Here is a 71097-nt window from a genome sequence, read left to right as displayed (position 1 = left end):
AAACTCGCGGTGGCTCCAAAGGAAGCAAAACTGGGCCAATGCTGAGTGCTTCTGACAATCCCACCTTCAGGTTTTGATATTTTTGTTTTCATGTTGTTTACATGAAATGCTCTTATAATGATCAGTTGCAAATTCCATGTGTGTAGAATGTGTTAATTATGTGCATTTACTATTATTTGTTGTGTGGTAACATAAGTACCAGTCCAGATTGGGGCTCTCAGTATTTCTTCCCATCAGTACACAGGACAGTGAGGCCCCAAAAAGCTTACAATAGTCTTGCCTCCTTTTTTAAAGGACACTTCACCTTACCACATGTTTAAAAACTCACTGAGTGGAGATACAAATATAATAGTATTGACCCTTGTGACTGCTCTAGTAGGGCAAGACCAACTGGAAGACTCAATTTCTTCATCTCTGCTGCTTATTAAGACATTACTTGTCCCATACACTTGACATATCCTGTTATCCTTGAAGGTTTTATTTATTTTCTTTCCTATAGTTTTTTTTTTTTGGTGAGGGGGGTGGGGGTCTTCCTTATGCCACATAGTACTATGTTCATTGGTTTTCTCCTGGAGCCCAATTGTTCTGTGCTTGATTTCATTAAAACTGTGCACTCAGTGTGAACTAAAAATGTTCAATGAGCTCATGAAAAGAAATGCCCATTCTGAATAATGTTGAAAGATATATAACACTTCAGGGACATGGAATCATACACAATGAATTGATAACACAATGTCTAAAAAATATTTAACCACTTCTGCCCTGCTCTGCTAGTACTCTTGCATTACAAATGAGGAAATTTTGGTCAAACAAATCCACCTGAGGTTGCTTAAGGGTCAAGATCCCTGGACTTTGCTCAAACAGTCATTCCCAGGGGTTAGTTCTGGGTACAGGACACAACAGAAAAAGATAGTCAGTCCCAAAGCAAGGTGTGGGTTCACCTTGCCTCATTATAATTTTCATTTAGTGATCTTACCTTTTTTGGCTGGATTAAACAAAGTTTCAGGAAGATTAAAAAACACATTCAGCTAGCTAGCATGAGGGTGTCATTAGGTGCTGTAGAATGTAAGCTTTTCTCCCAGAGTATCCCTAAATGCTTTATAAACTACATCCTGTACGCAAAAGGAGCCCCTTCTGCCACTGGAATGCAGCCATCTCTAGGGTGGAATAAAGCAGCTGTTAGCACAAGTTTAGGACAAGAACTTTATCCACAAGAATATTGTGCCCAATTGTGCTTACCTAAGTTGCCACTACAGATTCAATGTGCCTGCCTCTGGTAAATTGGAAATTGGTCAGAGAAATAAGGCTAGGCACCACAACACTTATGAAAAGTCCAAGACTTGTGTGTATGTTTGTGCTGTGCTTTTTTTTTTTTTTTTTTAAACAAGTAATCAGGACCATGGCTTTTATGTTTCATATGGAATAGGGTAGAACAGTGTCCCAATGCTTAGTTCAGCATTACTTACTGAATCTGACTCTCCTGCCTGTTTTTACTTCTTGAATATCTCCTATCCAGCTGCTGATTAGATCCAGAAAAAGCCCTTCTTATCTTATGAGTTCTTGAAGTTTCTTACAGCTTTGGTGCCATAGATCGATAACTCCATTCCTCAGGCACACTGGAACTGCCCACTGCAAAGGTAAAAGTGTGTAGCAAATTGCTTTAGGAATTAAGTACCACCACAGACTTCATCACTTTTCACGTCTTTGGTTGCCTTGCCTTTGCTAACAAACATACAATATGCTGTATCTATAACTTATTTTTACAAAACCCACTGAAACAATATGCTTCACATGCTATTTTCCCTCTGAAGAGATGTGGAGAGACAGAGAGAAAATGTGACAGATGTTATTCATCTCACATAATGGACTTCTGGAAGGTGTTCAGATGTAGTTGTGATGAGTCGTACAAGAACCTGAATAGAATAGCCCTACTCTAGACCGAATAAAAAATGGTGAATATATGGGGATCACCCTCTGAGATGCAGGTAGTAGATAAATGTTGGAGAGGTTAGTTGTATATTGAAGGACAATGATCTATGTTAAATAACTTTATTTTCAGTATGTCTCCAAGAGCAAGTGGATGACTCAGGAATTGGTGAAAAGATGTAGTGTTTTTCATTTCTAAGTTGCCGGTTAGAGTCTATGAGAAGGGCTGACAGTTGCAGTCTAATGGCTGTTCAGTGGCTTATGTGGAATGAATTTTGTGCCATCTGTTGATGTGGGAAAACCAAAATCCATTGCCACACTTGGCACTATCTGGTAGTCTCAGCAGAGTCCAAGGACTGACTGGGAACACACTGAGCCATGCTCTCATCTGTAGAGATGGTCCATAAGAAAGTGTAGGGAAGTTTGTACTAGGTATTACCACTCTGTATTTATGATAGCGTCTCCAATAGGCTGAGACTTCGTTAACCTTCAAGAAAGGTTAGACTGTGCCTTATGGAGCTCACAGGCTAAGGATGGATGAAGAGGTAGACTGAGGTGGGAAAACAACAAAAGAGGGTTTATTAAACACACGTTAGTTAGATTCACTGTAGGTAGGAACATGGCAAAAGTGAGCCTTTAAGATAAGGGCAGGGACTTTGCAAATGAGCTCAGACCATTCATGGTGGAGTTGTATGGAAGTGGCTGTGAGAAGCTGACAAATGGGCAGGTGAGTTTGGAAGCACTGATAGAGCAGAGAAAGTGGGGAAATGTGGAGCTTAGCGAGCAAGAATAAATAAGGGAGGGGTAGGGTTATATGTGGCTCTGAGGTGGTAACAAGACTAAATATAATGTGACACTGGATGGTGAGCTGCTAGTGTTACATATCTCCACAGAATAGGTGTAGCATTTGTAAGACAACATTTGAATGGTAAGCTCATAACTTATCAAGTAGCATGTCTTGGGGAGTACTGCATTTGTGCATTAATCCCATGCGCTACCACATGATCTTTGCTCTATAGTAGCAATGCTGGTTTATTAAGAATGTAGAGAAAAGTTAAAAAGTTATTAATCTTGTATAGCCCTGCTGCCATTTATCATCCTTTATATGGAATGGTAGCTTGAGGTTTAAGTTCCCTGGGTGTGTGAAAAGCTGAGACTTGTATAACAGCATTGTTTCCTCTCTTTGGAGAATGAAAAATTGGTAGAGCTTTACAATTGATTAAAAAGGGAGAGTTAGACTTTAGCTAATGGTGAGAACACCTATAGACAAGTGTACATAATATGAAAGCATGGACACGTTTCTATATTACAAAGCACTATCCAGAATGGCATTAACTGTTAGCCATCTTGTTGGCAGTTTCAGTAGGCAATGGATTCAATGGGCTGTGGAGGTTGCATTACCCTCTTTCCCCTGGGAGTACCTGCTTCAGTTCAACACTGAAATAAATTGCCAAGGCATAAGGGAGACACAAAATAGGCAGCAGCAGTGCATCCATTTGGGTAAACAGAATATTATGTCTTCAGGACTGTCACAACAGTGAGCCATTACTCCCACAAATATTTCCATGGAGCCAGTGAGCCTAATCACATGAGTAAATACTCCCTGCTGTGAGTATGGGCTCCACATCTGGCCTTTAAAAAGGGAGGATTTTTAAAACTAAACAATCTACTGTTAAGCAGAAGCATCACTTGCGTAGAAGGCAGAAATCAGCTATTAGCATCTAGTTAAAGACACATGCCAAACTTACAAAACACTTGTGTTCTGTATTTAAAAGATTTTGAAAAAAGAATATAATTCCACCCCAATCGTAGCTGATTCAGCCATGTGAAATATGTAAAACTGTAGAAAGTTTATTGGTGAGAGTGCCATTATCAGTTTTATTAAAGATGACCTGAAAGGAAAAACAATAGGCTCTGTGCCCTGTTTTGCCTCTTAAAGTTTAACTTTTCTTCCAACATTATTATGCTGGTATTTTAAATTATTGTACAGAGGGGAGTAGGGAGGAGAGGGGATTACATAAAAAATTCAGATCTTATCATTGCTGAAAGCCTTGATAGACAACTGGGGAACTAGTGGATGTAATGAGGCAGAAAACTCAACAATTGGGAAAGGGTTAGTAAGACTGACTAAAACTTTCTGGTGCTTGGTGCTAACATCTATTTAACTCTACACCATATAAACAGTTGGAAGGAAGAGTTAAGCCCTAGATTCTGAGATTCCCTCAAAAAAGGGAATAAAAGGCTTAACATCTCTGATATTTGAGGTTAAACAAAAAGAACCCACTCTTTTTTGTGGAAACCTGCAATTCTCTTTCATAGTCAAAAGCAGCAAAAAGGGCAGAAATCTCTCCCCTCCCTTCCCTAGTCTTCACAGCACATGAGAGGCAAAAAGCAATATCTAGCTGATAAACAGCATCAACACTCCAAAAAGCAACATTTAGCTCAGTGGTTCTAAAACTTTTGTATTGGCAACCCCTTTCACACAGCAAACCTATGAGTGCGAACCCCCCCCCATATAAATTAAAAACACTTTTCAAATATTTAATACTATTATAAATGCTGGAGGCGAAGCAGGGGTTGGGGCTAGAGGCTGACAGCTCATGACCCCCCTGGGGGGTCATGACCCCAATTTGAGAACCCCTAATCTTGTTGATAAACAGAATCAACACTTCCTGTATTCTGGTCCTATACAGGTTTTTTAAATGGAGCCTGTCAGTATAGTGACTGAATGCCTTCCAGTACTGCACTAAATGGTGTGATATGTTCTCTCTCTCCTGGGTGAGAACTGTGTGTGCAGTGAATTTTCTTTTTTTTTTTTAAATGCGTAGCTATTTGTACATTTAAAAGAGAGAAGGCAAGCAGCTGGACTTTACAGATGGCCTGTTTCCACCCTCCTTTACAAAAGCAAAAAATCCAGCGAGTTCAATAGGCATCTTCCCAAAGTAAGGACTGCAGAATAAGGCTCAGCAGGTAAAATTTGCTGTTGTGCAAAAAGGCCCAGCACTGAGTCTGTGCTTCACTTAAGCCCCTATGTAGCCCTCAAGATAGGACTTACGTTAAGTGGCACTAGCCCTTGTGCTGCTCTGTCAACATAGGGGAATGTCCCAACCTAACACTGAGCCATTCTCAAACTGTAGCCATTGAATTGAACGTAAGCCATTTTCCTTCTCTGTCTCTGCTGGAAAGCTCAGAAGACCTTAACTTTGAGCAGTATCTCCTGCCATAAAATGCTATCAGTGTAACTGAACCTGAAGATATCGCAGACAGGATAAAACCAGTCAGTTTCAAGTACACAGTCAAAAGGTCAAAGAGCTGAAAACCCAATATTGCCAGGATCAACTTAGGTTACAGTACAAGGGAAGGGGAAGAATGATGCAGTAGCTTGGCTCAAAAATAGAAAGTGACTTTGATCCTATTTGGGGAGAAAATATGAAGATACTATATTGGATACATACACCTGCCATTATCACTCTCAAATGCCGAGAGATCAGGTTAGAAACCAACTATCTCAGCTCTTAATTTAAAATCAATTACATTTATTAGTTTAATGAACTGTTGGGCTGGGGCAGAGACATTGGAATTGGCACAAGCACTATAGAAATATTTAGTTATCTGTATGTCTGGTTCTGTAGTGCTCACTCAGGCAAAACTTCCAGGGATTTCAACTGGAGCTTAGTTTAGTATGAACTGTGGAATCAGGTTTTATATCTTTTTTTTGTTCATAGAAGTAAGAGGTCAGAACACCTTCTCTTCTTGATATAATCTGATCCTAGCTCCATTTGAAGTACTCCTTTTGTAAAACTATCACATGCTTCTTTGTACTCAGAATGCCATAAATAACGTCTACCTGAGAGAATCCCCTTCCCCTACATTTTTCTCTTCACACTTTTGAGGCAAGCTCCCAAGGGAACATGTGAAACTTTGAATGAAAAGATTGAGCTAGAAAACCAGCAGCTCTAAATTTGATTCAATTGCAAGGAAATCTAAAACCCAGTATGTGTTCTGTGTCACCGTCCAAACTGTCAGCTGTTAGCATCCAGTGCTTTTCAGGCAGAAGTAGAACAGTCATAGTGCTGTGAATTGCCCTATACTTGAAATTGAAGTGGAGATAATGTAGGGATATGCAGCAGTGAAGTCTCCGAAGTCTCTCTTTACATTTTCCTGGTAGGAAATACCATTCTGTTTGGCAAACCTGTGTGGTATTAAACAAGTAGTCTGATTTATCCATTGCAAACGAGAGTCCCAGTGTACTGCAGCTATGTTTTTTGACTTGCATAACAGAGGAACAGGATTAATCAAGGGATTGAGAGGCTGGAACTCAGCTGTGTTCCAGTCTCCCTCTTTGCACATGTCAACATCATGCTGTCCTGACATTTCTACTGGCTGGGACTCTGGTGCCCAGGGAACCAAGTCTGTGAACAGTGCCAATCATACAAATAAGATTTCCCCACTAAAAAAATCCTCTTTGGATTATGGAGTCCTGCCTATGAAGAGCACCTCAGGGATAAGGCTGTCTCCTTGTCTTCCACATGCAGTCTTCATGTCCTCTGGGGTTGGATATCAGGACAATCTGTCAGCCACGTGGACTTATTTTGCCTCTGGCTGTCTTCTACCCCTGGGCAGATCCAGCATGTTTAGAGCCTCTTAGTGATGCTCTAGCCCTTTAATTCAGCATAAATGGGCCAAAGTAGGGATGTGGGTCTTATCCACAGACTTGCACATTCAGGGCAGGTTTTGCAGCCATTCAGGTGCTTCACAGCTCCCTTTTGCGAGGAAGAAATTTTCCCTCCTCAGCACTTCACCATCTGCTTAGGCCTCCATTGCTATGGAGTCAGTTTCACAGGTCTGGCCAGCCTCCTCTGAACTGCAGAAATGCCTGGACAACAGTTTAGCCAGTGACTTTGGCTCCCTGAGAACTGGTTCATTTGCCACTATGATGATATGCTCCTCCCCACATTGAACTGATTTAAACAAGTTGATTTTGAGGTTAGCTATGAACTTCTGCTCAACTGATAAGTTGTACAAATTCTGAGTGCCCTGAAACAGATTGACTGACGTGCAAGTGACATTGATGTGCTAACACGTACAGTGCTTCTAGTAATGAATTCTGATTATTAGTTCCTTTATTTTTTTTCAATAAGATTTGTTATGATTCTGAATTCTGGATGAAGCAACTCTGTTATTAACGTAATAGAGTCTATGTAATTACCTTTTTTTGACCTTTTGAGCTGAGCCGAATTACAATTTTACCTGTAATGCTTTGGAGTTTGATCATCTCTTCCTAACCCCACTCCAATTTAGTTTGATGCAAGTGCAAACACAATAGATTTTTCGCTTCTGTGCAAGGACAACCCTGCCCCAAACTACTGATTATTCCCAGTAAACTGTGAAAGATTTTACATCATACAGGCCAATAGGAGACTTTAATGATTGACTTCCTATATTTCCATTGTAGTCTCCATCACAAAGGCTATCAGAGTGTTTTACAAGCTTAAACCAATACACAGATTATCTTCCCACTATTTGTATGAAGTAGCACCTAAGAGCCCCAGTCGTGGACCAGGACCCTATCTATCTGGGTACTGTACAAACACAGAACAAAGGTAGTCCCTGCCCCAAAGAGTTTATAGTCTAAGTAATGAAAACAACTGAAGCCACCTAATAAAAACATTATACTGCAAGACCACTATAATCTTCTAATCTGACCTCCTGTACAGCACAGGAGGTAGAATTTCACCCAGTAATTCCTGGATCATGCCAGTAGCTTCTGTTTGATCTAAAATATGTATTTGAGAAAATAAAAGGGGCTTGGTTGGGGGTGCAAGTGGAGAGGTAACAAGGGGCAAAGAGCGGTTGCACTAAATACAGCTTTGGGCTAATAAATGTTTTCAGTGCCATTTGCCAGTGGGGATTGAGTAGGTGGGACAGACATCAAGAGGGAAGTAATTCTATACATCAAGACCCATCACAGCAAAGATAATTTCCTGCGACGGTGATAGGTTCCCTAAAAACAATGTGATATCAGAGGGAAAATCCCCATCATAGGAAGGTGCTAGGAGAAGGTTTTGTATTTAGCCAAGTTTTACCTATTTATGGGCTTTTGAAACCCAAAAGGGCTGGCGTAAAGTTAGTCAGCTACTCTCTAGGCAGTCATTGAAATGAACACAGCCCAGGTGATTATGATAGATTAAAGCAGAGAGCAAACATGCTGTTGCATCTAAGTGGGATGCAGTGGAAAAATACTGCTGGGAGCCCCGGTAGCATGGCATCACAATAATCAGCCTCATAGTCACAATGGCATAGGTTACTTTTGCAAGGCCATCATAAGATCAAAGCACAACCTGTGCAAATGATGGTGATGAGGGGGGAAACACCTTCATTATATGTCCCTTCACGGTTTACTATGGAAAAGGAATGCTCCAAAGTCAAGCCAAGATTAACGTTGTTCACTAGTCTCCTCAGTAAGCAGGGACACAAAACAAGGGTGCGAATGGGGACTTCCAGCTATCATAGCAAGACCTCTGAGGATGCATCTTGGAGGAATCCTTGAATGACCACTACCAACAAGGTAGAGGCTGATCTGACAGGTTCCGCTAGTAAAGAGACAATTATGTAGCCTTAGTCGTCTAGCCTCTGTTTAGAAACATTCTTGCCAAGACAAGGACTCATATACATGAACAGCGCCCCACTTAACTTCTGTCTCCTATATATGACTTGAGCCACTGCAGGGCACCTCCAAAACCATCAGCAACCTCTTACTTGCCAATGCAGAAACCTAAGGTATTTGCATGAAAATCCCACAAGAGGGTCCAGCATGACCATGCTGGAGATCAGCAGGACATCAGTCAAATGTGGTCTCACCTTCAAAAGAAGGTCAGAATCCAGACCAGAACCTATTGCTCTTCAGGTGGAGTATGTAACACCACCAGATCAGATGTCCGGGTTTGGCTTAACTGCAATTTTCTCCCCATGAAGGCACTGTAATCAAGTCACCTCTCAAGCTTCTTTTTGACAAACTAACCAGATTGAATTCAAGTATTTCATTGTAAGGTATTTTCTCCAGCTCTCCTATCGTTTTTGTGACTCCTTTCTGTACCATCTCCAATTTTTCACCATCCTTTTCAAATGACTAAGTTAAATGTCTTACAAATGTCTACTCTATATCTATGCAGTTACCTTTATCAACCACACTTGTTATTGTCTAAAAGAATGAAATTAGATTTGCCAAGATCTATTTTCCATAAAACCATGTTGACTGGACTTAATTATGTTCCTATTCTTTAAATCTTTATCAGTTGAATCCCTTATTAACTATTCAATTATTTTGCCAAGGATTAATGTCAGACTCATCAGTCTATAATTACCTGCTCATTCCACATGCCCTTTGAACGCTGGCACAATATTAGCACTCCTCCAATCTTCTGGAATTTCCTTGGCTTTCATGCGGCACTGCTGTTGGTCCCTATTGTACCCTTCTCCTGCACTCCTAGTGCAATTTGCTCACAGGGGCTCATGTTTCTGTAGCTCTGCTTGTACAGCCTCTTAGCCCCAAAGGCCCAGGTGATCCAATATCTCCTGTCTACTCCAGGCTGGAGCATGTTGCTAGCATGGTCAGCTGGGCAGTTCCACACAGCAATGGAGAACTGCTAGGCATGTTCACCAAGCTGGACAATCAGGAAAAAGCATTTCAAAAATTTGCAAGGCTTTAAAGGGGAGAGGGGCATTATAGGCTCCATGACCCCTGGGCAGTAGAGTTCACAGTTGTGGCCAGAGCAGTCAATGTTGGGCACTCTGGGACAGCTGGCAGACTCTTATGGCCAACATAAACAGTATCTACACCAGGGATTGGCAACCTTTGGCATGTGGCCCATCAGGGAAATACGCTGGTGGGCTGGGATGTTTTGTTTACCTGAACCATCCACAGCTTCGGGTGATAGCAGCTCCCACTGGCCATAGTTTGCCGTTCCAGGCCAATGGGGGCTACGGGAAGTGGTATGGAATGTGCTAGCTGCCGCTTTCCACAGCCCCCATTGGCCTGGAACAGCGAACAGAAGCCAGTGGGAGCTGCAATCTGCTGAACCTATGGACACTACAGGCAAAACCAACCATCCTGACCCACCAGTGGATTTCCCTGATGGGCCAAGTGCCGAAGGTTGCCAATCCTTGGTCTACCCCCACACTGCACTGACCTCAATACATTGACCGTGGCTCAATGCTGCTCAGGGAAGTGGTGTTACTGCATCGCTGTAACAGGGCATTTACATTTGTGGGAGACAAATTTAAGTGGAAACATCTGCACAATGAGATCGACAGAAGCCAGTTTACATCAACTTAACTTTGTAGTATAGACAGGGCCAGCTCCAGGCACTAGCCCAGCAAGCAGGTGCTAGGAGCAGCACGTCTGGCTCTTTGGTGGCAATTCAGTGGTGGGTCCCTCAGTCCATGTCAGAGTGAAGGATCGGCTGCCGAATTGCCACCGAAGAATGAAGTGGCGGCATTAGAGTTCCCGATCGTGATCGCGGCTTTTTTGCTCTTTAGCTTGGGGCGGCAAAAACTATGGAGCCGGCCCTGAGTGTAGACCAAGCCTCAGGTACTGAGAGCTAAGATACCTAGATTCAGAACTATACACCCAAGTGATTTCCAGATGTCCTGAGCATCTACATCTCCCACTGAGGCAAACTCACATGCAGTCAATAGGAGCTGTGGTTGTTCTGCATCTGTGGAAATTGGCTTAGAAGTACCAGTCCTATTGAAAGTCCTTTGAGAGTTGTGCTCTCAAGTTACTTGGGACTGTTTGAAAGCTGAATGGTCACGCTGAGATCAATACAAGCATTGTAGCTGAGAATCACAGTGCTTCAGAAGCATCCTGGCTTCTAGCATTATTCCAGAATAGTCTGGAAATAATAGGAAACTTTGTGGTCTGCTCCTGAAGCTTGCTCATGTCCTCAGGGGATCTCCATTCTGCCTCACATACACACACGTACATACTTGGAAGTGTGCTGCTGCTATGTTAAGAAGCTAAGTCATGCTGTTTGTTTCCCTTGGTTCACTCACTCACTCACACTCATGCCCCTCACCCTTACTATCAGTTATATTCCTTGCATCTAAGGCAGTCTGTTGTGACAATGATAGTGAGACTTCACCCTCTCCTTGCTGCTGAGGTAGGGGATTGGGAAGCAGCAGCAGAAGCAGCTTATAAGTCTCCTGAAGCTAGTCAGATCTAATGTTTCTGGAGAATGTAGAACAGGCTTGTTAGATAGTGGGCTCAGTTGGTGTTGCAGGAATGGTGTCAACAGGGCTTTCTGGGGCCCAGGGCACACCATCATATGGTGCTCTGTGCCTCTATGACCCACTTGGGGTTGTGATGGCAAAAAGCCTTCTCCTTTTTAAACGCAGGTGGCAGGATGGGGGATAGGGGAGCTTCTCCTCACAGGGGAACAGTGGGAGGAGTGCAGCAGGGTCTTTATCACCCTAACTCCACCTCTGCTTCTTCAGGTGAATGTCTAGGTGGGGTGCATGAAGCCCACTTCACTCTTCTGCCACACACAAACCTCTGCAGGGATATTATCAGCAGGGTCTTCCAGAGCAGTGAAGCTTGGACTTATTTGCTCTCTTGCCGTTGGTTCAGGCTCTCTGCAAACTCAACAGATGTCACTGCATTAGTCACCATCATCTTACATTTTCAAGGTTTTCTTCACAAATCTTATTTTATTTTTTAAATGAAAGCTGAGATTGTAACAAATATGACTTCGGGAGTCGGGGGGCCTTACGCAAATGCCTATAGTGCTTATGCTTTAATGTAGCCCTGTTCCTGATTCTTTCTTGGTCCTGGTATAGTAATGTACACCTGTACAGAAGTGAGCGTAGAAAGACTACCACTCTGATCTGGTAGCTGTTTACACCTGTTTGGCCCATTGACTTCAATGGAATTGCTCCTGACTTAGTCTAACATAGGTGAGACCAGAAGCAGGCTGCAGATTGCCAACTGCAGGGATGCAATTCAATATGAATTACTACTGGGGAGAGACAGTCCCTAATTCTTCTAGCAAATTATTTTCCATGTCTCTGCTCCATCCCTCCAAAAAGCTATTCTAGTTTAAAGGAGTTGTATGGAGTTGGGGACAATTTTAGGAGAGAAATAGGCACAAGTGTAACTTTCAGTGGTTGGCAGGTTAAACAACCATAGACTTTAGGACACATAAGGCCATGAGTTCTTATATAAGACTATTACATGAGCATTTTGAACAGTACTAGGAGGCTAGACTACTATGGCAGCAAGACTGCTATGTAAAGTGCCCAGGTCTGCAACTGCTCCTGCAGGGAATTTCCACTGAAACTGACAGGATCTCTGTGACGTTACAGAAACATGGACAATATCAGGAAAGAGCTAACCATGAAAAACAGCCTTACGCTGCCTCTATCAACTTAATTTTACTTCAGTGCAGTGTCAAATCTTTTAAAGTGTAACAGATGAAACAGGAATGGATCTGAGCTGGTCCAGCCTTGTGAATAATTAATACATATTTTGGACCAAATCCTTTTCACATTACTCATGCGTAAGTCTTACTGAAACTATGGGATTTCTCATATAGCTAAGGTGAGCAGTATTTGGTCAGTTATGCCACTTCTTTCTTTTTGGAGGGCTTGCCTTCATCAGACTGAAGTACCTTAAGTTAGTTGGCAATCATTTAACCAAAGATACATAACACATCTGTAAAGGCTAGTCTGGACACTCCTATGCATTTAATCAGGCTACATTAGCCTGATCCCATGGTTAGTGGATAGAACACTGGACTGGGACTCCGATGATATGGGTTATATTACCACCCCGTCCCTGGCCTGCTGGGTGACTCTTAACTCACTCTGTGCCTCAGTTTACCCTTCTGTAACCAGGGCGTGATATTTGCCTCTTTTGTAGAACACTTTGAGATCTACTGATGAAAAGTACTATATAAAAGCTAGGTGTTAGTAGGTTAAAGTCAAAGGTAAAGCTCACATCTCCTTCTTAACTCATATCTCTTTCACCTTAAGCATTTGCTTTATCTTAGAGTAGAAATCAGAAAATTCAAACTTACACAAGTTTTACACTGTGACTGACCACAGTGTGAAATAAGAATCAGGCCTGTCCTGGTTTGTTTTTGTTTTTGTTTTTTTTTTTAATTTACACACACTTAAATTTATTCTATGAAAACCAGTTGTAACATAGGTAGTTCACAGAATGCATCTAAGCTTCTCACTTTATACGTTTGCACTGTGTTCTCTGTATAGAAAGCTAGTGAGTATGAACTTAACGCCTTACTTCACTGTATTTCAAAATGAATCTTGCAGTGACTCAGCAGGGGAAAGGTTTCCTGGACTGGAGCTCTGAGGAAGGTAACAATGTGTTGTCCTATAACACAGCACATGGGATTCAAAGATTAAAAAAGTAATCGAAGAGGTGGACCACTTTTTGCAGCTAGGAATGGAGTGGAGAGCAGTGTGATATTGGAGATGATTCCTTGCTTTTCGTACTTCAGTGTTAGTGACTTGATATACTTAATAGGCTAGAGATATCAGATTCACAGGCTCTTGGCTAAACGTTTGAGGGCTTGATCAAAATGAAACTCCTATTGAAGTACATGGAATTGGGCATCTGCATTTATTTCAGACTGGGATTTTCAAAGCATCTGAAGGGAGTTAGGTGTCCAAATCCCACTGAGCTTCTTATCTCCCAATGAACTTAACTCCCTTGTACCTGGTCTACACAGTTTTTGATCTGATATAACTATTTCACTTTTTTTAAGTGAAAAAAATCATACTGGCACAACCCTAGTGTGGATGCAGTATAAAGGATGCAACTTCTGGGTGTGAACAAGGCCTGAGGCACCTCTTGAAAATCCCAGCCTCAATGTGCAACTCTTCAGATATCTGCAATTGCACCTCAGTGCTTAGAAGGTTGAGCCCAGTGGGCTTGATTTTCAGCATTGCCCTTTGTATGTTTATTTACTTCTGTGCAAAGTGAATGTGCTGTGATAGAAGGCAGTGGACAATCAGGCCTACTATAACACATGCATTGTAGGCTATTGTCAAATCTCTCTGTAACTTAGTTATTCCTAAACAAAATCTGTAGATATTTCAAAGACACTAGTTCTAATAAGGCCTGAGTCAACTCCCATTAGTGTAGTCTTTCCACTGACCTTAATGGGAGTTGGATCAGGCCCATAATGCTCATTCGCTTTCTGGAATTTAGATGAAAAATATAGCTTAAGTGTTAAGTTTTATTAGTTAAAATGAAAAAGTGCTGATCATAACTGATTCATTATTACCTTGTGCTCCCCCCATTTGTTTGTATACACATTGTGTGCTTGTTCTAGGCACCCGCTGTCTTATATTTAGGTTGTAAACCCTTTGGGACAGAGACTGTTTCTTTGTTGCACATTTGTACCATACCTAGCACAATGAAAGGCATTCATTACCTTGCCCTAGGTAACTGAACACAGGTACTCATTCAATTATGGTTTGTATTCATGGCTCCTTACATCAATCCTGAAATAAATGTGAATTTTGTCTGAGTAAGGAATACTGATAAGAGGCCTATAATTATAGCATGTGAGGGCTGTTTATGAATGCAGTGGTGAAGTGTCTCTCGATATCTGATGGTTTAGTTTTACTCAGCTCCTGGAGACAGGTGATTACCAGGGCCGGCGCAACCCATTAGGCGACCTAGGCGGTCGCTTAGGGCACTAACATTTGGGGGGCAGCGACTGCGGCAGCCGGATGTTCAGCAGCATCGGTTGGCGGCGGTATTTCGGGGGCGGGACCTTCCACCACCTCCGTTGGGGGCGCCATTTCGGGGGCGGGACCTTTTGCCACCTAGGATGCCAAAAAGGCTGCCGGCGCTCCTGGTGATTACATGAGAATCTCAGCGCTCTTTATTGCTGACACAGACATGATTGGGCTACATGGCAAAAATTATGTTTTTTCTGGTAAGGGGGGCACTTTAGCTACACTGTATAAATATACTGAGAGGGTATATCCACACCACTTTGTTTGTGCTGATTTAAGCTATTTGGTCTAGGTATATTTAATCCTGCCTCAGTGTGGGAGGATGGCCTAGATGATCCTTTAAGGTCGCTTCCTGCTCTACATTACTGATTCTATAATTGAGATTCTACTTCCCTTGTGTATCACTGCATTCACACAGTTTTTGTTAAATAACTGCGGAGCATTTGGGGCAGATATCCCATGGAGTAATGTTCTGCTGTTAGGCATTCTGGGATTTTTTTCATAGCACATTGTGGGATACCAGCTGGAATTCTGAGACTTGGGGTCCCAGAAACTCCTTTCCTTGTAGCTCATAACAAACTCCTTTTTTTGTATCCATACATCATAGCCAGCCAGCCAGTACCGTTTTCAAACTGCTGTCAGGCAGCACAGTAGAAACACTGCTTAGCGAGGCAGTCCTGAGTCAATAATATGAACAGGGTGCTCCAGATGTATTGGCAGTCACATAGCTGGATGGTTTTGGATGAGGTGGGAGACCAGAATATTACCATGGTGCTGACCATGTGGATATTACTGGAGGAGGATAAAACTGAGCAATTATTTGCATGATTTGCTGGGATGGCTTTGCTTCTGCACAATCATGTGGGTTAGAAAAGCTTGGAAGTGTGACCTGAGTGGACCCCGAAGGCTCAAAAACCGGATGGCAAATAAACACATTTATTATTTTAAAAAACTCATTTTTAACCGAGATCTCAATTTTTGGGCCCCAGCTCTAACTTTGGAGTTGGCAGTACTGTGAAAGAGAAACTACAGCTGGCTTTTTATATATTGGCCATTTAATAGAAACAGTTATAAATAACTGAGGGCTTGTCTTCATATACAGCAGCAGAGCTACACCAGTGCAGCTGCGTTGCTGTAACGCTTTAGTGAAGACGCTCCTCCGCCAATGGGAGAGCTTCTCCTGTCAGCATAGTTAATCCACCTCCCTGCTGCTGATGGGAGAAGTTAAGTAGACATACCCTCAGGAAAGGTAAGACTAACCAATTAATGGGGTGAAGTTAAAAACTCAAATCATTTATTTTATGATTTGAGTTTTTAACTTCACCCCATTAATTGGTTAGTCTTACCTTTCCTGAGGGTATGTCTACTTAACTTCTCCCATCAGCAGCAGGGAGGTGGATTAACTATGCTGACAGGAGAAGCTCTCCCATTGGCGGATGCTGTCCTTCAGAAATATATGCTGAATGAAATGAATGAATGCTGTCCTTCAGAAATATAGAGGCCTGATTTTGATGTAGCTTAACACCCGTCTCAGGGTGAATGAAAGCCACTTTACTTCCGAATGAGAGAATTCATACAGGTGTTTAATGCACTTTAAAAAGATAGGACATTAAAACACATTAGTTATTGCCTTAACTTTTCTGAGTGTCACTGTGTGAACAAGCTCACAGGCCCAGTGCTTAAATCCTATTGAAGTCACTGGTATTTAAGCATATGCTTTAAGTATGTATGTGCTTCTCTGACATGATGCCTCTAGGGGTAAGAGAAAATGTAGGTTTATATAAGGCTTCAGTCAGTAAAGGTTTTCCCTTCCTGGAAAGGGTGAAGCTGGTTTGTAATGTGTGCATACAGGACAGATCTGGTTTTACAATGGAACCTGGGTGTGATTTGTGTTGCTGTGAGTTATATGAAGAGAGAAGCTTCAACGTGGTTATCATAAAATAGCCATGAGCAACACTGGTCATAAGTTAACACAGGCAGGCAGCATTTGCTTCTTTTTTTTTTTTTTTTTAACACTCTGTCAGTGCAGCTAACTGAAGTTGACTGTCAGGTATGAATACTGCTCCCAAACCTCTCGTCCAGGGTTGCAGAGGTGTCCGGATGCAGTGGAGGCAGTCAGACTCTGTTCCATGCGGGAGACAGGAATGGGGAGCACTTGTTCGAGCTTCTAGTATGCCGTTGTGCACAAAGGGGCTTGTGGGGAAGGTCTAACACAGACTAGGGAAGATCTAATGGATCAGCTGCTATGAAGGTCCTTGGGCTATGACCACCAGCAGAGTGGGAGAATAGAAGCAGTGAGTTGGTGTAGCCTCAGAGCTGCAATAGGAACCATAGATCAATTGTAGGGGAAAAGGAATCCTTTTTACCAACGGTGGCCAATAGGTGGACTGTGGGACTAAATCTGGACCGCCAGGTGCTTTTGAATGGACCTCAAAATCTTTTTATTTACTTATTATCAGTGTTGTTTTTTAAACTTTTCTCTGTAGTCTCGACCTTGACCAAGACATCTGGACCTTGACAAAAAACAGACTAGTCCTGCTTTATACCCTACAACACATGCAACTCACCCCTCCCTCTACCATCACAGAACCCAACCCCTTAAACTACATGGAGACTGGAGCTAGGTATGAAGTGGGGCAGAATGTAGCTTGTACACAAGTCCTCCACCCCTCACTGTGTTAACTTGATTCATTTTTGTTTGTACTGGTACCGAGTGATGTACCGACTGGTACCTAGAAGCTCAGCTAGTATAACTTGACATACTTCTACTGAAGTCAATGGAAATATACTGATTTACACCAGCTTGGAACATCTGGCTCATTGTAGCTAGTTTAAGGCCTGTGTGTTTTATTGGATTGGATTTATTATTTCACGTGGAGACCACTGTGAAGCTCAATTGTTTGTTTTGCCTGGGTGGCAGGGGCTTCTCTCTCTGCTAGGTGTTCCAAACTTAAAACCTGTGGGGAAGCAAACATTCCTCAGAATCATTTCAACATAGCTCTATCCCAATGCATGTACGCAAGCACAGTGTCATTGGAAAGAACAGTCAGGGGAGTACTGAATACATGCAATTGCCCTAAAGAAGCACTACCTCCTTTAGTTAAACAGGCTGAATGGTCCCTACCAGACTGTCCCTTCTGCTCAAATCCTCAAAGGCATTTTGGCATCTTACTGTCGTCAATCACGTTTCAAATAACACTAAATTAACTAGAGAATTCTTGCGTGCACCAACAGAGGCCACGTGGGCCAGTTAGTGTGAAACATACTAATCCACGCTATAGGGTTGTGCACTGATGCACCATGTACACAAGCTCTTAGGTAAACCCAGATGAAATCTAAGATTGCAAATCGATTTCCTAGCCTAACGAGCAAGAGATTAGGAATCAAAACCAGGTTGTGCACATAGTAGTGCAGGAAACAATTTCTTAGGCCAGTCAAAGCCATAGGTGGGAAAAATGAATACAGATTGTTTTGATAGGCCTCCCAGAGTCAAGTATTGCACCTGCTCTTTCCTCATATATCAGTTATCACACAGCCTAAACATTTAGAATGACCACCTATGCATGTGACTTTATTCCTTCTTTGAGTTTATGAACTGTCTGGATTTACCACTTTGCTATAGAAGTTTCACAGTTCTGTACTGTCTGGATTTGTAACTAAGGGTGTAAGAAGTTAAGAAAATAAGTCTCTTAACAAGAGATAAAAATTGTAATCTGTTTTGCTAGACTCAGTTCTTCTCTCAAGGAGAGCTATTCTTTAGCTGCCAGCCTCGAGAGCTACTGAATGTGTCTGTCATCTATGTACCGAGTCCCTGCTGGAATTTGTTCCTGAACGATGACCCAGCTGTTGTGTAAGACTACAGGCCTATATTAATGTTATCAACCACTTGACTCAGTTGTTTGTTACACTTTTATAGGCCAGTGCTAATCTGCCCCTTATCCCCGTGGAGCTATTTGTTCAGTGCTGGTTGTGCAAGTTACATCGTTCTTTGCCTTCTGTGGTTCTGAAGATGTGTACATAAAAATAATCAGTTTTCCTGGAATCATTGGCTGCAACATATGTCATGGTATTCAAGGACAGCAATAGAAATTATTTGATGAAAGTGTTCTTCTGCTGAGCTCCCTTGTCTTCTCTGCTGTCTCTCTTTTGTTCTCATTGGAGGTCCTTATTAGAGGAATGCTAAGACTTCTGAAAAGAACAGAAAAGAGAAGGCTGAGTAAGGGAAGGAGAGAACCAAGCAAAGGGGGAGAATAAGACAGTTCAGGCTTTTAAAATTATTTATGTAAGATGCAGGATTAATATGGGAGAACACTGCAAAAATTCAGTGAATAGGACATGCCAATTCACCTTGATGGCTTTCATGTGATTTCATGTAGCCTCCTTTTATGTGATTTCCACAAATATTTCTGTGAACAAATGAAGAAGAGAAAGTGTTGGGAATGTTCTTGAGTACCCTGTGCATTTGCACAAGTATTTGTTGTAACCACTGTGTTGGTGTAACTATCTTGAAAGCTTGTTTTGGATGTGGGAGTTATCAAGTCAGAGAGCAAAAGCAACATCATAGATCTTACAAAACTGAGTACAACTAAGGGGTACTCAGAGCACTAGTTATCCCTGGCCAGCCCATAGGGTGAAAATTAGGGCTGTCAAGCAATTTAAAAAAATGAATTGCGATTAATCACATTGTTAAACAATGATAGAATACCATTTATTTAGATTTTTTTGATGTTTTCTACATTTTCAAATATATTGATTTCAATTACAACACAGACTACAAAGTGTACAGTGATCACTTTATTTTTATTACAAATATTTGCAGTATAACCCCCACAAAGAAATAGTATTTCTCAATTCACCTCATACAAGTACTGCAGTGCAATCTCTTTATCATGAAAGTTGATTTTACAAATGTAGAACTATGTACAAAAAAACCTGCATTAAAAAATAAAATAATGTAAAGTTTTAGAGCCTGCAAGTCCACTCAGTCCTACTTCTTGTTCAGCCAATCTCTTAAACAAACAAGTTTGTTTACATTTGCAGGACATAATGTTGCTCACTTCTTGTTTGCAATGTTGCTTAAACTGCAGCAAGGGAAGTTTAGACTGGACATTGGGAAACTTCCTAACTGTGAGAGTGGTTAAGCACTGGAATAAATTGCCTGGGGATATTGTGGAATCTCCATCACCGGGATTTTTAAGAGCAGGTTAGACAAACACCTGTCAGGAACGGGCGAGATAATACTTAGTCCTGCCACAAGTGCAGGGGACTGGACTAGATGACCTCTTGAGGTCCCTTCAGTTTTATCATTCCATGATTCTAATGTCACCTGAAAGTGAGATCAGGTGTTCTCCTGGCACTGTTGTAGCTGGTGACAAAAAACAACCCCTCTGGTAATGCTCCTAGTGCACGTGCTTACTTCAAGGAGCTAAAACCCTATTTTTGCCTGAGGCCATCACAGAAAATCAGTTAGGCTAACCCAGACAGCAAATGTGAAAAATCAGGACAGGGTGTGTGGGGGAGTAATAAACACCTATACAAGACAAAGCCCCAAATATCAGAACTGTCCCTATAAAATCAGGACATCTGGTCACCCTAATCTCAGTGTATGTTGAATAATTTCATGACAGACCACAATGAGGCAGATGCACCTTCAGAAACCACACAAGGCACCATAGACTCTGACCAGGAGGAAATTCCCTAGACAACTAAGATCTTGGGCTACGTCTACACTACAGGATAAATTCGAATGAGCTTAAACCAATTTTATAAAACAGATATTATAAAGTCGATTGTGCGTGTCCACACTAGGCACATTAATTCGGTGGTGTGCGTCCATGGTCCGAGGCTAGCATCGATTTCTGGAGCGGTGCACTGTGGGTAGCTCCTGTAAAATAATGAGGCCAATAATGTCGATTTCCGTCCACACTAACACTATTCCGATATAGTAATATCGATTTTAGCATTACTCCTCTCGTTTTGTAGGAGTACAGAAATCGATTTAAAGAGCCCTTTAAATCGATATAAAGAGCAGTGTAATGTGGACGGGTCCAGCGTTAAATTGATTTAACGCTGTTAAAATCGGTTTAACAGCATAGTGTAGACCAGGCCTCGCAGCCAGCCAGAGACCTATCTGGAGATGCTGCCAGGTTTCTGCTCGGAGAAACACCTGAATCTGAGCCAGAAAGCCAGTGTGACACAGCTGAAGAGGGGGCTTCATCCAGTAAGTATTATGTGCTATTTTATAATCTCTCATTGGTACTTGTTTAGGAAAACTTGGAAAACTTTCGTCTGAGTGCAATTATCTGGCAGATATTGTTAAGGCAGATGTGTCCATCCCTGTGCATTACCATTACTCCTCTGTTGTTCCATTTTTCTCTAACCTTCCGGGCATGCTCCAAATGGTGCTGAGGACAGAAAATTAAACTGTCAAATGCAACTTTTTCCCCACCAAAAACATAAGCAACCCCATTCCCATTCACCAACACATACCGTCGCACCCTTCTCCCTGAGTTACTTGATGTTCCCTATCCTTCAATTGCCATTCACCACCACCACCAACCAACCAGTACAATGCACGATACGGTGGTCCAGCAGAGAAGGAGAAAAATGTAAAAAGAAAAGGACAACACAAATGAAGCAACTTTATTATAATGAAAGAAAAAGCAATAATATAGCAGTAGCAAAAGCACATGCTATGGTTTTGGAGCTGCTCTGTAACTTATAAGTACTGCACGTTGGCCTGATTATTGGGATGCTTTCTGTGAATATATGGGGTTTTTTCAATGGAGGACTAACTAGAGAAACAGTTAGGAAGGAACAGACTGACTCAAGATAAGCTGCCTCAGAAAACAGTTCAGGAATGTTAAGCAACAATGCCAGGACTATTCCCTTGATTTTTATTGTGTTGTTTCTGGCCAACTTTCAAACCTGGTTTGGAACAGGGCAGGAGAAGGTCTGTGACCATAGAAGAAGAAATGAACCCTGGCAGGAATAAAAGGGACCCTTTCACAAGAGAAGTGAGTAGTAGTTTGGCGGAATCACACAACCCTGGCCACCAGAGATGTCTAAACAAGTTAGGTCTGCCTAGGTTACCATCAGGGGATTATTAGACCTTAGGCAAAAGAGCGTGTAGACTGTTTGCTTGTAAAATTATTTTTCTCTATATGCTCTGTTCCTACTGTTAAAATAAACAATACTTTGGCTTAAGAAGACTGTGGCCACTTTTTACCACTCCAAAGGGAAAAACCAGAGGAGTCCAAACTCAGACTTCTTCGATAAGGCAGGTGGATATGCAATATACTATATCCAGGGCCTGGTCAAGGAGTGGGAGAAGAGTGAAATTCCACCCCAGGTAGGTACTCTCATTCCCATGGCAAGGGACAGTCAGCTCCCACGCCATTCCACCCCTAATACAAAAAAAAATAGCTATGAGCCCACCTATACATATTTGTGACCCTCACCTGCACAAATATGGCGGCAGTTGGAATGGTATATTATCTCATCCACAGCCACTGGTCTTCATGGTTTCCAATATATCTGGATCACAGTTGGAATGAATTACTCCAGAGTGCGATGCCTGCCAGTGTTCCCTCCATGCTGCCTGACAGCACTTTGGGTTTGTTTGGTTTCTTTTTATAAATGGAAGCAGTTTGAAAATGGTGTTCGCTAGCAAAAACACATTATTATAAGATACCATGGTAGGAAGCAAGGGAGGTTTTTTAGCCCAAGTCTCAGAAGTCCAGTAGATTCAAGTAACATACCCCACAATCCACTGCAAAAAACAACCCCTAATTCACAGTCTGGCAGCAGAACTTACTGAGAAAGCTGTGCTGCATGGATCCTATCCTTTGCAAGGGAAGGCACTTCAGCCGCTTTAGACGTGTGGATGCACTTCATCAGTTTAGTGTACTTAGTATAATTATAGCTCTAATCCCCGCATAAACCTTTCCTGTCTTGATAAAACTTTAGACTGAAGGCCATTATTGGCTTCATGGGCCTGATTCACCACTGCCTGTCACTGAGTAGTCATTTACACCTCCACAAAGAGTGCAAAGTGGGCCTAACTTGCCACTATGTACTTTGCACAGCTGTGCAAGGCAATGGAGAAACAGGACCCACATGAACAGTGTGGAGACAGCTTTGCTCCCAAGAACAGCATTATGGAGTATGAAGGAGCATTATATGTACACGCTTCCAGATGAACTCTTCTCCTTCCTCATGCCGTGACTAGAGTGAAGAAGCTGAGTAATCAAGGATAAGCCTTGGCTTTATTTTTGCTAGATGAATGCTCTGTGCCAACTGAAAACATGTTTATAGAACTTTCTGGACAGCCCGCCTTTTGTTCTGTGGGTGTGCTTTATCATTTGTGTCATTTAATACAGTGAGGGACTGACTTTATGCCAAACGAAGTTAGGCTTTATGTCCTAACGCTGATAGCTTTTTCAGCTAGCAAGAGCTCTATGAATAGGTGTGGCATATGATAAACAAAAGCAGGGCAAGTGACTGCATCATTTGCAAATTGAGTAATCAATACTATCTGTACTTTGTTAGGGTGTGACTTATTACCAGGAATAATAATTTACATTTCTAGTTAGTGCTTGTCATCCAATAATTTCAAAGTACTTTACATTCATTAACTGAACCTTCCCTATACCAATCCCACGCAGTGGTTATTACAGCTGTCTTACAGATGGGAAGCTCGGGCACAAAGGCCCAGGTCCACAAAGTTACTTAGGCTCCTAGCTTCTACTGAGCTCAGTGGAAATTAGGACCCTGAATACCTCTCAGGATCTGAGAGCCAAAGACATTAAGTCATTTGGTAAAGGCTGCATAATGAATCAATGGCTAAACTGATCCCAGGAATCCTAACTCCCAGTTCCTTATTCTAACTACAAGACTACACTCCTTGCCTATATCTAATAAGATATTCATAAGCAGGCTCTTACTGACCCATTCTGGAGTCTTTCTCACAATCATCTCCTTCCTTTTTCTCCCTTTACCGCTTCACCCATTTTAAAACTCTTTACCAGGGGGTCAGAATGCTGCTTGCCTCAACTTTGTGTTTCAGGGAACTGAAGTGTGAAACACTGTTTTTGCATACTAGAGATTTGTCCTGAGCCTGTGAAGTGCTGATCCTGCTCCATACTTCTCAAGTGTTTGAATTCAGGATTTTCATTCAGGGTCCTCTCTAGTTCTTAGGCTGTCCATCCTGATAGTCCACTAGGTTCTCATAATGCATCCATGTGGCATCTAATAAATAATCTTGAAATGGAGGTACTGAGAGGTGGAGGCCCAGATCCTCAAAGGTATTTAGGCATCTAACTTCCTGGGGGTGATTTGTTCAAGTACACACTGTGATTTAGTGGTAAAGACAAGAATAGAACCCTGGTCATCTTATTCTCAATTTGATGCCTCTTTTACTGGACCACACTGCCTGGTAAAATCAAGAGCTTCAGCTGGGAGGATAAAACTGGTTACAAGAACTGTAAGAGACAAGGGAGTGCTATTACTAATCTGGCCTTCTCTTCCATTGGTGAGGGAGAGAGGGGAAGCTGAGGGAAGATGTTTGATTTTTAAACCTTGTTAGCTAACACATGATAAACTCCTAGTGTGAACAAAGGACTTGCTAACACATGGAAGATATATCTGCCTTGTCCATCCTAGGAGTTTACCATGTGTTAGCTAACACAGCTCTCAAACGCACCCTTTTTTCCTGCTCTGGACGCATGCAGGGGTAGTGTGAGGCGTGTACACACAGGATCCCTGAATAAGGGGAGTCCTATACATATGGACCAGGCCTCTGAACTACTATTTCTCCCCACCCCAACTTTTAACTCCCAAAGCCATTGAGGCCCCTGAGGTTTGAGTTTCTGCCTGGTGTTCTCACGCTTTTTGCAATGCTAATAATTCAAACCTGGTTTTCTATAATGTTTGCCAACTGGGTGTATTCATACTGCAGCTCTCCAACACCACATTTTACAAGCCATTACCCTCTGATCCCTCTGAGGGTTACCAAAAGAAACTACACCATCTGCTCAAGAAACTTCCTGAAAAAGCACAAGAGCAGATTCGCACAGACATGCCCCTAGAACCCTGAGCAGGAGTATTCTATCTACTACCCAAGATCCATAAACCTGGAAATCCTTGACGCCCCATCATCTCAGGCATTGGCATCCTGACAGCAGGATTGTCTGGCTATGTAGAATCTTTCCTCAGGCCCCATGCTACCAGCACTCCTAGCTATCTTCAAGACCCCACTGACTTCCTGAGGAAACTACAATCCATCGGTGATCTTCCAGAAAACACCATCCTAGCCACTATGGGTGTAGAAGCTCTTTACACTAACATTCTACACAAAGATGGACTAGAAGCCATCAGGAACAGTATCCCTGATAATGTCATGGCAAACCTGGTGGCAAAATTTTGTGACTTTGTCCTCACCCATAACTATTTCACATTTGAGGATAACGTATATCTTCAAATCAGCAGCACTGCTATCGGTACCCACATGGCCCCACAGTATGCCAACATTTTTATGGCTGACTTAGAACAATGCTTCCTCAGCTCTCATCCCCTAATGTGCCTACTCTACTTGTGCTATGTTGATGACATCTTCATCATTTGGACCCATGGAAAAGAAGCCTTTGAGGAATTCCACCATGATTTCAACAATTTCCACCCCACCATCAACCTCAGCCTGGACCAGTCCACACAAGAGAGCCACTCCCTGGACACTACAGTGCTAATAAGCGATGGTCACATAAACACCACCCTATACCGGAAATCTACTGACCGCTATACTTACCTACATGCCTCCAGCTTCCATCCAGGACACACCACATGATCCATTGTCTACAGCCAAGCTCTAAGGTACAACCGTATTTGCTCCAACCCTCAGAACAAGAGACAAACATCTACAAGATCTCTATCAAGCTTTCTTACCTACAAAATCCACCTGCTGAAGTGAAGAACAGATTGACAGAGCCAGAAGAGTACCAGAAGTCACCTACTACAGGACAGACCCAACAAGAAAGTACAGAATGCCACTAGCCGTCACCTTCAGCCCCCAACTAAAACTCTCCAGCCCATCATCAGGATCTACAACCTATCCTGAAGGGTGATCCATCACTCTCGCAGATCTTGGGAGACAGGCCAGTCCTTGCTTTCAGACAGTCCCCAACCCTGAAGCAAATACTCACCGGCAACCACACAAACAAAACACTAACCAGGACCCTATCCTTGCAACAAAGCCCATTGCCAACTCTGTCAGATTTTACACGGGACACCATCATAGGACCTAATCACATCAGCCACACCATCAGGGGCTCATTCACCTGCACATCTACCAATGAGATATATGCCATCATGTGCGGCAATGTCCCTCTGCCATGCACATTGGCCAACCAGACAGTCACACAAAAGAATAAATGGACACCAAATCAGACGTCAAGATTATAACATTCAAAAACCGGTCGGAGAAAACTTCAATCTCCCTGGTCACTCAGAGAGACTTTTACAGAGCTAAAGTCCAATTCTCCAACAAAAGAACTTCCAAAAACAGACTCCAATGAGAGACTGCGAATTGGAATTAATTTGCAGAATGGACACCATTAAATTAGGCTTGAATAAAGACTGGGAGTGGATGGGTCATTACACACAGTAAAACTATTTCCCCATTTTATTCCCCCCCACTACTGTTCCTCACACCTTCTTGTCAACTGCTGCAAATGAACCATTTTGATTACCACTACAAATTTTTTTTCTCTCCTGCTTGAAATAGCTCACTTTAATTGATCACTCTTGTTAGAGTGTGTATGGTAACACCCTGTTTCATTGTTCTTGTGTGTGTGTGTGTGTGTGTGTATATATATATATATATATATATATATATATACACACATCTTCCTACTGTATTTTCCACTGCATGCATCCGATGAAGTGGGCTATAGCCCAGGAAAGCTTATGCTCAAATAAATTTGTTAGTCTCTAAGGTGCTACAAGTACTCCTCGTTCTTCATAGTGCAGTGTTTCAGAGCTAATGCCAAGGTGGTTTGTATTTTTCAAAGGTGTAGATGTTTATTATATATTTTCCTTTCAGCTCAGTATTGTCATGTTCAGGGATGCCTTCTGTAACATGCTTTTTCAAGTCAGTTGTGCTTGTATGGGCCCACAATGGGTGTGTCTAAGCAGCAAGCAGGAGCCCACGGCAGTGAGTCTCAAAGCTCAGGTATACAGTTCCTGGCTTGCAGGGCTCTTGCTGCAGTGCTAAAAATAGCTGTGTTGGCTCAGGCTCTGAAGTCCAGGTCCCAGCCTGAGACTGAACGGCTACACTGCTATTTTTAGCATCTTAGAGTGGGATTCTGAGACTTGCTGCTGCAAGATCCTGCTTGCTGTGTAGATGTATCTGCTGTGTACAATGGTCTTTCATAACCATTCTCAGCAAGTGCTGTGCTATTTCTCTCCATTCCAACTTGCCTGTCTAATGCATTGAGCATACATCAAGATATGAGCATGTTGGTCAGGTGACAAATGCAGTGGCACAGAACTCAGGAAATCTGGGATCAGTTTCCTCTATAAGCTTGGGCAAGTCATTTAGCCTCCACTACCCGCCTGTATTTCCTTTCTCCCCTCCATTAATCTGACATGCCTATTTAGATTGTAAACTTTTCAGCACGGAGGTGCTCTCAGCACAGTGGGGCCCTGATCTCAGTTGAGGCCCAAAAGTACTAGCAGAATATAAACAAGAATAGTAGTGATGCAGATAGGTCCAACCCAAGTCCTGCTAGCTCTTGGATTGTTTGTGCCCTAAAACCATTCAAATTGTAGGAGTTTCTTACAGGGAAACTAAAAAGGCACCAAACTTCTTTGTTAGTAAAAAAAAAAAAAAAAAAGTATGTCTGCTGCTTGCAGTTTGAGCAACTTACTAGCAAAACTATTGAGCCTTATTCTTCACAGCCTGGCACCTCATGGTCATGGGTGTAGCACACTTTGGGTGTAAACCCTTGCCAACTCAGAATGATAGTGTTTTCACCCACTGGGCATGGATGTGAATGATGACTACACACAGTGCAAGGCAGCAGAGAAGTATGCCCACTTGGTTTATAAGATTGTAAATCACTTTCAAAATCAAATTAGCCGTGGGAAAATGTGTTGTTTAATGTGTACTTTGAAATTCGAGATTAATTACGTGTCTCCGCAGTAGAGTGTGGAGCATGGTACAGTTTGCTGGGCTATGCTTCTGAAAATAAGTTTTCTAATAAATCCCGCTGGACTTTGCTCATTGGAAACTGTGTATTACTTTTGCCTCACTTGTACTGTATTGTGTGGAACAATACACAAGCCATGGTCCATCCAAGTAGAGGGCTAAGTTGGGCCTCAGTAGGGAGTAGGACCACGACATAGTGTCTCAGCAGGAGCTCCAGAGGCATTCCATGTGGGCCAGACAACATTTTCTGCAGTGCTAGGGGAGGGCAGTTACTGCTAAATCCATTTGAGTATGTCTCCCCTCAGTGAGACACCCATGACTGGTCTGTGTCAGTTGATTCAGGCTCAAGGGGCTTAGGTAACCCTTTAGCCTGATCTCTACACCTCAGTCAGCTGTCATGGGCCAGTTGTGGATGTCTAACTGCAGAGGAGATGTACTGTAAAGGTGGAGAATGTACTCCATTCCCTTTCTCCCTCTAGGCAATTTTATCTGGATGGATTTAATTTATCGCCAGTTAATTTGAAATAGTTAACACACTTGTAATAGTTAGTGTGGATGCTCCTGACACATTTGTGCTTTATGGAGTAGCCTAGAACAGGAGTTCTCAACCTTTTTCTTTGAGGCCCCACACAACTTGCTATAAAAACTCCATAGCTCACTGTGCCACAACAACTGGTTTTCTGCATATAAAAGCCAGGACTGGCATTAGGGGGTAGCAAGCAGGGCAATTGCCAAAGGCCCCACATCATAAGCGGACCCATGAAGCTAAGCTGCTCAGGCTTTGGCTTCCGCCCCGGGTGGTGGAGCTCAGGGTGAAGGGCTTCAGCTTTCTGCCCTGGGTCCCAGGGAGTCTAATGTCAACCCTGCTTGAGGGCCATCAGGGGGCCTCAGGCCCCTGGTTGAGAACTGCTGGCCCAGAACAAGTCTGTGGGACTATCTACAGTAGCCTTTACAACATGTTAAGCACCTTGAGTTGCAAACAAACCTTATAAGGGAATGTAAATATGTCTGGTAGCAAAACACTGAGTGCACAAGCACTGACATCCAAGAGTGGAGAGAAGCCTTCTTGTACCCTTTCCCCCTTGTGCACTTGTACAGGGCTGGGTGCAGTTTGACCTAGAATGTGTATCCTTCCATCTCCATCCCATGTCCAAATCTTCAGCAGCTGACAAGGCACATAGCACCATAGTTCCTCAATAGAAGTCTTCAGCCACCTCTGAATCCCACTAACTTCTGCCTCTCTTCCCCCACCGATCAGTTGATGTGGCCCTCATGGCTCCCTCATTCAGGATAATGATTGTCAATAGCTAAAGCTACACTTGTTCCTCTGTCCTTACCGATTGATACTTGTTGTCTATTCTTTACCTGTCCTCTATGTTGATATTCTGGTGGCCAGGGATGGGTCACCTGCTGTTGCAGCAGAGTAGTTCTTCTTCTACTTTTGTCTTACCCACCTTGAGATCAGGCCACTGGCTGAATGTGGTTAAAGCCTGGGAGGGAGCCTAGACGATAACTCAAATAGTTTAGCACATAGTGAATTAAAAGGTGCATAGTTTAGAAGTATTAGCTAGCACAATCTTTAAATTCTTGTCAGGAGAAAGCCCAGATGGAGGTAAGGAGGAGGCTGACTATAAACTGAATGGACAATCATCCCTACACTTCACTTTATATTTGCAATGGAAGGCAATTGGGGGCATCTAAAGGTGCAGATAGGCACCCAGTGGGACTTTCAGAAGTACCTGGGTACCTAACTCCCACAGGCACCGGACTGATGAAATGAGTTTTAAAAACTGACTTATACCAGTGTAACATTCTCATGCAGACAAGACCTACATCTTGAGGATTGTACTCTGTTAATCAGCTGCATGGGGATATATGCCATGTTAAAATAAGACTGCCACAGATAGAGTATAAAGATCTTCTATTGCTTCTAAATGAGAGGCTTTTTTAGAAGTGTTTAAAAGCTGTTCTAGAAAGGTACTTAAGCCCATTTTAGATTCCAGTATAGACAATACCTAACTAGTTTATAATCTATACAGTAAAGCCATGTTATGTCATGGGTAGGCTATGCCTGTATATAACTGCCAATTTTCAGGCAACCCTTGGCTGGGAGGGCGGGGGTGGGGGGTGAGGTGAGGTAGACAGGAGTAAGCACCAGAACACTACTTTCCTCATTAACTAAGTGGGCATTTAAAAGAGTAAATGGTTAAATTAAAAACAAAGTGCACAAGGTCTTTGTTGTTACAAATAACTTTAATTTTTGAAATAACCAAAGACCACTGATTAGATAATGAGCTGGCTTGATGTTACCAGAAGAGTTCATGCAGAAAATGCCAATATAACATAATGGTTGAAGGTATAAAACTAGATAAGACTGACTAGAAATAGCAGTGCCTCTTAGTTTTCAGTCATCATACGCAATTAATGAAAAGTCATTTACAGCAAATATAAAACAGCAAGACTTAGTACATGAAAATTATAAAGCCGTATTGTCTTTGTTAAAGTAAATAAAACTCATTTTTAAAAGCCCTCAATTATTTCCATAAAGCCTACTTGTGCATGCATTAAAATTGTGGCACTTGAAAGCCCTGATCCAACTTTAACACTCACACTGTGCAATGCAAGGTCCATGTTACTGCTAGAGGCAGTAAAACAAGTCCAAAGTGCTTAAGCTGGGGTGAGTGAGGGGAACCATCTGAGCTCCTCTAGATTCTCCTCCCACCCAAACCCATGTGGGAAGCTGGAGTAAGAATATCATCTGATCCTTGTGTTAGTTTGTTTTGTGTCTCACACTCTATTCTGTGGAACTCCCCTTTTAGTAATATAACATTGGTTACATGTTTGAGGTCCCAATCCTGCCAGGTGCAGAGCACCCTCAAAGTTTGTTGACTATCTTCCATGGGAGTTGACAGCATTCAGCACTTCAAAGGATCAGATCCGACTGAGTACAAGACTAGTAGAGCAATAAAAAATGTCTAAAATCATAAGAATTCAAACTGGGGTCACCCCTGGAAATCTCATTTTCATGCTAGCCTGAGGTTAAAGTAATTGATTTTTAAAATCTTCCTGCATTTGTTGTGCATGGAAAGATGCCTTTTGTTTTAAATAGATTCTCTTTACAGTAATTTTTACTGAGTAGATTGCCACTTACCCATGACAAAAAGTTTAATAAATTATAGTCACTTGCTATGCAAAAAAATATGATCCAAACTCTTTTCATCTCTAAATATTAAGTGAGAATCTTGCATACATGTTGTGTTCATATAATTGGACACACCCACCCCAATCCTTAGGGAGTATAAACTTGGCAGAGCTCTATTCTCTTCACTACAGCAATACCAATGTATGTCAGCTGAGGACCAGGGCCATAGGCCCTAAATCTTCACCGAGTGTGAATTGTCTCTCAAGCTTTGTGTTGTAAACTGAACCATTAAAACATGGAAAGTAATTAACATCTCAATATTGCATACTGAAATTTCAAATACATTAAAAGCTATAATGCATCACAAACAAGGATTTAATAGGATTGGTGCTGTGGTTCCATGGTTATTAAGCACAATGGGCCAAATTCAGACCTTATGTAAGCGGGAGCACTCCATGAATTTCTGTGGAGTTGCATCCACTTATACCAAGCCTAAATATAATGACCCAAGAGGGTTAAAAATCAGAACTTGATTTAGCACACCCTTATCTGGTTAAGTTAAAGGCCTGACCCTGCAGTCCTTATGTAGGAGAAAATGTAGTTTAAACTACCAGTAAAGCTACATGGAGTCTTGCTCATGTAAGGAAGGCAGGATTGGATCCTAAATAATCAGTATGATACTTGCACACATCCACTCATCCTTTTCTTGCTTTTTGTTTTTTTAAATACACTGATCTAAAGAAAACTTCTCTTTTCATGTTCTGATCCTTTTACAAGTCACTGCACGGTTATCAGTGTATAAGCCATTATTTTGTCTGTAGGCAGTTCCGTTGATATGGTTGATGCTTTCACTAATACAGTCTGACTGGGAATTCCCTTCATTAGTCATCTGAAACACACAAAATTTCAATGAATAAGCATATGTTTGTATCAATCTCTAATCATATACTTTGGCTTTAGGGTTAGGAAACTGTCTGCCTGATTCTCCTCTTTCAGTGAAGCTATTCCATTCAGATCAATGGAGTTATTCCACTTTTACATAGGTGTACATGAGAGGAGGCATAGGCTCCATTTATGGTATTTCTAGAGTAGCCATTAATATAGGATCTCTGCCTTAACAGTCATCCTACTGGGATATTCAATTATTGCTCTCCAGCCCTTCGGTTCCTGAAAACACATACAGCATATGCTCTTTAGGGAACCTTGCAGGGCCATCTGTAATAGGCATATTTTTAGTGCCCAAGGCTAACATTACATTCTATGGGGTCCAATCATGTAGGCTATTCATACTCAAAAGTATAAGATGGAAGTGAAATCCTTGAAACTTTTTGAAAATATTTAAGGAATAAAGCCTGTTAGTCAGCTCTTCATATTTGTTCAGTAACAGGAACTTACAGATTGTTTTCTGTCTTCTCTTATCATAGATCAGATTCTGATCTCAGGTACATCAGTCTAGATCACTTACGCTTCTGCTATACCTTCACTAAAGTCATTTGTATGTGTTTCCCCAATACCTATTTTTTTAAGACACCATAAAGAAAACATACTTTTCTTTTATGTTGTGAAGTTGAAGATTTTCCATTTCCTGTCCTGGCTCCAGTTGCTTCTTCCAAAGCTAAAACAAGTGAAGTATTCAACAATCATGTATTCCTTGCCAAGCATTGTCACTGTTACGATAATTGCACTCATAAAAAGGCGTAATGTCTATTACCTTGAGCTACTAGCCACATGTTCATTGCACAGAAAGATAATAAGCTTAACTGAAGAGCTAATTAACCCTTTCTAACACACCTCGTTGGAGAGTGATGAATTTATCATGATTTGTAGCCTGAGGATGGTTGGCATTTAGAGCAGAGGTGAAATTTGCAAGCTTAGCACTTCTGTACAGATCTGCCTTTGGGTCAGCACATAAATAAAGGGCCTAACTTTGACTTAATTTACACCAGTGTAACTCCAGGATGGTGGAACACACCAGGACATCCGTAAGAAAATCAATAAAGCCACGAACACTTCAGGAGCTTAAATACAGTCTGGAAATCATCAAAATACAACACCAAAACCAACGTCAAGATTTATCAGAACTGTGTACTTTTAACACTACTTTCTAGTGCAGAATGCTGGGGAATGAGAAAGTATGACATGTCCAAACTGTCTTCATTCCATACAATCGGCCTCAGAAAAATCCTCCGTATCTTTTGGCCCAGAACAATCTCAAACCAAGACCTATTGACACAGTGCAGCCAAGAGCATCTGAGCACCATCATTACAGGAGGCGCTGGAGATGGATTGGTCATGTGCTTTGGATGGAAACTGATTCCATCACCAGAGTATCAATAAGATGGACACCTGGAGGCAAGCGAAAATGAGGCCGTCCAAAAACAACCATGGTGAACAGCTTTGGAAGCTGAGCTGAAAAATCTGGGGCACAGCTGGAGAACCATTGAAAGACTTGCCAGAAACAGACAGGAGTGGAGGAGCTTCCTCACTGCCCTAAATGCCAGAGGCGTAATAGAACATGATGATGATGATGAACTCCACTGAGCCAGATGTGTGGCCAAGAAGTACTCGATACGGACAGGGCCGGGGCAACCATTTAGGCGGACTAGGCGGTTGCCTAGGGCGCCAAGATTTGGGGGCGCCAAAAAGCGCCCCCCCAATTTTTTTTTAAATGGTTGAGCAGCCGCTGCTGCTGGGACAGAGAGGGAGTCTGAGCTGCTGGCGGCAGCAGCTGCCGGCAGCCCAGGGCGTCCCCTGGGTCAGGGCGCCACTGTGGCAGCCCCGAGGTTCGAGCTGCCTGCGGCGCGTTGACCCAGGAGAATCCCTGGGCTGCAGGCAGATGCTCAGAATCTCTCTCCCTCCCAGAGCAGGGGCTCCAGCCTATGCAATTTTTCTTGTTGCCGGCGGGGGCGTTGGCGGCTGGGCAGAGCTGCACAGCTCTGCTTAGGGCACGTGGCAGGAGCCCTGCGAGGGCAGCGCGACACCAGGGCTTCTGGAGGAAAGCGGGGCACCCCCTGGCTCAGCCTCCACGTCAGCCCCAGCGAGGGGTACGGAGAAGAAAAGAGCCTCAGCGGTGGTCTGGTGGAGCGGAGGAAGAAAGAGGACCCCGATGCTCATGTGTTGGGCAAGGTAAGTAATTGCTTCCCCACAGCTTGGCCTCAGGTGCCTGTGCTCCTGCCCCCTTGGCCTTGGCTGGTCCCTGCTCCTGCTCCCCTTGTGCATGGATGGATGGAGAGAACAGCAGCCTGCAGAGCTGAGCTGAGCTTCCCCGGTGCCCCAGGCACCCCCTGACCCCATTCCCCCCACAGCCCTGACCTCCAGCTCCAAGCCCAGTCCTCTGAGCTGGAAACCTCCCCAACCCCATTCCCCCCACAGCCCTGACCCCCAGCTCTGAGCCCAGTCCCTCTGAGCTGGAAACCCGTGACCCCATCCTCCCCATAGCCCTGACTCCCAGCTGACAGACCCAGTTATTGCTCTTCGCATCCTCTTGACTCTCCCTGTTTCTGGTGGCCAGTGGTAAGCAAGCTTCTCGAAGCTCAAGTTTGAATAAAAACATACATGCGAAACATCAATGTTGCAACAAAGACTTGTTGGGCTATCTACCTTGTCACTAGAACATGACATTGCTCACAGCATTGACTTGGAGGAACTTGTTTCTAAATTTGCTAAACTTAAAGTGCGGAAACATAAATTCTAAATTATAACATGTTACTCTGTGACCATGTATTGTGTATAATGTACGTGATTTGGGGTGGGGGTGGGGGGCGCAAGATGGAAGTTTCGCCTAGGGCGCAAAATAGCCTTGCACTGGTCCTGGATATGGATGAGGAGTAGAGAATGTAAAAATGTCTTTATGCTCCCACTTTTCTGGGGTCATTTGGCATTGGGCCAATTACCTGGCACAGGACAGAGGAGTCTGCAGGATTGCAGGGATGTAAAAGCGAGCAGAATTTGACCCATCATGTTGAAAGTTGTGCAATGAAAAACTGATGAATCCAATATAGATTAGAATATAGAGGTCACTTTGACAAGTTTAGCCATTTACTGATCTATCCAACACCTGTGCAAACTTTTTAAAGTCAGTGGGCCAAATGCTGTGGTGACTTACATCTTCTGCAATCCTGTTAACTTCAAAACCCTTGAGGGCAGGAACTCTGCTGCCTACTACGTTAGGGGTACCACCAGAAACAGACAGAAAGTAACAAATAATGGGATTGTGGCAGAAGCAAGTGCAGGATTTGGCCTGACAGATTTGCATAGATGTAAATAAAGGGCCCGATACATAGTTTATAATAAACTGCATTAAGAAAGTGTGTTAGAATAGAGTCAGGGGAAAAGTTCTCTCAAGGAAAGGGAAATAAAGTTCTAAAAGCCAGCTTTCCTGTGAATCTTTGCTTCAATTTTCTGCCCATAATGGTCTAGATTTCAGTGGTTTTAGGGGGTGTTTCCTGCATGTCATTTGGAAACGAACAAGGAGGAACATTCTGTAATGCATGGGTACCTGTGAGGAGTTCATCAATCTGGTCCACTACAAGCTTTGCATCTTCCATAGTGAAGCACATGGGTGGTTTAAATTTCAGAATGTTTCTATGGGGTCCATCAGCACTCAAGAGGATCCGCTGTTCTTTCAGTCTTTGCAGAAAACAAATGATGCACATGTTAAAAGGCAGCTAAGTGCACAATGTAACTCGTACATGTCAGTATTCTGAGAGGTGCATCAGACAAAACACCAATCATGTAGATGTAACAATGCTGAAGATGAGGGAATTACATCTACTTTACACCAGGGGTTGGACCACTATCTGAGTTTTCTAATGAAAAATCAAATGTTTTATTAATTTCCAGTTAAAGTTGTGTGCGTACATCTGCTGGAGAAAAATTTTCAACCTTCTTAAGAAAAGGCTGGTAAAGGGTTAGATTGACATTGCCCCAATGTACTTTGTGCATGGACACAGAAGATAAATATTTACTTGTAGATGATATGCTGGGCTTCAGCTGTGGCAGGTGTTCGCTTTTGTTGATCCTTCACCAGATCTACTCCAACAAACAAACCAATACCCCTAGAACATAAAGGGAGGAAGAAGGATAGGATTCACTGTCCAACAGTAAAGCCCCTCTCTTGCAGAGATAGTAACACTGCTCCAACAATTCCAGCAAGTGAGCCAAATATATAGAGAAAGATACTACACTTCCAGGTGCTAAGTTCTTCAATGCTATTTGTAAAGATACATAGATAGCTGGCTTAATAAAGTTGCTTTGTCAGTTAAAGAGAAAAGCGTCTCGTTATCTCCTATAAGTCCAAACTACCTGTAACTTGATTTTTTTTGTCTTTTATACCAATAGCTTGGATTGGGATTTTAACCCATGACATGAATAAAAACAAAAACCAGAAAATTGGAGGGGATCCATTTTTTGGATAATTTACAAATAAAAATGAGACATAATCATCATTTTCAATTTCCTCATTTTTATCCTATATTCTTCACCTATTGGGCTACCAGAATAACCACTTCTCTGTTCCACCTTCTGCCTGGGAACTTCTTAATTGTACCCTGAGGTACCTACCTGACATCTCCTATTAAAGGATGTTTTTCTTGTTGCTTGTTCAGCAGCTCTATTAGATAATTCCCTACTCGTATGGCATTTCCTTGGAGATCTTCTTTTTCAATTACATCGAGCACAGCCAGGCCAATAGCACAGGACACTGGATTGCCTCCAAACTGAAGGCAAAGACAAATGGGAAAAAAAAGTGGTTGAAATTCTGTTCTGCCTCCATCCTTGGAGGCTTCATTAACATTTCCCATGTCAGTAAGCTGTGAGCAAAGCTTAAAGAAAGGGACTTTAGGCAAGATTGTGCGTAGTCCCTGCTTGGTTGCTCAGGAAGAAAATGGGATACAGGATCCTCCCTCCCTTGCACCTCTCCTCCCAATCATGTAATGCAGATGGGTGCACCCAAGATGTCCCTCCCCAGTTGTTCCTCAGCCTCAGGTTGCAATAACATAGGACCAGAGGAATTGCCATGCCGTATTAGCCTGGAGGTCCAGTATCAACCCTGAAGTCCAGTATCCTGTTATAGACAATGGCCAGTATTGGATGCTTCAGAGGCAGCTGCAAGAAACCCTGCAGTAGACAGATGTGGGGTAATCTGTCCAATTTCCCCTCCCCCCCACACCCGTGAAGGTCTCATCCTAACTCTTAATAGTTAAAGAGTTGTTTAAGCCCCAAAACATGAGGTTTTATCTCCCTTCCAATACTCATTTTTGGTATTAACTATTATAACTGGATATTCTTGTGATCCATAGAACATCAGGGTTGGAAGGGACCTCAGGAGGTCATCTGGTCCAACCCCCTCCTCAAAACAGGACAAATCCCTTGACAGATTTTTGCCCCAGATCCCTAAATGGCCTCCTCAAGATTGAACTCAGAACCCTCAGTTTAGCAGGGCAATGCTCAAACCACTGAGCTATCCCTCCCCCATATAACTATCTAATCCTGCTCCACTTGTTTTGTAGATTCAGAAGCTTGGACAAGTACTGGCCTGCATCACCCCATTTTCTTGGTCCAGCAACTGTGTGAGAGAAAGAGGGATGATGCTGTTGAGGCAGTTGACCAGCCTTCCATATGGAAAAGGTAAGATCCATGTTCAGTGTCCCCTCCATATGTAAGCTCAGAGGGACAAAGTGAGCCATTATCTTCTACTCGGTAGGGTGCAGCACTACAATCATTCATTCTTTTAAAGAAGTTGATGATATGAATCAACTCTGATGGTATTTTTTTCAAAGCTCTTAGTGAATAGCATTTACGGCATTCCAGTCATACAGTTCCACAGCCACATCTCAGAATCTCTGCAATCTAAAGCTTAAAAGGACTCAGACTAAGTAATGGAACTCGGTTGCAGTTAGTGACAAGACTCAATCACAATGGAAAAGATGGCAGACATTGGATTGAACAGGCAAGATGAAATTAAAGTAGTGGCTTTGCAATATCTGCACAGCTCCAGTGTTTCCTGATACAGGGAGAGTGTTTAGCTACTCCTGAGAGGTAAAGAAAACAAGGGCCCCATGGAATTTGGGTACTCAGTGGGAGCTGCTGGGTGCTGAGCACTTTTGAAAACCTGACCACTTCCTTACAGGAGTCTACATGGGAGCAGAGCCCTTTCGAAAATCTGGCTCCAAAGGTGGATACTGAGTTTTTTGAAATGTAGGCCCTTACAGTTCTCCAGCTCTATCAACCCATCATCAGAAAGCACAGAATACAGACTAAAGTTGCTGTAGGAGAAAAAAGGAAGACTTTCATCTGGAAAGTTACCGTGTTGAAATACTCCAATCCAGAGGCACCGAAAGCTTCAGCAATCTCTCTTGTTGTAACCACACAAGACATTGGATGGCCATTGCCAATTGGCTTTCCCATGGTGACAATGTCAGGTACGAAGTCTTTGCCTTGCAACTGGAAACCCCAAAAATGTTTCCCAACTCGACCAAAACCAACCTGGACTTCATCAGCTATGAATATGCCACCTGCCTTATGCACATATCTGAAAACAAAAGGAACAGTCCAAATGCCACACCACATAATAGGATTCTAGTGTCTAGGCCTAATTTTAGTACAAAGGAGTATGTGTTACAGAAGTTTACAATTTGACTCAGTCCCTGTCCCCGATGAGCATACAATTAATTTAGAAGATTTCAGACAAAACCCCACAACTGTATTTTATGGTTGATGTTTAAATTACTCCATTTCAAGCCGCTTGTTTGCTTTTTAATGATACACATATGGATTGTATTTTTTAAAGTGAATGATAAATAAAAATTCCATTGGACATGAGTTACGTAATAGTATTTAAAAGGTGGAACAAAAAGGAAGGACAAAACCCCCCTAAGGGATAAGCCTATAGCCTCAACTATTACTCTGCGTAACTTCTCAGCTATGCCCATTCCAAGTATTGTACATACTCTGCCACTTTCTGGAAGTAGCCTGCAGGTGGAATTATTTGGCCTCCGCAACTCTGCATGGATTCAGCAATAAAGGCTGCAATCTACATAAAAGAAGATGAAGTAAGAGCAATGTTCCTCTATCTAGCCTTTGCAAATAAGCTAACTCTTACAGAAAAATTGTAAATATCTGGGTGACTTTAATAACATGCCAGGATGGACAGCTGTGGTCTGTTGTCAATGGCTATAGCATAAGATTTCCATTGGGGTGCCCAAATTTGCAATGCCAAGGTCCACGCTGGCAGCCTGCCAGAAATCAAAGGGCCACATCCAGGACCTAAGCCACCAGCCACTGATGGCCCACTGGCCTCAGTCGGAGTTGGATCAGGCTCATGAGGTCCATGTAAGTTTACATAGAAATTTCAATTAAAAAAAAAAAAAAGCATACTTACTGGTACTCGTGATTGCCCTGATAGATGAATAGAAATTGCTTAGTGTCAGGGAATACCAGCAGTAGAAACCTGTGGTGGCCAGGGACAGGGCAGACAGAGTTTGCATTTTTAGAACACCCTGGCTATGCTTTAGGCACCCCTGCCTCAGGCAAATGACTAAACAATCAATACATTAGGGCAAGGGACTTCACAAAAGAGAATCTAGAGGTGAAGTAATTCCAGTTGCTAGGAATGAAAAAAAGTAGTTATTTCACATCAGAAAGGGCAACAGCAGCAGATCAGATACACTGGAACATCAAGTTTTACATTCCTTGTCAACATCAAGTCTGTGCAGCACAGACAGTGTTACCCCAAATCTCCCAGGAGCGTCACCACAAGTCTGCTATGTAACAGATTGCCTCCCACACCGCTTGTGCAACCCTCCCTGAGCATCAACAGGTGCATGCGAGCTGGCCAGCAGTGCAGTCTTCCTGGAAACAAGGTCGAGCGGTAACGTGTAAAGAAGCGTACACTATATTCGAAGAGGCACACTACTGCCAAACAGTACGAGGGTCCCCATAGCATGTGAGACTTTAGCCTTTATCACAACTTGTCCTGTCACAGGTCTACGGCACCAAAACCTAAGAAGATATGCAAAAGGAGGGAAAAAAGGAAGACAAGAAAAGAAAAAAAACCTGTCAGTTAGTCAAAAAAAGAAAAAAATGATGAAGAAACTATAAGACAGGTGATGTAAACCTTTGGACTAAAAAGGGACTGTTTGATCCAACATCCATTGCAGGCTTTCTATTGGCTTTAGCAGGCTTTAGATCAGTCCCTAGCAGTCTTCAAAAAAAATTAGAATTGCCCCAGGAAGCACGGGGTAACAGACACTCTGAATCAAATTTCATAGACGTTAAGGGTGGTGGTGATCACCAGCTTGTACATGGATTCCAAGCTATGAGGCATGAAAGTGCAATAAATTTATCTCAATGTGCTTGAATGCAATGGTAAATTTAGAAATATGATTTTCCTCATTCATCAGTTCTCCAGGCAGTGGTTTTCTACATATCCTGTCTAGGACTTTCACCATAATCTCCAAATAGGACTCGAAAGCTTGATCGTGTTTCAAAGGCTCACAAAATAATTAATTAAACTACCGGTACTTTGGATTTAGTTGCTCCTTTATGAGTCTATTCTCCTCTTGATCCTTGCATATAACTTTCATGGATGTTAATGAGAGTTATGAAAGTGCATCAAGGGGAAAATGGAAGCCTTAGAACATAAAACCCATAACAGAAAAATGAAGGCAGAAAAGGAGAAAAAATTGCACTGTATAGATGCTGATCTTTTGTCCTCTTTCCCCCTATTCTGTTGCTAACGTGTAGTTTCATTACTAAACATGAATGGGGTTACAATGTTTCCACAGCTCATGCTACAAACCTTGCCCCCATTCTTCTCAGCTTCTTCAATAATCTTTTTCACATCATCTGCATAAGCACTTGCTGGATCTGGATGATCTTCCCTGTATTTTCCTCTGTAGATATCTGGAGAAGGAGCCTGAAAGCAGCAGAGTTTATTCCAAATGCATGCCTCCTTGCAATATTCATTTTCTATTGGACAGTTCCCAGTGTTTTTCATTAGGAATGTAACTATATCGGAAAAAATACCACCTTCTCTCATACATATCACAAAGTTTGGATATTCTGAATTTCTGCCTTGAACTTTATGTACACTATTAGGAGTTGAAGATTGTACCATGTATTACAGGAAAGATACTTTCCTCTAGATGTGAAATAGATATTTGCCTAATGTCTTCTTTTCCAGGCCTTAGTGCTGATCTGTTTATGGGAAATACAGAGATGAGTAAATGTATGAGGGGAGGACTATTCCCCTTGTTTAAATTTAACTCATTCAGGGAATAACCTTGTAGTCATTATTCAGAGCGATGTCAATGCACTTTCCTCAGCGGCAGCCTTAGCCACTTAGTGCTAGCAACCTTACAGGCCTCCATTCTTCAAAGAGCCTTCCACCACATACATCCATTCAGCCCATAGCCACTGCCAGTTCCTGGTCTATAGTGCTAACTGACTTCAGTTCTTACAGACTGCAAGAATGGTTGATGCCCCTTCCTTCCACGGAAAACCTATGCTTCAGTTGTACTGCTTGGCTTCCTAGTTTGTGAGAGAAGGTGGGCCTGCCCCAGGCTTGCCAAACCCTACAAATGGTGTGGGGAGGGTTCCAGTGGCTGGAGAAGGGTCATTGGAAGATAGAAACCAGCCTGGGGAATGTCATTGGCATGGAGAGCTGTAGCACCAGTTCTAGAGTGGGAGATAGCTGGATGGAAGCCTACCTATTACTTTGGGTTGGAGATTTGCAGTGGAGGGCTCACTCTAGCTTTAACCAGATGAGCGCTAATTGCATAACAGCTGTTTACTGATTTCCTTACCCATAAATTAATATATCATTACATTGTATCACAATTCATGATAATAGCGTGAAGCAATTCAGCATCAAAGCTAATAATAAGCCACTTGTTACAAATCCAGCAGCAAACATTTCTGCTGAATTTAATCCTTTGATATAAAATGACTGGAGTGTGTAGTCTGACAGGTTAGGAATAATTTTATCTGGGGAAATAAAGCCAGCATACAGACAGATTTTGAAATGACTAGAGGAAAGCGAAAAAACACCTACAAAGGACAGTAATTTATATGCAATTGAAAAAATACTCACCACATGCACAAACTCTTTTTTGCCCTCCTTCCCCAGCTGATTAAACTTATATGGACTAATGTCAATCAGAGAAGAAACATGACCATGGTAAGCACTGCAATGGGAGTTAAATGCAAAATCACTATCATTAAGGTTTTAGAAAAGCTAAAATTCACAACTGTGCACACACAACCCAGAATAGAAAAAAGTACCCAGAAACCCCAGCGTGGTGGTTGTGAGGGCTGCTCAAGTTAATTTGACCACGCCTGAACCTAATGAAGGCAGTGGGAGTTTTATTATTCACTTCAGTGGAGCAGGATTGGAACCAATAAGCCAAATTCATCCCTGCCACTGCAAGGACAGACACAGTTGGTGTCTTCCTAAGTCTACCTGTAACAATGGCCCATAGGATTTTGAAAGGATGCAGAATCGCTGGGAGCCAGTACACCTCGGCCACAACCCCTCCCATCTCCAGCTTTTCATGTCCCACCTCTGCTCCAGCCATCATCTGTCAGCTGCATCCACAATTGTAGCACAGGCAGGGCACAGCTGCCACTGCACTTAGGTGTTGGGATCCTCTCCACTGAGGATCTCCACAAGGGCCCTTAGAGCTAGGATTTATTAAATGTAGTCTGACTGTGACTCTGTGTGTCTAGGATTAAAAAAAAAAACCCAGTCTGGATCAACTAACCCCCCCGGCCCCACCACAAATCCACATATATAGAATTGTAAGTTTTCTAGTCCTGTAGTTGTGACACAGGCTAAACATCCACTGAGTGTAGCTCTCTGGATGTTTTGCCTGTGTAAGTGTGAGAGATCTGGCCTAGTTTAGGACATCTATCATGGTAGTTCAGCTTTCAGGCTCACCAAACTTTAGTGTCCCTTCACATCTCAGTTTACTTGTTGTTGTCAGATTGTGTCTCGAAACCTAGTTAGCATCACTTTAAATGAAACCTTCTGTATTTAATTATAATGTTTGTATGAAGGCAACAACGCTGATCTTTCATTGAAATATATCATACAACTGTATAGACTCCACCTCTAAAGATACTGCGTGGCCAGCTGCGTTCATTTATGCTATGCTGCAAACTTACTGGTCAAGGGTGATCACATCTTGGTGTCCGCGATACTGCCGAGCCAGTCGTAAGGCAAGATCATTGGCTTCAGATCTATCAAATAATAAACACATTAGGGGACTATACACAGCACAGAATGGTTTATTGCACCACCAGAGCTAGATGGTTAGCAAGCACTTATCAGTCATTTTAATTTAAAACAGAAAAAGGGTATGGAATTGATTAATACAAACAGTCAACACAGCAGGCTTTGTCATACAGATTAGAATGCTATGATTCAGAACATAAATACCACATAAGAAGGAAAACAGCTCTTTGTATATGTATCAAACAAAGAGATGCTTTATTCCCCTAGCCCTGTTTGCTTGTGGGCCCTTTACCTCCCCTTTGTACAGATAACATCACTTCATACAGCAGCCAGCAGCTGGAGAACAATGCAACTGCCCCTCATATTAAAGTTACAAAATTCCCAGCAGCTTCCCAGCCTCCACATGGACCAGATCCCACTACGCGCCTTGTAGCAACAGTCCAGATGAAGACCCAAGTTTACTTTGAAAGTCAGGGCTCTCACTCAGCACCAAACCACGCTACTCTCTAACCATCAGCCTATGGTACATCATACTATCTTGTAGAAAGATTTAGATAGGCTTTGGTTAGTAAGATCCCAAACAAAATATATCATCTTTATTGCAATATTGCCCCCTTTAAAATGTATTACAACTCACATACCCCAAATGATCCATTTGCTGGAACAAGAAGAAACAAGAAGACTTGTCATGGGGAATACAAGTCACTCTGGGGCTACATTATAGCAATGTCTGAATAAGGATTTTAGGTAGTACTGATATGTGCAAACTCCTTGGCTATGCTAAATAAAAAGATCCACTTCCTTTAGGGATATTGGGTTATAAATCTATTTTGACTGAAGAATAGCAGCATTTAGCATTTTGTATTAGAATAAGGACTGTTGATTAAAACAGACCCACATAATGCCTCTACAGAGATCAACCAAAGAGGATTGAGTACATTTCTCTGCTGAATTTTCTCTTGATCCCTTTGTTTCTAAATACACAGATCTATTTTCAGAAAATACATGGTATCAGATCTTTCTCCTGTACTCTCCTCTAGTTGTTATAGAAAAGGATCATCACTGCTTCAAAAGTTTCCATACTAAGGGTCAAATCTGGTCCTAATGAAGTCAATGGGAAAATTGCCATGGATTCCAATCACAGCTGGATTTTCCCTGCTAAAGACCAATCATATCAATCATCAGAGTTCAGGACCTGTCCACAAAGCCATTGATTTCTCCAGGGATCTATGCTAGGGATGAATTTGGTGCTGCATATACCTGTTTGGGGATCTGGGATTAGAATGCATTTGAACATATAATTTCTTTCAGTGAAGCCAAGAACATTGACTAAAAAGGTTGTTAAGCATTTTAGTTTAGTTTAACCAAATTATCTATTTTCCTATTATTTACATCCTGTTTGTTTCCTTTTTGCATAAGCTTGGCATAGAAAATGAAAACAGACTAGTTCATGTCACTTTGCTGAGGGTCAGTTTCACTTTCTGGTTTTCATGCACTAAGACTATAAAGCAAGGTGAGGGTAGCAAACACTGCACAGGATGTTTTTGAGTCTGACCAAAACAAAAAACAATTTTTGCTGGAGTTATTTAGAAATAAATTTCCATGGAAACATTGTGTTACTTTTGTTAAATCCTGTTTTTTCACAGTTTAAAATCTGGGTCTAAATTAACCTGACAATGTCCTTGTTAAATAGCAACAAAATAGTGTCAATGAAAAATCCTTCAGACATACCCAGAGTTAACAAAATAGCAAATGGAGAGTTTCTCTGGTAGGGTTGCCGTGAGGCGCTTAGCATACTGGACAAGGTTGTCATGCAGGAATCGGGAATTAGTGTTGAGCAGTTCCATCTGTTTCACTGCAGCCTTTATCACATCTGGATGGCTGTGGCCAACTAAACAAGAAATTATTAATAATTACTGACACATGATCAGCTACTGAATCACACAAAGAAAATCAGGGAGTTCTCTTTAATTTGGCACCGTCAACTTGCCTTGAAAAAAGGATCTTCTGATTTCTGACGTAAACTTAGTCAATGGAGTTTTTGTACTTACCATGTGCGACATTGTTGATGCAATCCAGGTATTTTTCTCCGTTCTCATCATACATATACTGCCCCTGAGCACGCACTATCTTGATAGGGTCTTTAGCAAAGAAAACTTTGCATGAAGGTCTAAAAAGTATAAAATAACATTATTTCAGCTTGCTCAATTGTTGCCCTGCCTCGGAATCTTGAGAGTTGATGATCTCAGGGCTTAGAAAAACAAAAACTAAATCCCACATATTCCTGCAGTCACAGCACAGGCAAAGCTGCCACTGACTTCAAAGGCACTTTCACCTTTATATGGACAACTGCTGAAGTCCAGAGAATACACTATTTTATATCAGTGAAGTGCAAAGCTTGAAATATTAAAATCACAAAAGCCATTCAGTAAATTATAGGTAAATGAGGCCGTCTCTTCTCTGAAGTGCCTGTGAAGCAACATGATTTTTTTGGATACTATGTTGTAGTTTAACTGATGGTCAAATGAGGCCTGAACCAAGTCATTAAAATGAATGAAAAGGCTTCCATTGATTTCAATGGGAACAGGAGGAGGTCCTTAATGAGGTTATTTTCAACCCTCTGTTTTTGTATCTACGGGCTTAAACATGGGAACATTGAGAAAAATTAATCCAAATTAACTAAAGGAATGATTTAAAAATACATTAAACTCCTGTGTTGAGACACACGCTCTCAGAATTGCAGTGGTGAAACTTAATTAAGGCCACTTGGATTCTGAATAAAAGCATCCACACAAGGAGTTTAATATGATTTAATTCATCCAATTTAAAACATAGTTCGGATTAACATTCCCGACTGTCCCTGTATACAAAAGTCCTGTGTATGGTTTACTGTGAGCACAATGGAATGTGCACCGTATTGCATCCTTGGATGTCTGGCTATGTTGGTCTGACACAATCCTATTAATTTACACATATTATGAAAATTTATATAAAATTAACTCTCTGGAAATAGGATTAATTTTTGAGAACTTTTAAAAAAAATATATGGCCAAAAATTGATTGCACAGTGGAATACTATGCTGAATTTGATGTATGAGATTTATAGAGTCCATATGTTAAAACAAAATGCCAACACATAATGGGCTTAATTTGCAGAGGTGCTCAGCACTTCTGAAAAATCGGGCTTAGGGTACTGAGATTTTCTGGGCAAAATTTTTAAAAGTGGTGAAGCCTTGCTTTCAAAAGCATCCAAATCCCACTGACTTTTAATGAGACAGGCTCTGAAAGTCACTTAGGCACTTCTGAAAATGTTCCCCTCTTTTTTCTTTTCTGAGCATACAACACTGACACACATTCCTACTATACAGTTATATTCTGAAATATTAGTGAATAGAGAGAAAGCATTTAGAAACCTTTCATAGTACTTATTTTAACCTAAGAGGGATGCAATTGTTTCCAAATAACAAAACTGCTTTACTAAAAGCATCCTTATTGTCCATGTTGTCTGGTGACCTGATGCAATACAATTAATTGTGTACACAGACCTGAACTGTTACTCATAAAATGTAATCTGTAGTGTTTGAAATAATTTAGTGTCTGAATTTCTGCTTGATCAAGCAGTTACCTAGGGGCATCTTTCAGAGGTATTTCCCCTTTATTTACTCTTGCAAATCTACTTCTATAAGACAATTCAAAAGTGAAATGGAGGTAAAGCAGCAGACTGAACATTATCAAATATCATTTCTTTAGTACAGTTTTTCAGTTAGTAGTTGTAACTTCTTTCCATGAGATTTCCATCACTATTTGCCTTACAGAGCCGGATCCCGCAATGTGTACTCAAGCAAGACTCTTAGATCACAAGATTTGGCCCTTAGAGATGACTGGCTCTACATGCTATGATGGCATTGATTTTTATGCATATTAAAACAATTGATGGCATTATATGGCTCTGTATACCCAGGACTCTAAACAAGTGAGTATTTTAGTAGTAGCATAATATTAGAAAGTCAGTGAGCATCTTTGTACTTTCATATGTAGCAATAATGAATTAGCTTTTCACTTGGCATGACCTAGTGAAATATTTAATCAAGACCACATGATCTGGAGGAAACCATACTATTTAACTTTTAGTAAATGATAAATAAGTATCAGATACACACCGTGACAAGGGTAGAGTTCATAATTACTTTCAATCCTGACTCAGGTCACAAGAAAAAAAATAGCATTTGATGGTCTCATCCTACCTCCCATTATATCACAATTGCACAATCTTGACTTAGACAAGGCTTAAGAGTGGCACAAAAGGTAGCAACTACAGAGTTTGTGTGGAAAATCTGCACCATAGCTGTCTGTGCTAGGTTATGCTCAAGACAAACCCTTTAGGCCCCCATTTTATGAGTGCTAAATTTGCCCATGAATTAACCAAACAATAGCATTTTAAAAATGTACTTCGGGCATTCTATAATGTTTCATAGTTTTATGGTCCTCACTTTTGTGCAATTTGCCATCAAGTACAGTATATTAAATAAGTAACTTTTTGAGACTGCATTTGTCAGGAAGAGGCAAAGTCTTAAATATCGGAATTACAAACTAAAAAACTGACCTTCCTCTTGCTTGCTTTGTATTTCTTTCACCAGTTACCTACAATGAGGAGGTACTACCTATGTATGATGACTTAAATTTGATATAGGTAAACTCAACATTATTTTGCCACACAAACAGAATGTACCAAACAAAGATGATTTACTACTTTAAGCACCAATTATCACATGCCAAAATTCCCTGAAGCCACAGGTTACCAACAGGATGACTCAGCCCTTCATATGTCTGAGGTAGGTGAACTAAATTCTATGATATTTCCACTATGGATAAGAGACCTTCGAAATCAAGATCACAAGCTAGGATCTGCTCTGTTTCAGTGATAAACCAATTAACTTCAGTGCAGCTACTGTGAATTTGCCTGGGTGCAACAGAGGGCAGGATTTGCTTTGGCTGCTCCGGCTTGAAGCTTTATGTAAGAGCAGGTGTTTACCAAATTTTCCTCTCCACATAGTACATTGAGTAGTTATCTGCTGTTTGCTGCCCTCCCCGCTGGTAACTCTGTATAACTTCGGGATTATGTAATTTTTAAAGCACTGTGATGTTCTTTGTGAAGGTGCTATAGAACTGTAAATGATTATTATAATGACTCCATGGATCACAAGGCATTTTTATGTTATTCATCAAAATTATGTTGTGGAAACACTTTGTTCTCTGGGGGAAAGTAGTATTACCATGTGCTTTTAACAATATTAATAACTCAATTCTTTTGGTCATTTGTATAGGTCTAGTATGTAATTAAGTATGAAGCCCATTAGTAGATGCCCATTCCATTTATTATACAGGGCTCATGGATTTCAGCTAGAATTGAGTCTATTTCAAAGCGACCTACAATAAACTATGTCAAAAAACAACCTTAAAGGCAAAACGCTCCCCATTATCCTGGCTGCAAAAATCGTTTAATTCTGTATTCCGGCTTTCCTGACAGAAGCAGCACTGAAACTCGGGAACAAAATGTTTAAAACGTAGCAGCCTCTGATCCCAGCTTGTGCTAAACTTGTGCCGCGGGAGGGAGGAAGACAAACACCCTTGTTCTATATAACAGCGATAGAGGCTGGTTTATGTAACCTAGCGCAGGGTACTTACTGTCACACACTGACCCCCTCCTCCCCCCCCGATCCCAGCCCCAGGCTGAGCCGCCGCCCTGCCTCCCAAGCCTCCCGTTTGCCTCGGGGTTAGCTGAGGGCAGAAGCACCGTGTGCACAGCTGGTGCAGGGAATGGAGCCCGGCAAGCGGAGGGGCCAGGCAGGGAGGATGCACTGCGCGGAGAAGCTCGGGGGGTTGCGGGCCGGGTGGGCGAAGAGCGGGACCGTGCCCAGCTCTGTCCTCAGGGCTCGCCAGGAGCAAAGCCGGCAGCTCCCCCTGCCCCGCTGGCACTGCCCTGCCGCGGGCGCTCTCCAGCCCCGGCGCCCTTGCCCTAAGCCGGCCCTGCTCACCCGATGTGCTTCCTCCTCAGCTCCAGGGTCTCCGCCTTGCAGTACAGCTCGCTCATGCTGGGGCTGCTCGCCCGCCGCCTTAGGCTGCCCTTGTCCCAGGAGGCTGGGGTTGGGGTGGGGAGTCGCTTAGTCTCATCTTCTTTTTATCCCGTCTGCTGCTCTGCCTCCTGCCAAACCCCTCCTCCTGCTCTCCAGTCTGCCCAGGAGAGAGCCAGCCTCCCTCCACACGCCCCTCTGGCCGTGCCACTCTGCCTCAGCTCTCCTGGCAGGGCGGCTGGGAATGGGGGGAGGGCACAGCACCCCCTGGCTTGTCCTGGTTTCCATCATAAACAGCTTTGTTCAATGGTTTTCAGCACCCTCCCACTCTAAATATTGTTCCAGCTGCTACTGCCTCCCCCTCTGTGCCACTACTACTCTTCTCTTCTCCTTTCACCCCCATGGAGGACGTTCCTCAAGGGGGGTTAAAAATTCCCTTTTTTATTCACTGCTTAGCTCCTCTTCACTGCAGTTGTCTGCTTTCCATGTAACAGGCACATACAAATATTGTCTAATGTTAAGCCCTACTACCTCCACTGCTTTTCTATTTCATCCTGTGCATGATTTACTTCTATGACTTATTTACCTACCTCACTGGGGTACCTTAGAGATTACTTGTCTCATGCTCATAGAAAGTAAACAATAATTAATCTCATAGAGAGATTATGTTAATTTGGCATGCTAGGTTGCAGTTCTTTCCCTCCTGAGCTTTTCAAGCATTGTCCTGAAGGACAGAGTATTTTAGTTTTCTGGCCAAATTTCCTAATATTACACAGGGTTTAGCCAAAAATGATTGATAAATAGTTTGGCTTCTGTGTGACTGAGAGGATGGGTCATTCTGCCCAACTGCTTATAAAATTGCTGCAGAAACCCACAGTAGCCTAGTAGGATATATTTGACCTGTATTTTTCAATGTACTGATCAAGGCTTCATAAAAATTGTAAACAGCACAATCTTGCAAACGTCTGAACTGCATTTTTACAAAAGAGTTTTACTTTTACAAGAGACACTGTACAAAATTACTTTGTGGGGACCCTTTAAAATATACACAGGACGTGTACACAGCACACCACCTACACATCATACATACTTCAGTGAGCTATGAACATCATTGCCTTTATTTTGATATCCAGTGTACACCTTTTTGAAAATCCTGCTTATCAAATTACTTTTGTTATGTATAATATCATCTTAGCTATAGACTCAATTGATGGGAAACCCAGGGCAGTTAATTTAACCAAGCCTGGAACCATAATTCAAGGGCCATAATATTTCATCTACACACTTCCCAGAATCCATCAATGATTACAAATGTCAAAGTTCTAGCTGTAAGGCCAGGCAAATATGTAAGGACCATCTTTGTTGTTCTGTGTTTGTACTGTGCCTAAGCACAATGGGGCCCTGATCCTCGACTGGGGTCCCCTTTGAGCTGCTGCAATCCAAATAAATCATCATCATCTAGGAATCAGATTGTAGCCATCAACTAAGATTTTTGAATTCTTAAAGTGTTTTACAAACGTCAGTGAATTTACCTTTACCCCTTACAACATCTGTGGAAGGCAAAGATCAGGGTTTGAACCAGGTCAAATCATATCAGCTCCATGAGCAAATATTCATTTCTTTTCTTTGTTAGGGTGCTAGCTTTTACTTCATAATCTAAATTTTAATTTAAAACAGTATGGCTATGTCTACACTTAAAACTTGACAGTTTCACAGCTGCAGGGTTGCAACTGTTCTGCTGTAGCGCTTCAATATAGACACTACAGCAACAAGAGGGGGTTCTCCTGTCACTGTAGTAAAACCACCTCCCTGAGAGCTGGTAGCTAGGTCAACAGAAGAATTCCTCTCTCAACCTAACACTGTCTACATGGGAACTCAGGTCAGCTTAACAACCTTTCTCAGGGGTGTGGATTTTTCACACGTCTGAGTGACATAACTGGGTCAATCTACTTTGCCAGTGTAGAACAGACCTTAGTCTCACTCTCTAGCTGTTATAGTTATGAGAAAAACTTTCAAAACCTGAGGTGTAACTGATGCAGTGATGTCTGCCAAAGGGCTTGTCCATACTGGGAACTTACGTTGGCATAGCTACCTCTCTCAGCGTGTGAAAAATCCAGCCTCCTGAGAGATGTGGCTATCCCAGGTATAGACAGCTCTAGGTCAACAGAAGAATTCTTCCATTGACGTAGCTACCACCTCTCAGGGAGGTGATTACCTATACTGAGGGGACAGCCCCTCTTGTTGACAGGTGGTGTGTACACTGAAATGATACAGCCGTGCAGCTGCAGCTGTGTGGCTGTAGTGGTTTAAATGTAGACATACCAAGGTAAGCAGGATGTGACAGACAACACTCAAGACATGCACATTTTATACTGACCTAGTTACAATCCCTTTAGTAAACTAATACAAACTAGAGACAGCCTAGACATTGTTTCTCTGCTTTATCATGAAAATTAGTATGCGAAAGAATCTGAAAGGACGATATAAGGGCATTTAAGGATAAGCCACTTTCCTTTCCTGTCTGCGTCTGCCCTCTGTTGGTAGGAAATGTACATTACTCTCTGTCTATTAGAATTGTGGAATGAGTTTCACAAAATACCTGTGGTGAGAGATGGAAGATTATCACTAGAAATCCCATTTCGTAAGGGAACAATAAGCTCCAGCAGCAAAGGACAGATATGAGCTAGAAATAGATTGTTAGAGAACAGCTTGAAAGAGGCCTTTACGTGGCCATGAAGGGGCAGAAAGACAATCAAGAAGCCTCCCAAGACCTGCTGGCTCATAGTCTTTGCATTCCTTCCAGAATCAATGCACTAGAGAGAGTAATCTGCTCCTAATGGACGGAGCAAATTATGCATATCTCCCTCACATTAGCACAGAGCACCCCCAGAAAGATTGTGGTTCAGGCAGGCACAATCTCTCCAGTGCTCTTGCTGGGATGGTGGGCTCTGCACTCCTCCACCATCTCAACAGGGATGTGGTATAAATACAATAACTAGCCCCTAGTGATTCAGTGGATTGATAAGAGTTTCAAAAAACAAACCATATATGCTCCATTTTGGCATACCTTTTTCATCAATATTTTTTTCTTTATTCATTTTTCAAGGAATATGCAAAAACAAATGATCACAATCTGAGGAGAAAGACATTTGAATACATGCTACCGTTGTTACTACTGACATCAGGAGGGCAGCAAATGCAAACATACAAGTCCATTTCATACTAAAAGTCAGAGCCCAGCTAAGGGAAAGCAAGATTCAGCATCAAAGTAAGGATGAGCTCTCACCACAACGCATTGCATAACTGTGACGCTGTAGCAGCTTTTGAGCTCCACAAGATAGGAAAACAGTAACTAGCTAAGCAGAGTTCACCAGACCTAAGGAAATCTTTGGTTAGGGTATGTCTACACATGGAATTATTCCAGACCAGATTAGCTGTTCCCATCCACGTTTGAATTCTTGTTCTGAAATAAAAATTAATCCAGAAGAGTTCATCTGGAATAATTAATATCATGCTTTATTTTATTCCAGAATAGCTCTCCCGTGTAGACAAGCCCATATAAAATATATTAGGTAAATAATGGACCATATATATCCTAAATGGCTTAAAGCTTCATGTGAAGCCACCAGTTTCAAACAGGCCTTACTCAACCTATAGCAATATAAATAAGTAAGGCCTGGCACTAAAAGGGTTAACTTGAGATGGAGAACTCAGTCAAGGCATCTGGGGGGTGGCCCAGGCACCAACCCAGCTGGAGAAGGAGCTGGATGGTGAGGAAGCCCACTGAGAAGGGAGTACTATGAGAAAGAACTCTGTAGCCTGGCTGCTAGAGAATGGTGGAAAGGCCTCTAGAGAGTGAGGTAGATATACAGTAAGCCCAGAGAGAGGCTGTGGAAAAGGACCTGAAGAAAGGCCAAGGTAAGAAGACATCCAGAGAGGCAGTGAGCAGTCTGAGGTAGCAGACATTAGTGCTTATCACAGGGTCCTTGTTCTGGAACCCAGAAGAGAAAGAGGGACTGAGCTCCCCTACTAGCTGCTGGGAAACACTCTAACATGATGGGGAGAAGGGCTACTGAGTCTGGAACTGGGCATCCAGGGAGAAAGACCAGGGAAGTCTTGTTCTGCACAAGAGTGGGAGGACAACCCTGCAGAGCCTCAGAAGAGGTGAAGAGTCTGCAGAGGATCCAGCCTAGGAATGAGTGAAGAGGTATGTTGATTTGAATTTAATGCACTGTACTCCTTCTTTACCCTGGAAAGGGTGGAACTAAAGGTCACCTGGCTGGGGGGTGGAACCACGAAAAGAGGCAGACCACTGCCAGGGCCAGAGTGGCTCTTTCCAGAGATTGTGGGAGGAAAGTGCTGTTATAACAATAAATCTCACTATGAGCGGTGTGCCAGGAGTGAATCAACTCTTTCACATTTAGAAAAGGTTCAGGTTTACTTAGGGCCTTTTCTATACAGGAAATTTATGGTTTATGGTTTAATTTAAATCAGTTTTTAAATCAATTAGTTAAAGCAGTGCAAACCCTTGTGTGGACACTCTTTTTCCAGTTTAAGAGGCTTATTTAGGGTTATCTTAAACCTGCTCCCAATTGACTTCTCCTATACTCTAAAAAGCCCATCTTAACTGGAAATAAAGTGTCCACAAAGAGGTTTGCAGTGGTTTAAAAACTTATTTAAATTAAACAGGCACAGTTTCTTCATGAAAACAAGTGCTAGGGTTGGTGTGTGACCTTAAGTATGGTCCATGCTTTCACAAGCTTGCAGGCCCATTTTCAATCAGATGATTTGGGCTCATTTGAGATGTCAGTTGTACCCCTCTAGCAAGGCCGGTTGTGTGTGGAGGGTTCACATCCCAAACCTGTAGAGAGGCAGGATTGCACTTGTACCTTCCCTAGGCATTAGTTGGAGGTGGGGGCGAGCAGTTTTAGTTTCTATAAGGGATTGTTTAAGATACTGTCAGCATAGGCTTCTGAGGAAATATGATGGATGAGCTCACCCCAGGAGGTACTGACCGTATCCCTGCTCTGACCAGTGCTGCCCCCTTTTCAGGCTCTGCACTTTTCAGGCAACACTTCACCCAATGGCAAGGACATTGGGTGAGACTTGTTTAATACAACTTCTCCCCAGCAGACTTGCTGCTTTTTTTGTTTGTAAATCACATAGGAGGTGTTGGTGCAGATATACATTCAAGGAAAATGAAATTCATGGTGCCAGAGCCTAACATCTAGTGAATCAGAGAAAGATCCTTGAAGATCAAAAGCAGAACCATTTAGAGGAGCTGATAGTGCCCCATCAAACAGCATGCACCTGTTTGGGTATCTTTGCATTTACTAGAATTGGACAACAGCAATAGATGGGCAAAAAGAAGGCTCCAGAGAAAGGTAAAGGAATACACAACAGTCTTATGGGAGGGCTGCACAGCAATGGAAAGATGGAAATTTGCACAGGCAGAGATAAAACATTATCATTATTTGTGGAGAATGTGTGCTACCATGTTCTGACCAACATTAACAAAATGTTGTTTGGTCTTGCAGTGTAGTGGAGCTGAACAATTTTGATCACGTTCCTGAATTCACCGCTGCCGAAGATCATGAGTTAAATTGTCAGCTCCTTATGCAATGGTAAAAATCTCACCTTTGAGGCCCAGCAAGACCAAATCATAGCTCATCTGTGTTGAAGCACCACTGTTTATTATTTGTTTATGTAGCATCTAGTATGTGGTAGAAATCTTTCAGTCAGACCTTTGCAATGTTTGCTCAATGTTCCCCATTCGGGTTGATACAGATGTGTTTCACAGATTGAGGAGGACTCCACTGATCAGTTCTTCACTTGATTTGCTTGGGACCAGGTTAAGTGAGTAGAGTGAGGACTAGATAGTTTGGACCCTGCAAGAGCCATTCATAGCCTTGATGCTTGGCTTGTAGCTCAAGAATCTCAGCGTGAAAATTGCTCCTCTAAACTCTCATTTAACAGCCAAGAATTGTGGCCTGATCTAAAAGCCTGAAAAGACAGTTTCTTTCAAATCATGAATTCTCATGAGACTAGTCACCTTGCTACCACTGCCTTCTCCAAAAACTTTGTCCAACATTTGATTTGGAAACAACGGTTAAAATGTTCAAATTTTAAATAACAAGTGACGTCAAGTGCCTAACATTAGGCACTCATTTGTTTTTAAAAAAAGAGCCTGAAATTGCAATATCATATCTGTAACCAAAAACTCTGGCTCCTTTAAAATACATGAGTCAGGATCAATATAAGTAAACCCGAGTCAGGAGAAATGCACTGCTAGTAGAAGGTATCGCATCTAAACTCTGATGTAGTGGATTAGCTTTGTAGTCGTTAAACTATTGATGTTTCTCTGGCCAAAAGAAAGGAAAATGACTAGGGTGTTAACCTGTGAATACATCTGAATATTTTTTAACTGTTTGTGGCAGATGCACAATATTATTACTCTGTTTAGACCTGAGTGGTTAGCTAAAATTGTGAGTCCTGTGGGTTGATTCAATGAAGAGGGGAAACTGATGATGGAGCTGAGTTCTTTGATGCAATCCTGTTTGTTTTTAAAGGATTACAAAGTCCTGCTCAACATAGGAGAAATCAAGCAACGGGAGTTTCTTTGCTCACAGTTCCAAGCCTCTTTCAGCCAGCACTCAGCCTGAATAGCTCTCAAGGCCTTTTCTCAGGGCCATGCTCTCAGTACTTGCTCAGCTGTCTCCTTATCTTTCTGCTCCTCTTCTGTGATGATGGTTCTTGCTGATTCACTCTCACTGACACACTGCTGTTATCCAATCAATACCCTGCCCTTGAGTTTATCGAATCACAGTGGAACCCCTCCTTGGGCTGCCTGGCTAAAGCTTACTCGAGCTTTGCATGTGGCTTTGTATTCAGTAGATGCAGGGGCGGCTCCAGGCACCAGTGCACCAAGTACATGCCTGGGGCAGCAAGCCGCAGGGGTTTCCGTGAGGATGGCAGTCAGGCTGCTTTCAGTGGCATGCCTGCAGGAGGTCTGCTGGTCCCGCGGTTTCAGCGGCAATTCAGCGGTGGGTATGCCGAAGGTGTGGGATCAGCGGACCTCCCACCGAAAGCCACCTGACTGCCATGCTTGGGGCTGCAAAATACGTAGAGCAACCCCTGAGTAGATGCCCTAATTTTCAACTATCTATGCCATGATGGAGCTCAATTGCTTTTTACATTTATACTGAATGAAAGGTGGCTATTTCACCCACCTGTTTCAAAGACATCATACCCACCCCATAACAGTATAAAGAAATAGGACCTGACCTAAAGTTCAAATAGGGCTCTGGAATCAGGCACATAGTGAAGTAGACATATATGCTCCCAAAACAAGTGAAAAGAACAGGGGCGGCTCTAGACATTTTGTCGCCCCAAGCATGGCAGGCAGGCTGTCTGTGGCAGCTTGCCTGAGGGGGGTCCGCTGGTCCGCCGAAGCCGCAGGACCAGCGGAGCATGCCTGTGGGAGGTCCAACGAAGCCACGGGACCAGCAGACCCTCCATAGGCAAGCCACCGAAGGCAGCCTGCCTGCCGCCCTTGTGGCGACTGGCAGAGCACCCCCCGCGGCTTGCCGCTCCAAGCACACGCTTGGCATGCTGGGGCCTTGAGCCGCCCCTGGAAAGGAAAGTGCAGAAAACAGGCAACTTAATAACACATGTCCTAGAACACTGCTTGAGGAAAGGAATCAAACACACAGGTTAAATATTGAAAAATTAAGAACAATTTTATAATAAAAGAAAAGTATGACATCTGCTAAATGAAAGCTCACGTGACAGCCCCTGCACGAGGCCTACACACTATCATGTTGCACAAGATTGTCTCTTCTGGCTCTTGCAGCCTCTTTGTTTTTTTTTTTAACTATTTATCTTGTTAAGTCAAGAAGTACTGAGGAGATTTCATGCAACCTATGGCTAGAGATAATTATCATGTCCTTCAGAGTGGCCTACAGTTGCCTAGGAATAGGGTGACCAGATGTCCCAATTTTATAGGGGCAGTCTGGATATTTTAATCTTTTTCTTATATAGGGTCCTATTACCCCCCCGACCCTCCGTCCCGATTTTTCACACTTGCTGTCTGGTCACCCTACCTGGAAATTTTCATGAAGGGATCATTTTTAAGCTTATCTAACCAGTTCATTATTTAGTCTACATTTACAAGGGGTTTTTCTGTGCTTTTGCTATGCCAGTATAGTTGAAGTTTGGTCAGTCTTGTCTGGTTATTCAGACTCGAGCGGTGGCTCCCATTTGATGCCCCAGTGGGAAACTGCAGCTCTCAAGTCTCATGGTGAACCTGCTCAGTTACAGAATTCTATATTTTTAACCCTTATAAAAAAGCCACTTAGTTTTTGTGGCTTTGTAACATAGCAAGCCAGTCTATAGATGCTATCCTTGCTCATCAATGTCTTTTGACACCCTTGTAAACATCACTTGCATAAGTGATGTTCTACAGCAATTAATTCCACAGGTTCCTGCTTATGTACTCTTCATTTACAAGCTCTGGGGACTGTTTCCCATCTAAGCATTGATGTTCTGAGAGAGACAGTTGGAACATCTTTATTTTCCCTTTCTTTCCCATGTATGGTGGTGCTGAATCACCCCAAAGGCTTAATGTGACAACTCCACTGCAGAAGCAAAGCCTTCAGGAGTGCATTAATGCTGCTGCTGGATAAATAGGAGGTGGAAAATAAATGTACAGTATTGGAAGCTGAAAGATGGCAGAAGCTAGTGAACGTAGTTAAATAGCAGGAAAATAACATATTACATGTCGTAAAGGACATCCTTCTTTACTATTTAGTGCAGTACAGAGTTGTATGTTGATCCTGAGGATTTGAAACGTGTACTATTACCAAACCCCTTATGAGCTTGGCATATTTTACCGGTTATGTGGTAATATTTTTCCAGGCATTCGTGTGGGAAAAATAGGCCAGTGACACAAGAGTACTCTGTTTCCCAAGGGAAACTGTGGCCTGCTGTTGCTTGCTACTGAGGTGTTAACCTCTTTCTGTTTTTTCTTAACTTAGTATTGATGAAAGATTTCAGCTTTTAGTGCTATCAGTCAGACATCTTCTACTGATTATAATAAATACTATGTGGACAACAGCAACGCATGCAAAATATAAAGGGGACCAAGATAACAAAAAACACAGGCAGTATAATAAAGTGGAAAGTCCATGATAATCCACAAAGAGAGAAAATAACCTATCATTATATCTGAAACCTAGATATTCAAAGAGAAGGAGACAGCTGGGAAGCAGTAATATTGAGATGTTTGGAGTGATGGTACACAGGTGAGAAATGAATTTGCCATGCAATAAGTATTTACAGGGATATTTTCTCTGTTCAGGGTTTTAAATGGTTCTATAAGAAAGTGCAATTTCATCCTGGACAATGACTATGTAAAAACAGGCCCTTCCATTCTGCTGTTCTGCTCAAAATCATTTCTGTTTGCCTTCTAGACAAGAGCGAGTTTCGTTATGCAAGGATGACGGAAGCAGACACACAGCTTTGGGAGAGAGAACTAGATTCTCTTTTGGCTTGATCATTATCAAGATTAACTTAAATCTTGTCTACATGGGGGAAATTGACCAGCATAGCTATTCCAAAATAACTATTCTGGTAAAATTTAAGTATTCTGGAAAAACTCTCCTGCATGTACACTCTATTCTAGAATTAAAATGATTTTTTTCTGGAATAATTACTTTGCTTCTGAAGTCACTTTTATTTGGGAGCAGTGTGTTCATACAGGAAAGCTATTCTGCAATAGCTATGCTAGTTAATTTCCCCACATAGAGAAGATATAAAACCAAATTTCAAGACCACCTTTGCAACCCTATTGTCTTCAAATTATTCCTTCATTTCCACCAGTGTCATTTCTCTGAGGGCAAAAAGGTTGCATAGACAATGACCATGGGTTTATTGGCAGTAGCATCTAGATATTATAGAGATGGACAGCCTAAGAATATGAGGTTTGGTCTAAACATAATTGTTTTAGTAATATAACTGTTGCAGTTAGGGATGTGATTTTTTTTTCTACTGAAATAGTTAAATTGGTACAGCCTCTAAGCCGGATGCAGTTGTACTTGCATAAAGGTGCCTTATAGTTTACTCCTCTTCCCAAACATGAATAGCTACATAGGTAAAGACACTTATTCTGTATAGTTGTCTGTCTACAGTAGTGAGATTGTACTGCCTAAACGATACCAGTATAACTAAAGCAGTACAATTCTTGTGTGTACATAAGGTTTGATCAATAGATTTTTGGGACAATGGGATTACACAAGTGTAACTGAAAGCAGCTTTTGGCCTGTAGAACCTTGATAGTACACAAATGAAAAGTAATACCTAGCTCTTATATAGTGTGTTTTTTCTTCAGTAGCTTTTAGCCCATTTTACAGATGAGGAAACTGATGCACAGGAAAGTGAAGTGTCTTGCTTCACGTACCCAGGAGGCCAGTAGCAGAGCCAAGAGTAGAACCCAGATCACTAGAATCCTAGTTTAGTGCTCAATCCACTAAAATAATGTAATTTAACTATCAAATTTCAAGCTAGCCCCATGGTAGCGGGGTTAGGAAAAAACCACCTTTGTCTTGTAAGTAAATTCGGCAAATGTGATCTGGAAATCATTGGCTTTCTCCCCAGTCTTATTACAGAATATTATTCTTGCATGTACCTCCCTTGTTCCCTGCCCTCCTGTAACACACTTCCCCTGGAAACACACACACACACTCTCTCTCTCCCCCTCCACAACCATTCTTTGTTCAGTTGAAATAACCATAACTGAAGTATTGTATTGCATTATATTGCATTGTATTGTACTAATACTTAACAACCAGCTATGGTACATCACAGTAACAAACTTAACATAAATCTACAAAAGTAGCTAACTATGTCTACTTTGTTTTCTACATTATTAAGGAACATCAACAAATTATATCTGAGTATGGACCAAACAAATGTAACCAAATTTAAAAAAAAAAAATCAGGTTTTTCCTTACCCTAATCCTGCAGTGTTTGGGAGAGGTGATAATGGATACAGCCTTGTGATTTACTTCTCCAGAAAAGTCCATAAAATAGCCATATTTGACTGGCTAACCTATTGTTTTCTTTCCTTGCTGCTTGTGTCATCGGCTTCTCTGCATCCTCCGTGTCATCCAGGCACCCAGATCTGAAGGCAGCACTGCCGCCAGCAGCAGCAGCACAGAAGTACTGATGGTATGGTAATGGGACCTGCAGGATTCCAGTCCTGTGCAGGGCTCTACTACCCTCTTCTGTTTTTTTTATCCACCCCATTCCTCCCTTCCACATGCCCAGCTTTGCTCCTTGAGCAGCTGCTCCACTTGCCCCACTCCGGTTATGGCTCTGATGGATACAACTGTGTTGATAATTTTAAGAAAAACACATTTCAGAGCAAAAAATAGAGATTTTTCTTTACTTTCCTTACTGATGTGGCAGAGGTGCTGGTGCTATGAATTGCCATATGTAGATTTGCCAGGGTTCAGGCCCAAACAAATTAAGCACTGCCTTGGAGACTGTCTGTTTTTGTATGAAGACTGGGACATTTTTGGTCTTACTAAATGTAATCAATTGCTTGACAAACATGGGCAGATATGTTCCTTTGATCAATTAAAGACACCATATGTTTATACAGACATAGCGGTACTTTCCAAAGTCAGACGTTTTACAAGACAATCTGATACTTTAATGATCAGATGCATTTCACACTTCAAATAAATATCTAACAGAGGCAGATCATCTATAAACCATGCAGTACTTTAAAAAGTCCTATGAGAATCAAACCTTCACAGCCCCGTTGGGGAAGCCCCCCTACAGTTGCTAGGAGAGGTTCTCTCTTTCCCATTGCCAGTCCAGTCAACTTCAGGAAGGCTTCAGCTTTGCTCAAGTCTGGGAAAGGCTTATCAGTCCTACAGTGGGTATCAGAGAGGCCAAAATTATTTCCAAATCCACCCCCTACAAAGGATGCCCTTTCAGAAATAAACCTAGATACCTTGCTAGTCTCAGAGAAGGAGATGAGACAAAACCTTAGAGTGAGAGCCAACAGAAAACTCCAGGACTGGTCAAACTATGTGTTTTCAGTTCCCAGGTCTGCTGGGGTGCACTGTCCCCTTCTAAACAGAAAGCCCTTAAATTTCTTTATGGCTTCCCAACTGTTTTGCAGTGAAAGGCTCAAAGCCATGGTTAACAATGGGGGTTTTCCAGCAAATACTAGATCCAAGGAAAGCCTCTGGTAGCTTGGATACATGGTTATGCTATGGGAAATTCCTAAGAAGATATACCAGCTACAGGTGACTTCCTGGAAAGCAATATTGTACGGTAGGAGGGATTGGGAATTGAGCCTGTACATTGCTCCACGGATTTTCACCTCATTTATGAGATCCATTCCTCAAGTCCTAAAATTCTGGGAATGAAAACGATAATTTATTTAATTGTCTTGATTTCAGCATAACCAGAAGAGCTCCTAAAGTAGGTTATTGTGCTTTAACTCCATTCAGAAGGACGGTCAGCTTTCTAGTAAATCTAGAAAAATCTATATTAAAACTGTAACATGGGCAGCCACCTCCTAAGCACCCCTCATGACCACAGGTCATTCTGCAGTACCCTGCCTCTGTTTCCCCCTTTGCAAGGCCCTTAAAGAGCTCGCTCAATTCAAAGGTATTCAAAGAATCCTCTACTGGGGTCCAATTCATTGAGTCCTCCTCTAGTCCCCAGCCCCAGTTCAGTTCTTGCTTCTGATAATCCAAGAGTCTTTCAGAAATAAAACACAGACTCACACAGGCTTCATCCCAGTTTCAGCTGGGCACAGCCCTGCCTCGTTGCATGACTGTTATTCTGCTTTCCAGCACCTCCAGCCTGGAGTTTGTCTTTCTCCACAGACCTTTCCAGCTGGGTCTTTGCGGTTTCTCGCCTGCTTGGACAGGATCTCTCCCATACATCCCTGCATGGAGAGCTCTTGTCACTCTCTCCTGCTTCTTGAGCTTTTCCTCCTGCTGACTCAGGGCCCTGCAGGATTCTTCTTTCCCCTTGCAGCGTTTCTACAGCTTCAGTTTCCTGAGCATTCCTTCTTCACTGCAACTTCCTGCTCCTTTTTGTAGAGAAATCATTTGATTCTTCTCCAGGAGGAGAGGCTGATCCTGTAATCAGAGTTGTCTTAGCTCCCAGCTCTCCATCTCATGGGGCAAGCCACCCTGTTACAAACACCTTCACCCAGATTTTACTTACTGAGATTCACAGTAGATTCCAGGCAGGGCTTAAATTCTAATAAGAGTATTTCCCAGAGCTTCCCACAGGTGTCCCCAACATACTATAAAAACTCTAGGGCAACTGAAAATATTTACCAGATCTTTGCTGTGGACAGCTCTCGCTCAATTTAAGCTCCGATAGAGACTTGATTCTAAACCTTCACAGTGCCCAGTCCGAAAGGAGTTGACAAATATGTGTCAGGATATGATGCATGATATTCCTCTTCTCTCAGAGGTGCCAGTGTATTTTATGTTACATCTAGGTAATGGGAGAGAGGTATTTTCCTTCAAGTTTTATATTCAAGATGTTAAGTCTATTTATAGGTTTTTACTATGTTTCTGTAATAAAACACTTCACCTTTGCTGAAGATGTTAAAGTTCTGTTTACATTTTCCAGATGCCTTAGTCTTTCACCATTACACATCAAGTAGGCACAGAAGAATGTGTTACCTTTAAGGCAACAGCCTTTAGCAATCACTGAATAGATCATGCCAATCCATTGATGTGGTTTCTTTTTAAAATTTGTGACAGATGTGTCAATGATATTTTTTTCAGAATACGCTGTATGATACAATATGTTGCAACCTCTACTACAAATTATATCAGTATGTGTTGATGATTATGTAGAAGTATTGTGTATTTAGCTATCACAATTAGGATATAAATGTGACAGACTATACTCTTATGTTCACTACTTTTACAAAAAAAGGATAAATTTTATGCAAAGTGTGCCTTGTGAGGTATCATTTGAAAACTCATAATTCGCTGACCTTCATTGTCCTGGTAAAATGAGTGGCAACATTGTATGTAAGTTAAGATTCTACTGTGTGATGTTACTAAGTCATATTCCAAACATAGATCATTGTTGCAACCAGGGTCCTTTGGTTGCACCAGGTCTTGTACAGAGGATGTCGAGTGGGGTGTCTACGGAAAGGTTGTAGTTTGCTGGTTATGATTATGCTGTCTGTATGTGTGTATCATTTTTGTATTTGAAGTTTGAATATTGGCTATGTACTTGTATCTCAATGTGTTTGATTCTAAGTAGCTTCAGTGAATCATTTGGTCAGCTTCTTGAGAAAGGACTATTCTCAGTAAGTGCCCAATCAAGAAACACTCAACTGACAATGGACTTTGGGAGACGCCAATCCACATCTGAGTTTTCCTGGGAGTGTTCAAACTAACATGTAAACAATGGCGTCGGTCTACAAAACGCTGAATCATTCATGGACATGTGACTTGCCCAACTGGCTACAAACTCCTTCTTGTTGCTGTGATTTTGCGCAGGAGAACAGAGGGGTTTCCACCCACGAGAGAGAATATAAAAGGCCCTGGAAACCCCTCCATTTTGTCTTCAGGTGGCGTAAGAGTTGGCCTCTCCACCCCTAAAAGATGCCTGAAAGAAACTGGAACAAAGGACAGTAACTATGGGGGTGTGAGTGATTGCTGGGCCCACACTAAGAAGGAGTCCAGTCAGTGAAATAAGCTTATTGGAACACCTCTAAGGGTGAGATTTACCTGTATGCAGTTTCTTAACGTATTAGGCTTAGACTTAAGTGTTTTGTTTTATTTTGCTTGGTAATTTACTTTGTTCTGCCTGTTATTACTTCAAACCACTTAAATCCTACTTTTTATATTTAATAAAATCACTTTGGTTTATTATTGAACGCAGAGTTAATGAGTAATACCTAGGGGAGCAAACAGCTGTGCATATCTCTCTATCAGTCTTACAGAGGGGGGACAATTTATGAGTTTACCCTGTATGAGCTTTATGCAGAGTAAAATGAATTCATTTGAAGTTTGGACCCCACTGGGAGCTGGGTGTCTTCGTGCTGGAGACAGGAGCACTTCTTAAGCTGTTTTCAGTTAAGTCTGCAGCTTTGGGATGCGTGGTTCAGACCCTGGGTCTGTGTTGGAGCAGACTGGCATGTCTGGCTTGACAAGACAGGGTTCTGAAGGCCCAAACTGGCAGAGAAAATGGGCTCAGAGATTGTTTCAGCACATCAGGTGACAGTCCCAAGGGGGTTTCTGTGATCGAATCCATCACAGATGTCTCAGCCAAGTGTCAACAAAATCAATTGGACAATCACCTTGGTAAGCAGCCATTCTCTGGCAGAAAGAAGGGCATGAGCAAGATATTTACATCTTGGCAAACCAACTTGCTGTCACCTTAACCCCAGCTGGAGATGATTCTCAAAGAAGAGAAATTCTATAAGAAGGAAGAACAGAGGACACCCTTCCCTCATCTCTACTCACAGCATCAACCATATTTGAAAGACAAAGAAAGCATCACTGAACTCTAGGGGAAGGTTCCTGGCTCAGAAATCCAGTCAGACTGCTATAAGCATATGATGAGAGAAAACTTTTTGCTTTATATTAACTTAGCTTGTTATAAAATTCAAACTAATACCCAACATCTTTTATTTCTTTGTAACCAATTCTGACTTTTATACCTCATTGCTTGTAACAACTTAACATCTATCTTTCCGTAGTTAATAAACTTGTTTTATCTATGCCAGTATGTATTTGGATTGAAGTGTTTGGGAAACTTAATTTGAGATAAAAAGGATGAGGAGTACTTGTGGCACCTTAGAGACTAACAAATTTATTTAAGCATAAGCTTTTGTGGGCTAAAACCCACTTCATTGGATGCATGCAGTGGAAAATACAGTAGGAAGATATATATGTATACACAGAGAACATGAAAAAAATGGGTGTTGCCATTCTAACTATAACGAGTGTAATCAGTTAAGGTGGGCTATTGTCAGCAGGAGAAAAAAAAACTTTTGTAAATATAATCAGGATTGCCCATTTCCAACTATTGACAAGAAGGTTTGAGTAAGGAGAAGAGTTCTACTTTGCGTAATGACCCATCCACTCCTAGTCTTTATTCAAGCCTAATTGAATGGTGTCTAGTTTGCAAATTAATTCCAATTCAGCAGTTTCTCATTGGAGTCTGTTTCTGAAGTTTTTTTGTTGTAGTATTGCCACTTTTAGGTCTGTAATTGAGTGACCTGGGAGAATGAAGTGTTCTCCGACTGGAGTTTGTGCATATCATATTCTGTTAGTGAAATGACAGACTTCCTATGAGCTTGTACTGCACAGAAGGAAAGAGCTGGGCAGTACAAGATGCTCATTTCTGGGGATGAGGCTGTGACTGGGAATTCATTGTACTATTTGTTGCGCTGTAATATGATTCAGGAGTGGCTGGCCAGAAGCACTCATAATTCATCTGGGAGTGATTTGCATGCTAGAGGCTGTGTGTGAACAGACCAGGAGTGGTTGTTCTCACAGTGAAGCAATGTGAAAGGCACCCCAGGTTGGAGAACTTGGTGGGGACAGCTATTCAGCAATCCAGATTGTACCCTGGGAATCTCACAATAAGAATTAGAGGTAAATTGTCTATCTAACTGTCAGAAATTTCTTAGTAATACACAATAAACTAAACAGTTTATTAGGATCCCACTGATTCAAGCATTGTTGATATCTATATTGGTTTGATTAAACAAAGTCTGAGGCTTATGGCAGATATAAAAAAGGATAAGTAGAAATTCTCAGGTGCAGAAAGATCTGGGTAAACTCTGGCCACATTTGGCAGAAGGATATATCTGGAAACTCCACCCATAATCGCATCTATCCGGTCATAAATATAGGTGAAAACCAAAGCGCAAAATACTAGCAGCTCTGCTGCTTTGCATTCATGCGAAAAGCCACTAATACTCAGTGTTTGCTTTTCAGTGAGGCTTCAATCTGAGCTCTGCTCGTGCAGAAGCATCTCTGTCTGCACACCAGCCTCGATACTTGCTTTTCCAGTGCTAATACCTGCCTGCTCAACGTGATGAAATCTGTATCATCTATCTGCCCAGGTGTTTGCGTAAGCTTGGGCATTCACAAAGTTGCGAGTATAAGAGAAGCAGCAGGGGACAAGGACCAGGCCCTTAGCATGTAAGTGATGATGGTCATATAAGTAAGAGTTTGGATTCCAGGATGCATTTCCCAGTATATTAGAGCACTTTTAAAGTGGGTCACAGTTAGAACAAAAGCTGTTTCACATTCTCAATTTTAAAAGTCATCTTTAAATGGAAGTCAGTTTATATTCAAACTAGTACAACAGATATTACTTTGCTTTTTGCATCAAAGTTTCTTCCCACAGTTTTGCAAATGGACATGAGTTTGGATTAGGGTCAGCACTTAACAAGGACTAACAAAATAGCATGATCTTAATGAGGTTTAGAAGTGTTAACTCATTATAAAATAAATCCAGTGTTGTATTGTTAAATCACATTGGGAAACTTTTTCTCATAACTAGTCCTCATTACCCTAGAAAACATGTGAACTGTTTTTTTTTTAAAAAAAAAAAAAATTCTCCAGAGACTAAAACCCTACATAGTCCCACTGAAAGCAAGAATTTCATTGGCTGTAAATCACTGGAGAATTTGATTAGTATTCTTTAAATATATGTTGTCACAATCTGAGATTATTAGCCACAAATCACAGTGATGTTTTGTTTGGAAAGTTTTCTGCTATGTTACATTCACCCTTATATATACAATTGTGTTCCCTGACTCCATGCCAGAGTCCAAAATGTCATGTCTGTATTGCATTGGATTGGCTCTAGCACATATGTAAGCAAGGTCTGAAGGAGCTCTCCCCTAACAGCTAGTGATGAGTTGGGGATAAAAAGGCTTAAGGACCAGACTGTGTTTACGGGAACATACCTGCTTTGTCTGGATATCCAATGGACAGAGCTGTGTTGCCCAAGAGATCAATTTTGACTGGTGGTGTGTTATAAATCACTTTAGTATTGAATAGTGGGGTAATGAAATGTTATCCTTATTGTATGAGTAAAGGGCAGCAGAACTGTACTTAGCTTGTCCTGATTGGGGTGGGGAGGGGGGGTCATCCTCGACTCAACTGAATGCAGGGGGCTCGGATACCAGATCCCAATAGAGAGAAGAAGGGATGGGGACAGGTGTTCCTGCTGGAGATGTAGGCTCTGCTTGCAAGTCCTAGGCACCATTTAGCCTGCCACTCACTACTGTTTAAAGATAGAGCTAATTAGGGTCCATTGAGAGTCTTTTGTTTTGTCAAGTGATCCCTAGAACTGAAATTGCCAATAATCAGGTTTAAGTCCTGTTCAGATCTGCTGTGGAACAGCGTTTCTGCAGAAGTGACTGCTCAGCCTGCATTAGAAGTGAGGTTCCCCTACTGAGGCCACGTCTAGACTACGCGCTGGATCGGCGCGTTAAAATCGATTGCTCGGGGATCGAAATATCGCGTCTGGTCTGGACACGATATCTCGATCCCAGAGCGTGCTTAGATTGATTCCGGAACTCCAGCTAGACGACTGGACTTCCGGATTCGACACAGCGAGCCGCGCGGAACGATCCCGTGCGGTGAAGACGGGTGAGTAAATCGATTTTAGATATTCGATTTCAGCTACGCTATTCTCGTAGCTGAAATTGCGTATCTAAAATCGATTTAATCTCGTAGTGTAGACCTGTGCTGAGAGTTGAAATCAGTGACGACTGAGTGGAACCTCAACAGACCGACTCTCAGAGGTCTGAGTAGAGAGGGAGGCAGCAGCAGCAGAATGTGGCGGTGCAAGGCCATTGGTGATGGAGCAGACAACGGTGCAGTGGGGTGAACAATGTCCGGATGAATGACTGCAGCAGAGTGAATGATGGTGCAATGGCGGCAGCAAGCAGCAGTGCAGAGTGAATGGCAGCAACAGTGAACCAGTTGCAGTGGCAGCAGCAGTGACAGCATTGTTTAGCATTCCTTCCCTTCCCACCCCTCCCCCAGGTGGGAGGTGAACGCATCTCTGAACTATGGGTCTTTGCTGACCCAGGATAGCAGCTACAAATGGAGTGTGGCAGAGAGAGAGGGGAGTGTCATGCTATCCTAAAAGGGACATTTGTTGGACTGTCACGCTGAAAGAAGAGAAAGGGAGGCAAAGGACACTGCCTATATATACTCTGGGGTGGGAGTTTTGTCCATGGTCAGATGTGTTCGAATCATGGTTGAGTGTTTTCCCAAATTAATGCCAGGTTCCTTTCCCCTTTGTATGGAAAGTTTTATCTGCTATGCAGAGACTCTCTGCTTGTGAAAGGGGAAATATTGCTCCTTGGAGGTGCCTGGGGTGATGGTTAATTTTCTCAGATTACTGGGTGGAGGCTCAAGCTGGTTCTGTATTGTATTGTTAAGAGGCACCCCTGGATATTGAACCCAGCCCTTGTTGCTGCCAGCTCCACTTGGCAGAAGGGCTACACTTAAAAAAAAAAAGATTGCTAATGTCAGCTTTAGGACTAACGCACACAAAAACTCCTACAGCTGTTTTCATGTGTAACAGTACGTCTTCACCACAAGGGAAGAAAATGCATCAAATCACAGGCTTTCTAGGGATTAGGAGGTATAAATGGTTTCACACAACATTCTGGTCTAATTAAAGCAATGTTCTGCCTCTCACTCTAGAATGCAAATGCTGAGCCTTAGCAGAATGTTGGGCAGGTACCCTTCAACATGCATACATCACCACCTCCTCACCATCATTAGGAATAGTTTAGTGAGGAGCAATTTCATTTTTTCTCTATACCTCTTTAATCACCAGCAAAATGAATGCATCTAAGCGCAAGTTCTGATAGGGCCCAATAATCAGAACCCAGTTAGAGTCAACGGAACAACTCCCATTGATATAAATCGGAAGTGATTCATGCCCTTGGAAAGGATGTGTGCAAGGGCACCACACACCCATTGTCTTGGGCAGCCCACAGATCCAGCCACGTTGGTTAGGTGGACATAAAAGTGTAAAGAAAACCTTTGACAAGGATTTTGATAAAGCTTCTACTCTAGGGGACAACCTCTCTGAAACCACACAGCACGTAAGAAAGTCATTGATTAAAGAGTATTAATGACAGCATGGAGGTAAATCTCAGCCAGTGGGAGTAAGTATTTCAGGATTTGGTCCTCAGATAATATTGTAACTGCCCCAGGTAGGCAATAGCCTCAAACTGCATGAGCAGTGGTGCAAAGAAATTCACTGCTACTGGTAGCCTGCCTCTAAGGACTTGGGGACTAGACCCTGGATCTGCAGAGATTTTGATACATTAATCTTTTTTTTTTTAAATCCCTCCCATAATCTGAGTTGGCATCATGTCTTCCTTTGGCGTCAAAAGGAGTTTACCATTTGTTTAAATGGGAGCAGAGTTAGGTCAACACTGAGCACTTTTCAAAGTCACATGGTACCTTTTTGTGTTTTTTGTCATAACTGCATATTTTCTGCCTGATGTAGCGCTTTCCTACTTGTCACTCATGCTATCCCTGCAGAACCAATGCAGCTAGAAAGACTCTATCCTGACTTCTGCATTATCAGACAGAGTAGTTAGCTATGTATGTGCTGACGAAAGTATCTTTACTACTTGTGGTGTTGCACAAGCCAAACCCCTCCACTGCCAAACCAAGCCCCCCCCCAAAAAACAAACAAACCAAAAACCACACAAAACCACAAAATCTAATTTGAGTTCCAGATTGCAGTCAAGTTTGTTGGGGGTGGCAGTTTAGTTAGCCATATTCTTACTTGAAAACTGAGCAAGTTTAGTCAGGAGATCATTGAGACATAGCAAATAAAGAACCCAAAGTGCCATATTTCCAGTGTCATGTTTTAGAATATAATCACATTCTTTATTTTATGATAATTTAGGCAAATCACTTAGGCTCTCTGTGCATCAGGTCCACATCTGCAAGAAGGGATATACCACTACTGCCTGCCTACCTCGTGGAATATCATGCTGATAAATATAATGAGATTGTGAAACACTTGTGTCCTGCTTCATTCATTAGGGATTGTTCCCAATATCTCTTTTGTGTGACCCTTTTTTAGGACACTAGGGTGATGGGGCCATATAAACACCATGGATTAGACTGACAGATAATTTAACACTTGAATTTGCCTTGTATGTCCTGTTTTAATTAAATACTACAGGAATCATGATAAATATAGCATAGTAGAAACTTTCCCCTTTCTTTGGGTGCACAGGGAGAATCCCACGAAGCTAACACTTTCTTATGCAGGTGGAGGTTTTCCCTTTTGTCTCAGTGTGCCTCTGTCTCCTCACAGGTAGCATAACCTAGCAGGGTCACCACGCAGGCCTTGATCCCATCTCTGCTTGTATGCTAAGCAACCATTCTACCCTTTAAGTTAATCCCCTGCCCAAAATTGATACCTGACCCATCCATGCCAGAGGCTGCAAGGTCCCTGAGGTAGCATGTTGCTCCTTTCTGAAATGGTCATGGGAGGTGTTCTTTTCATGGGTTGACTAGCTCAGTTGGTGAGTGTGTGGTGCTAATATTATCATGGTAATGGGTTTGAGTCCCTTGGTAGACAGAGGCCTTTGAAAAGTGACTTTTGTCTCAGTGCTCTGAGCCGGGAGGCCAAAAATAGGGAAGAAGGCAAGCTGAATGCCTCACATGAAGCTGGCGAGAGGCCT

The 71097-nt window shown here is 42.2% G+C and overlaps 1 protein-coding gene and 1 long non-coding RNA gene across 2 annotated transcripts; one reads left to right on the top strand and one right to left on the bottom strand.

The window, feature by feature from the left end:
- Window positions 1-30129: 30129 nt before the first annotated feature.
- On the bottom strand, window positions 30130-49498 carry ETNPPL (ethanolamine-phosphate phospho-lyase). The gene is made up of 13 exons (XM_032802243.2): window positions 49308-49498; window positions 45324-45442; window positions 45004-45163; window positions 43203-43277; window positions 42130-42223; window positions 40837-40953; window positions 38987-39069; window positions 38343-38568; window positions 36600-36754; window positions 36005-36094; window positions 35536-35666; window positions 32585-32652; window positions 30130-31926 (listed from the first exon to the last, which is right to left on the bottom strand). Exons 1-13 carry the CDS (start codon window positions 49361-49363, stop codon window positions 31792-31794), a joined length of 1509 nt encoding a protein of 502 aa, XP_032658134.1. The 5' UTR covers window positions 49364-49498; the 3' UTR covers window positions 30130-31791.
- On the top strand, window positions 36761-58646 carry LOC116837669 (uncharacterized). The gene is made up of 6 exons (XR_004376750.2): window positions 36761-37664; window positions 47088-47245; window positions 47910-48104; window positions 52450-53550; window positions 54510-54727; window positions 58580-58646. It is a non-coding gene; the product is annotated as an uncharacterized LOC116837669 (long non-coding RNA).
- The last annotated feature ends 12451 nt before the right edge of the window (window positions 58647-71097 follow it).

The sequence above is a fragment of the Chelonoidis abingdonii genome, chromosome 5, assembly GCF_003597395.2.
Source record: "Chelonoidis abingdonii isolate Lonesome George chromosome 5, CheloAbing_2.0, whole genome shotgun sequence".
NCBI classification, from domain to species: Eukaryota; Metazoa; Chordata; order Testudines; family Testudinidae; genus Chelonoidis; species Chelonoidis abingdonii.
This window is presented reverse-complemented; position numbering and strand designations above follow the sequence as displayed.

Coding starts and splice junctions, on each gene's coding strand:
- ETNPPL (XM_032802243.2), bottom strand. CDS start 49,363: ATGAGCGAGCTGTACTGCAAGGCGGAGACCCTGGAGCTGAGGAGGAAG. Junction 45,443..49,307: donor CTGAGGAGGAAGCACATCGG/GTGAGCAGGGCC, acceptor TATACTTTTTAG/ACCTTCATGCAAAGTTTTCT. Junction 36,095..36,599: donor CCTTTAATAGGAGATGTCAG/GTAGGTACCTCA, acceptor TTTATGTTCTAG/GGGTATTGGTTTGTTTGTTG.